Here is a 72,089-nt window from a genome sequence, read left to right on the forward strand (position 1 = left end):
ATGCATTCGTTCCTAAGTCGAGGTAGTAACAGATAAAAGCTGATGTATGAGCAGGTAAGGACAAAGAATAAATATCTCGATCTGACCCCACTCGCTACATCCACTTAGACCTGTTCCAATATCCAGCTTGATTCAATTATTCCAATGATCGTATTCGATCGGTTCTTGATGATATAGAACGTATCAGACACAATAATTGACAGGCTTAAGAAATAATCGAACTCAGAAAGCGAATTAACAAAACTGAAATATATTATAATAAAATATGTAATCATACAGTGCGGGTTCAGAATTTGATTTACAGGTTGATAATAATTTAGCATTAACAAAAGGAGTTAAAAATGTTCTTGTGCTTGCATGATACCATGCGTGATTCGACAGAATTTTACAATTGATAAAATTTAACAGTTTGAAAAAATAGTGAAAAATGAATTATAGAAAATATTTTTAAAATTGCTCGGGGTCGTGGTTCAGGCAGCGGAGGATAGTTAATCAACTACAAATTCTTATAAATTAATATGAATAAATTCTAGACTCTTAAATGCTAAAGCGCTTGTCGGCGTGGCCAATAATTAACGAAGAAAAATTTATGTTTCTGCACTGAAATATTTTCGAAGCGTAGATTGGGGCCCCTTTTAAAACTTATAACTCACGTGAATTTCCTTGGCGGTCGTGGTTTTCTCCTTTAGATCAAAAATCGTTTGATCGGCAGCAATCCAGGCTTCGGTTTCAGCACGTGGGGAATTTAATTTAAATATCTCCTTCACCGAATTAATTAAGGGATAATTTACTTTAAGCTTTTAATTTATCGATTGATGAAAACAGAAATTTACGAATAACAAATAAATTGGCCTAAAATATCGGCTCACAAATAGAACATTTAAAATCGAACAAGAAATTTTCACAAATAGGTCTTGGTAACTATAAAAGGAGATCTGCACGGTGAGGATTTCAAAAGGGAAGTGCTGTCCTTTCTCTAAGCTTCTTGGCTAGACCCTTCTTCTTAGAATCTCGATGTAATAATTTGCATAAAAATTTGCCATTGGTAGAACGCTTGTGACGTAAACATGACGTCAGTGGCAAGCAGTAGAATACAATTCCTTTAATTACAATAATAATTAACTTATGTAATTCTTAAAACTGCTTAATCTTATAGACATAGTTCCTCTCATACAATGTACATGTGCTAGCGTAAATGATAAGGCAGGGTTGGTGTCTGATAATAGATTAACATGTGTTGCTTTCAAACGATCACCTTCTTGGTGCTATTCTATGCACTATGATTGGCTTAGACCTGCCAAGAGATTTATTACCATGTGGTTCAGTTGAATTAAATCATTAATAAATTAATATTCTTATACAATTTTATTAGGTTTGAGATTGTTATAATAATTTCTGCCATTTTATCAATAATATAATTTCATGCTATGACCTATTTAGTTACAATAAGACCTGACATATAATATAATTTCTTAAATAATAAATAATTTCAACAATAACACATACATTTTATTTTTTTATTTGAAATTCTTGATCCTTTATGGATAGTTTTGATTTTTAGAGATGGTATTATATCTTACGTGAAGCCAGCGTGACATTTGACAATACTTTGAATCAGTCAGCTGCGTTCGAACTGTTTTAAAAACATCTGATCGATAGTAAACAAAGTGTAACCTCAAAATCAATGAGCAATTCGTAAATAATTTGTGCTTTATTTGCAAAATAATTATATTTTATTGAATAATTTTTCTAGAAAATATTCAGTACAGAACGGTACTCTTATCTAATATACAGTTATTGATAAGTAAGCTTTATCGCTCGGTCGCTAACTATTCCTTTAGCAAATTCTTTCATTTTAAAAGGTAATCACAATTTTTCTCTCTTTTCATGAGATCTATTTGAAAGATTCATCACAATACCAATTTGGGAAGTTAAAAATTTTCTGGGCCAACTTCACACCAGCCCGGAATAATTCCAGCCAACTTTTCAGAATAGACGTAATAATTTCTTGGATGTTGTTACCTAAGCCATGTCATATAGCCAAAATAGAAGAATCGAAACATTATAAGGTACTGTAGTTCAAAAAAAAAATATTGAAAAGATATGAGTGTGATATTTGGTATAGTAGGCTACCATAATATGAAGAAAAACTATAACTATGAGAAAGAAGAACAGGAAGATGAATCACAAGAAGGAGAAAAAGAAGAAGAAGAGGAGGAAGAGGAAGAAAAAGAAGAAGGAGAAGAAGAAGAAGAAGAAGAAGATGAGAAGCAGAAGAAAAAGTACAAGAAGAAGAAGAAGAAAAGAAGAAGAAGAAGAAGAAGAAGAAGAAGAAGAAGAAGAAGAAGAAGAAGAAGAAGAAGAAGAAGAAGGAGAAGAGGAAGGAGAACAAGAAAAAAGGAAAACACAACAAAACTATAATCATCATCATCACAAAAATCCTCATCATTATCATCTAAATCATCACAACATCTTGTGCCATACCATAGGTTAGAAAGGAAGTAATAGTATAGTGTTTCCCTTGTCTTTTGTAAGTGGCCATACATACCAGAATATTGAAATCGGCCATTGTTTTACTAGCATACTGTTTCAACTGTGTATATGTAAATTTCAGTAGCCTCGCACAATGCACCAGTATACATTGGAGATGAACTATGAATTATGCAGATATTTGTGCCATGTGTACTACGTGGTATGAAATTCACTTCATACTGTCAGCGTTGGTTGAATTGTCAGGCTTTGATGCTGTTTGCAAGAAGTTCAGACAGTTTAAAGTGGACCTCACATATGAGAAAGCTGATTTTCACTGTCAGTATTCGTTAAATATAAGATCCATGCCTTGTGTTCAATCAATTCTGACAGTTTGAAGTTGAACAAGTATGGGAAAGAAAGTGAAGCAGTGCTGTGGTGATTCACTGCCGGTGATAAAACCAGAACAATCTTCGAAGAGAACAAAATGCTGATGAGGATCAGCATAATGCTGACCGTTTCATCAAATTTCAATTTTTCTCCTCTCTTTTATTTTTCCTGCTCTTGTATCCTTCTTCATAAGCTTCCATCCACTTTATACATTACACCTGAACAACTTTTCCAATGTTGATTGATTTTCATACTTATTAAATCAGGATTCCTTTTTTTATTCCTCAGTTTTTACTATCCTTATTCACTGCAACTGTTTCTTTTCTAGGTCTTCTTTGTCCTTCGATTTTCCTGTTTTATCAATATAGTTGTTCTTCTTCATATCTTTTGATGTTTTTTTTTTTTTGTTCTCTTTGCTTCATTTTCATAGAATAGTATATTGTCTCTTATTCACTGGTTGATTTCATTAGCTGTTCCTATTCTTACATCCACTATTTCCTCTATTTTTCATGTGTTTTGCTTCCTTCTACATACTTCATCCTTCACAAGTTCTATCTTTCTTCTTTTCTCTTACATACCATATTTATTCGACATTTCTTTGAGCTTTCTTCACTCTAGTTTCCTATCATCATGATTCACTTCCTTCTATCTCTTCCTTCTATAGTTCTTCTTCTCTACCAATTGTTCTCCCCTTATTCTCATCTCTCTATGCTTTCTTCATCCTTCCTGCGTCTCTGTTCTTTATTTCCTTCATATTCCTATCTGTAGAGAACTTTAGAAGTTTATTAAGAGATAGCCAAACGATTTCTCCATTACTCTTAATATTAACATGATCAGTTCTTGTGGAATATGTTGTACTTTATCTATGTGGTCATTGATTCTAAAATCTTCAAGCCTTCTCATTCAATATAGATGTCCAACAGAGATTAGAATGTCACTCATTTATTTCACTTTCCATGATGAACTGCAAGCTAATAATTCCAATAGGTACTATCATTATTTATATAGAAAACATAATTTCGACAACTATGTGAGCTCACTTACCCAATGTATTTGCACCCCCACTCTAAATTTAATGTATTACTACTACACCTGCACTACAACATGTGTTACCCCATAGTTGAGTAGGTTAATTTCCGATTAAAAATGCAATTTTTTTTTTGTGTAGTTGAGGAGTTGATATTGTGGTAATTATTCATATTGAATGAAAAAGACTAAGAAAATGTCAAAAAACCACTGATTTTTGATAATTAGAAAGACCGGTTTCGGTTATTACACCATTGTCAATCTCTGATAAACTCAAACTAAATGTTATCAATAAATCAGTGGTTTTTTGACAATTTCTTAGTCTTTTTCATTCAATTTATTTATATTTGTAGTAAATCTCATATATTATATTTTTTACTTTCCTTGCCCTATTACCATAGGTAAGGAAAGTATTGCTTCCCGAAAAAAATTAAGGTACCCCAATTTCTAAATTTCTTTACGTTTGAAGGTCCCCTGAGTCCAAAAAACTGGTTTTTGGGTATTGGTCTGTATGTGTGTGGGTGTGTGTGTATGAGTGTATGTGCGTCTGTGTACACGATATCTCATCTCCCAATTAACGGAATGACTTGAAATTTGGAACTTAAGGTCCTTTCACTATAAGGATCCGACACGAACAATTTCGATCAAATGCAATTCAAGATGGCGGCTGAAATGGCGAAAATGTTGTCAAAAACAGGGTTTTTCGTGATTTTCTCGGAAACGGCTCCAACGATTTTGATCAAATTCATACCTAAAATAGTCATCGATAAGCTCTATCAACTGCCACAAGTCCCATATCTGTAAAAATTTCAGGAGGTCCGCCCCATCAATGCAGATAGAATCCCAATTATCAGGCTTCAGATACAATTGAAACAAAAAAATCAAGTGGAGTAGATTGAGCATGAAAATCTCTACAATTAATGTTCAGTAACATTTTCACCTAAAATTGAAAATAAGCTTTAAATTCGAGAAAATGTGATTATTCAATTGCAAATTATTGTTGATTCTATTAAATCATTCACTATGAAGAGATAGCAGACCTCATGTGTGTCTCCAGCGTTATTACCCTGTCACCAGATGGCTCAAATCACTGAATAGTAGACTTGAGATGCGCGGGAACACTAGCGTCAGGTGATCAATTTTCATAACGGCAAGGAAAGTTGTGTGAGTGCGCCACACCAGATTTTTAATATTGTGTACATTTTATTAATTAGATTGCTTATTCGTATATTATTGGAAATATTGATGGAAATTAGACTGTAGTTTCCTCAAGAATAGTTCAAAAAGGAATCTGAATATCCTTCACTAATTCACTACACTACCACACAAGAAGAAGGTAGTGATACAACACTAATAAATGAAGCAACCCAAGCTGATACGTTGCGTAGTTCCAAGTATGCATTAATTCTTAGATGAAGAAAACATCTGAAGTGAGGTACACTGCTTGTAACACTGTCATTATTCCTCATAATATAACAATAATGTATCCCATACAAACAATACTGACAGCCTGATGTCAATCTCACTGTTACACACTCTGCATACTTCAACTTCAAACTGTCAGCATCCTTTATGAATTTCATCAATATAATTTCATTCAACCAATTGTGACAGTCTGACGTGAATCTTCACTCGGCATAGTTTAGAGGCGTGCATCAATAATGTTCGGATCGTGAATTTCGATGATACTATAGTGAGATCCACTTTGAACTGTCAGCATTCCTCATAAATAGCATCAATGCTTCCCATTCAAACAATGCTGACAGATTGAAGTGAATCCAGAGATTGCAGAATCGGTCATCGATGATTGTATAATCGAATATCGATCGATTATTAGCATACTTTGGGCCTTCATCACGATGAGGTAAGCGGTGAAAAATTATAGCATGTGGAAAAATATTCAGGACGTCTCGAGTCGACGCCTGGTCACGATGTCTACGGGGTCTCCGACGCAGGATTATGGGTTTCATCATTAGCTATGGATCCAATCACAAGGGCGTAGTAGAATCTGGTTTTATATTCTCAGCTATTGAACAAAAACCATTCACGTTGACGCAGGTTTATGATTTTCATTATAAGCTGTGGAGTCATTCACGTTGACGCACGTTTATGATTTTCCTCATTAGCTACGAAACCAATCACATAGACGCAGGATTTTGTTCTCCATTCCCAGCTGAAAAACGTTTCAAGTTGACGCAGGTTTATGATTTTCATTGTAAGCTGTGGAATTTTTCACGTTGACGCACGTTCATGATATCCATCATTAGCTATGGAACCACTCACGACGACACGATCATTACGACAGAGTATTTTTTAACATATCCTTCAGTTTGATTCATCCACTTTTTCCGTGCTTTCTTGATGTGTATGCTTTGTAGTGAACAGATAAAACCCAGAAGCTCTGCTATATTGTAGTTGTTAACTGTGATATCTATTAATTGAAGTCACTTCACTGACGTACTGTGCTCTGAAGCAATTTATAGTTTCTTCAATCTATTCTCGTGTGTGAGAACTGCGTTTGGACTAGATATATTTTCATCGATTTTTCAAACGTTTTTTCTGAGGAGAATGATGTCCTCATCAATCTTATGATTAGTGCAAGAGTGATAGCAGTGATATAGTAATAATGAAGAGGAATATATTAACCTAGAGTCTGATGAGGTGGTTTTGAACCATCGGGAAGTGCTTTTGAAGTACGTATTCTACGTAGCCGTATTTGTGAGTTAGTGAAACTTAGGTCGAACGGTTAATTTTCTAATGGCAGTATCGCTAGTACTCTACTCACCTCTCGTTCATTTATTTATCGAAATTTATCGATGGAAGAATTACCAATATAATAATATATTCGACCAATCAACATACATTGTACAAAATATTTCAGAAAAAAATACTCTTAACTGGTGTAGCAAATACCTTCGCATGCACAGTACATTGTATATCAAAGTCTAAATGATACCCCCAAGGTTATCCTGTGTGGGGCCCTTTTTCATACTTTTATTCACAATAGAAAAAAATGAAATGAAAATTTGAAATTTGAGAAAAAATTATATGAGCGATTTGAAATGACGCAGGACTAATCACTTCTACATGGAGTATATAATAATCTCAGAATAAAATTTTGAATATTGTTATTCTTCCGAGAATATTGTGAATCAATACTTTTTTCTCTGTAGCAGTGAAGTAACGCACTCATGCCAAAACATTTTGGGTAATAAATTTGAATTTGAGTAATAGATTACAATAATAATTTTGATATGGTTTGCTGAGTTACAATTTTTTGTACTACTACTTCAAATTATTGCATAACCTGAGACTCAGGTTCATAGCCATAAAGTTCAGTATTCACAGCCATAACTTGAATTCATGTTATAGATTAATATCTCCATTTTCTTAAAAAATCACAATATCAATGACCTGTATCTATTACTGCTTTTCTGGAACTTATTTTCGTTTATATTGGTCTGCTATTCCAACTCCGTTACTATTCAACAGTCTATGACCCTTGGCTAAACTTTCATTTCTAAACAGATTACATAAAATGGAGTCGGACGTTCAATAAAACCCTTGAAATTATTGTAGATCAACGGTTGCTGATAGACCAACTGTTCCTTCTTTTTCACAGTATCTTCATGAAATCTTGAAGCTCCATAGCCAAACTAACGATAGTGAACATTTTACGATACACCGATAGTGAGCTTATTCGATAAAAACAAACTTATTGAACGTCTTGAAGAGAACAGACTCTCAAGAAATGCAAATTCCCAACTTTGGTGCAGTGGATCTGATACTGGAACTCCCAACTACTATGATCCAAGTTATGTAAATAAATTGACCGGTGTGCAGCAAATTCGAACTATTGAATAATTGATTCGATAGATATCGATACATCGATAGTTCTAAAAATCGATACTAAAATAGTAATAGCGCGGAGAAAGGTGGTTTGGTGTTGGTTGCACGAAACGGAAGAAAGGAAGATGGCTGACTTTCGCCGACTGCCGAAGCTCTTTCACTTTTCCGATTTACAAATATTGGCGGCCATTTTGCCTCGGGCGGTCTCGTGCTGAACTTGGGTGTGTACGTGGATGTGAGTGCGTGCGCTCTCGAACTCATCTCACTCTAAGTTCTATCTCAGACTCCCAAAATTTTTATACGTTAAAATAACTGGATGCACGCATTTCACAATGAAATTTTTTTTTGGTGATTTGAGTGTGATATTTTTGTTTTTTATTCTGTTTTCAACCGTCAAAATTTAAAAATCTTTGTTTTCGTTGTTTTTGAGTGAAAATGAACTAAATTTTAGTAAAGTGAAATCATAACCCTATTTTGGACTTTTAAAATGTTATTTAAATTTGGGAGAGAAATAGTACAAGGAGTATCCTTAGTTTTTCTCTCCCAATCTGTGCTTCTTTGTAAAAAATATAAATAAATAAATAATACTCTTCACACTGTACGGTCAGCATGTCTTATATGCTCCACAATCAACCAACAGTGACACTTTAAAGTTAAGCTATCTATTGTGATTTATTAGTCAATGTTCAGAAGTACAAGAAATTGGTTAACAGTCAGATGTTCAAGAATTGAAATTTAGCTACAGAATACGATTTCAATTCATCTCTACAAATATAGTTCTAATACTGCTGATATTAATTCTCAATCTTGCAATATCCTTTAGTACATGAACTTTGGAATGAAGGATCAGAAAGATCTGAAACAATTGAAGAAGTGTGCATCAATCATGTTTTCATGCAATCAAGCATTTTATGTGAATTATATGGTGAGCTTTTGAATAATATCAAAAATTATAATACAGTATTTCCAAATGATTTCAAATGAAATAGTCTTGTAAAATGAAAAAAGAGACATAGTGAAGGTATGTGGGTTGTCCTGGATTGAGATCCGTTTATAATTCCACATTGAAGAATATCTCCTCACCTCAGGCTATATTTCATTTTTCACGTACTTTCCCATTCCGATATAGTTTGGTTCTCTCGTTTTAAGCCACATTTACACCAGAGATGTCAACAAATTTTGGCAATCTGTTACCAATTTTTGAAAAAGCACAGCAACATTCAGCTTGTTTTCTACAGAAAAAATTTACAATTTCTTTGAAGAAGACTATATTAGTTTTTGTGAACAACATTTTAGCATTAATTTTCAAGAATGTTTGTGTTCTCTTCGATTGTGCCCCTAGGTTGTACCTGAATTCTTACAAAATCCATTCATTCATCTCGTAACATGATTGTGTGGGAGCCCGTAGTCAAATATTCTCTAGTTTCGCTAGAACTTCGAAAGTGTGAGCGGCCAACGCCCATGTGAAAAATTGAAGTTTCCGTTGACTTGTAGCGTAGGCAGTTGTACTCTTTTTAGCCTCATGTTTGTGTGCCAGTTGTTTACTATATGCAGTACTCTGCCCACGATCTCGCTATATATACATCACACTACACTACACAGTAATATATTACTGAGAGGAGCCCAATATTCGATAAGCTCAAAAGGTGCAAAGGTGAACAGTGAAAATTGTAGTGAGATTCACTCCAAACTGACAGCATTCCTTACGAATAACGTCATAGCCTTCCATTCCACCAATGCTGGTAGTTTGAAGTGAAATTTACTATAACAGAGATAGTGAGCACATGACATGAATAATATTACTGAATTGAAATCTTGAAATCTGACTTGCCTAGAGTAACAGTCGGTTACTCTCTTTGATCATTCTCCTTGCTTGTTGCTTATCATCTGTGGGAAAGAGAGAAGTTTAAGGACTGATGATAGAAGAAAATGTGGTGCAGAAGAAGAGAGAGTGAAACAGGAATAGAGAGACATAGATGGGAAGAAAAAGGTAGATAGAAAGAGCGAGAAAGGAGAAAGAAAGATCATAATATGAGAGAGATGGTACAATACATTATTCAGGAGTAAGTTGTTTATAATTCATGAATAGAGAAGAGAAGTATGGTCTAATGATTGAAGGAGAGAAATTGTGAAGATGTACCTTACTTGTTTTTGTACACAACACTGGAATCGGTTCTGTACTTTCCAATTTCTTTAACAATTGTTCAACTGTTGGTTGACTAGAGGAAGAATTTTAATTGCTTCGATTGAATGGAAATGATGAATATTTGGATAATGAGAGTGGAACTCAGTAGATTCAGATCTACTGTTATGTTTCCTTCGTTTTATGATCTCATTTGTCTGGAGATTGATCAATATAGATTATTCCTTTTCAAAAAATCATTTGACTGGATATTCATCAGACATATAATGTAGATTTTTCTATTTGGAAAAATTATATCTTGATACTGATACTATAGTAATCTTAGGTTCAAATTCTGTTAAACGCATATATATATGACATCAAGCCATCCCATTACCAATGAAGAGGTGATGTACTCATGATATCGTAATCTCATACTGTCATCTTCCAGAAAAAACATAACGGCATCTACTTCTTTGTAGAGTATGTTGTATGTGAATTGATAATATCATGGAAAAAAGATAGCGTAACAGTATCTGTATAAGTTGTCTCTGATAATATGAAGTTGCATACATATTACATTTTGCATGCATGCGATCTCATTTGAAATCTATAATATCAATTTTATCTAGAATTGATAATATTAAAGTGTATCTGAGATTAAAATACGAAATTGAACCTGAAGCTGTAATAATCTAACTTTTGAAACTTGTTATTAACCTGAATTTTCGATTTCTGTTATAGAACGTCCAACAACTGGATACAGGGAACAACAAGGTAGCCACTCAGCTGAAAAAGAAATGGGGTATGATCAAGGCATCGGCAACGTCTTCCGGGGACCGACGCGGCTCCGACACGGTCACGTCACTGACGTCAACCGGCGGAGGCACGGTCAGGTCACTGGCGAACGCCGGCGGAGGCACGGTGACGTCACGGACCAACAATGGCGGAGGCACAGTCACGTCTCTGCACAACTTCTCCCGCCAGAATTCAAATTTGAGCGGGAAAGGTGGCAAGTACGGAACTATGTCCGGCGGAAGCGCTCTGAGTCGCTCCATGCGCTACGCTGAAACCTGGCTGTACGGCAACGGCGGAGGGTCGGTCTGCGCCCGTCCCGTCCGGGAACGACCGTCCCTGCCCTGGGACGACCGCAAGTCGATCGAAGCCGACCCTTACGACCTTGTCAGGAGGTCGAGGTTGTGGAGACCACCGCCAGAGGGCAGCAGGAGTAGAGCGAAAAGTAGTTCTCCGCCTGCTATGCGGAAGAGTATACTGGAGTGTGATGTGAACCCCTATGACCTTATCACTAGTTCCTACGTCACAGTAGTTGAGGACGATTATGATAACGATGACGAGGAAGGGGAGGAAGAGGATGAGGAGGAGTTGTTCACCACAACAACAATCAACAACACCTCATTGTCTGTTCCGACAAACAAACCCGATACAAACTTGTACGGGAATATCAGGAGTGCATCCTCTGGAAACATCTACAGCAACATCACTGTAGACAAACCCTCCAGGGTTGTGACGGTATCACCGCAGCGACCTCCCAGGAAGGCAAAAGCCACAAATCAAAACAAAAAAACATTACCGGTGAATAGTGATACAAACAAGTCAGGGACAGTGAATAACAAAAGTAGTTTACGAGTGAACTTTGCTCTAGATGTGCCCAACCATACCACGAGGCGTTCGAACTCTCTAACTTCGTCCTCGTCGTTAGAAATCAAGTCAATTCTGAAGAAACCCAACTCGTCGCTGAATTTGTTGGCACTGAAAGATAGTCGGACTGGTGGGGGTGAATCAACTCGTGTAGTGATAGATAATAGTGGATATTATAGTGGGGGAAGTGTGTCAAGCAGGGATTCAAATAACAGTGGTTTGTTAGTGAATTTCAGTGGAACTAAAGAAAGGAGCGTAGATGTGAAATCTTCAGGGGTGAAAATAGTTGAACAAGAACGTTCAAAACCTACCCCCAAACCTAATTCAACAAATAATAACTCTAGAAAAAAGAAACAGGTACAGTTCAAAGTCACCCCACCACCTCCTGATACCAACCCGTCCACAACAGACCCACCTCGAGTTCCTAAGCAGGATGATTCCAATATCCTGGTGTACTTTGGGGATAGTTCTGGGACGAGAGACATCAGTGTGAACCAGCCTAATGGGGGTAGTGTGGGTGTTGTGAATGGGGCTAATACGTCAGTTGATGCTCAAACCCCACATCTACTCAGTGTTCAGAGCTCGCCTCCCAGAACGCAGAGTTCGACGGATATCCATGCGCTGGTCACGCCACAAGCTGTACCAGGTGAGTTTACGTCCAATTTTTCATTTTACTCTAGTGGAGTACTGTATATATAAATATATACTGTAAATATGAATTATTGAGAATCTTGAATGAAAAAGACTAAGAAATTGTCAAAAAACCACTGATTTATTGATAATTAGAAAGACCGGTTTCGGTTATTACATCATTTTCAATCTCTGATAAACTCTTATCAATTCTCCGATAAACTCTTATCAATTCTCTGATAAACTCTTTTTCATTCAATATGAATAACTACCGCAATATCAACTTCTCAACTACACAAAAAGTTATTGGGAATCCATAGAGATATTCAAATTATTACACAGTCTGTGGAATTCTCAAGATTATTAGGGACTCATTAAAATTCAAATCGGGGAATATGAATAAATAAGAAACACACCAATATTCCTGATGATGATGGTAAATTCAGGGTGGAATATAAATAACATTATCATTGTTTATCATTTTTTCTTTATGGAAAATGAATTATTTCAATTTCTTGAGTTCTGCAAATACCTGATGACTCTCTCCGAATTATTTATATTGTCAATGGTGAATAAATGAATATTTATGATGTTATGAATAGAAGAAATATAAGTCATATTCTCAAAGTTTCTCACAGTTTCTCACATTTTCTTTATTCAAAATGTATTTCAAGAATTGATAACTTTCAGTTCTTGTTTTGAAACTGAAGCGAGAAGGCCATGCAATTGAGTGCAATAAGTTAAACAAAACTCATGATGATTTTTCATTAAGGAAAACTGTACTCTAATAAGGCATACACTACAATAATTGGTTATTGCTCTGAAAGCATTAGTGAGTAATGAAGTGTAATTTAGAGTAGAACGTTTGAAATGTTTCAAAGATTCGAAAAAATGTGTTAATTGTTGTGAAGTTTATGAAAATTACTCATAGCTGATCAATGTTGGAACTGAATACAGATGAATTCCAATTAGGAGATAAAAACTACTCAAGCCCGAATTCGTCACTCAATTCTTCAATTACTTGTTTATTGGGATATTAGGAAGCAAGTTAGCTCATAATCTACGAAATCACTTTTATAACTACTATAATTGTGTGGAATGTACCGTATTTACCCCTCAATATCAAAAATATTTTATTGATATTTATTCTTGTTTTATTGTATCTTAGGGATGGTGCTAACATCTCTGCTATTAATAGTGGGACTCACTCCAATGTCTAAATTTATTATATGACAAGCTACGGTGTTATTAATAAAAGATAATAATAGTTTGAAGAAGGAAAACAATTCACACTAATTTGTCGAAAAAATTAACACATCTCATCAAAGCTATCCAATTTTCTCATCTACAGTTTTGTCGACACTTCTATAGTGAGACTCACCTGAATCTGTCAGCATTCCTCATGAATAACATTAATGCTTTTCATTTAACTAATGCTGACAGATTCAAGTAAATCTTCCTCCAATTATTCTTACTTTGAGTTTGTAATATTTTCATAATTGGACCGCGAATTGCGATTACTTATTAGGCGAGCAATTATTATTAATGATAGTGCATGTGCTAATCAAAAGCATGAAATATTTGCTCACTCACTCACTCACCTTGCTTGCATAATACTTGGTAATGTAATGATGTTTAGATTATCAGCAGGTATGACAAACGTTCTCAGCTACTTGATTGGGATAATAGACGCCTATTTTCTGATGGATGAATACTACCTTTTATAGAGATGGTGATTTTCATGAAAAACTTGATGATGATATAATTGTCTACTGTAAAATATATTTTTTTTAACTATAGTTGATATTAAGCTCAATATTTTGCTTGTGGTTGTAGTTAGAAATAATTCACATCATGACGTATTACTAAGTCACAAAAGAAAATATTCAGTCATAGAAAAATAGGAACTGCCAATAAAGGGTATAATATTAGCTCTCGTTCAGTTTAGAACACATTATTCTCTACAATAATGGATTTTGTTGCACAAAACCAAACAATAGAAAACCTCTGAAAATAAAAATGGAATAATGGTCAATATTTTTGGCTTCAAACTATAACTTTTTTTCTATCCTCCTCCTCCTCCACAACCGCCGCCACTACCTCCTTCTCTACCTCATTCTCCTCATTCTCTTCTCCTTCCCTCTCTTCTTCACCTTGTTCTCGACATATTTTCAAAATCATTAGGGGTATAACTTGTTATTATTGGCATTACTCAAGCTGAATTGGTCATTGCTAATATCCTGTTTCTAAGTGATAAAATGAATATTTTTTAACAATCAGACTTGAAAGTAGCATTTGATTGGAATTAAATTTCATTTAATTTTTGACATTCGCTTCTGTTTCTATTCGTAGCTCTTGGCTTGTTATGATTATTGACTCGTCTAAGTATTTCAAATAATTGTCATCAATACTAGGTTATAGTTGACAACTAATATGATTATCAACTACAACTTTAAACTTCAGATCCCATAATTCTTCAATTTTATTTGATCAACTGCAATGATGCATTCATAAAATGTTGTTCAAATTTGATTGATTTTGATTTTTTAATGCCAAGCCAAATTATTTCTAAAAGTTCAGAGAAGTCCTAAAAGTCTGTAAAATCCAACGTAACTGGTTCATTAGGAAGCGTGTGAGTCTATCATCTACAGAAGGATTAATAATAAAAATAAATCACGTTTATAACAAAGATACCTGTAAATACCCGTTACTATCATCAAAATATTCCGTTAATCACAATTTGTCAGCTACAAGTCATTTCCTCAATCAATCAAAGTGATAACTCAAATATGATGACTCATTTCGGCCTTGAGACGTAATTCGATTGACAGCTCATCAAACCAGGTTCTTCCTCCTATATACGGGTATTGATATAAACACAATAATATGGTTCAATAATTCGCTTTTGTTCAATCTCCATCATTCAATATTGCCAAATATTACCTACTTCAATTTATAATTGGCCATTATCATCATCTTCTTCCCCTTCTCATCCTATTCGTATTTTTCTTTACCTCATCCTAATATCTTCCACCTTCTTCTCTGTACTGAACTAATCTTTCCTCTTCTATACCTTAATCTTCTATTCTGCCTGATCTAGTCCTCTTTTTTTCATCTCCTGCTTTACCTTTTCTTCTTCTTCTTCTTTGGTTCTTACACCTGATTTTCTTCTTCCAGTTCTCCTACTTTCAGCTATCCTTTCTCGGCATTCCCACTTTGCCGCTAAAGTACTAGTTTTGCAACTCAAAAAATTCGTCTTCTTCCTCATCTTCTTCTTCTTCTTCTTCTTCATCTTCTCTTTCTTATTTTACTTCTTTGTCTTTTTTCTTTTTCTTCTCCTTCCTCTCATTCTTCTCCTATCTCTTCCTCTTTTTCTTCTTCTTTCTCCTCTTTTCCATCACCTTCTTCTCCTTCTCCTTCCTATTCTTCTTTTTCACTCTTCTTTACTGCCAAGAGAAAGCCACATCAGCGGTTAACACTGATACTACGTCATCTCAAGTCTAGACGGATGTGCTCCTGTCACTCACTCGTATTCTAGAAATAGTGAGATTAACTTAAAACTGTCAGAATTATTAATAACATAAGTGCTTATTCAACCAATGCTCACAGTTCCAAGTGAATTTGACCAGCAAACTCACTGTAGCTCATTACTCTAATAAACAAATTAAAAAAATGAATTGGTCAATGACGAAGTTTTATTTGATAAGCCAGGCATGTTACTCTCAAAATCACAATAACTATTTATTTATATAGACTGGCTGTGAGAAGATCAGAACCTCCATAATCACATTAGAGCTGTGAGAATTGGGAATTCTTTCTAAATTTCTCTATACTTCTTCATTTATTATTCAATGAGCAAGTTCTTATTTTATACTGAAGAATATCATTGGAAAACAAATGGGGATAGTGAATTATTATCACATTTAAAAATCATGATCTCCATGGATTTTATCTCTTTGCAAGTCATTTTAATTCAATTTTTATTCATAGACCTCAAAACAGATCCAATCTCTCAAAGTTCATTCCTTTGAAAGTTCAAAATAAATCTATGGTAATTACAGTAATCTCCGTCAATCTTTGACAAAAGCTGTACAACAATCCTTCAACTTAAAAAATACTGATAACATCCACTAATAATCTGTAAATCTCATCCCTTTCTAATTCAACACAGTGCTACCAAAGCGTATCCACTTTAATACGAACAAAATCCTTTCAATTTCATCCAATAAAGTTCAGCAATATCGCTTATCGGATTGCATCGGGTGTGGCTTGAACTTGAAAGTGAGAGTCTACTGTTATGCTACTAATTTATTATTGGCAAGGTGGGTGGGTGGAGGCTGTTCTAGAATTAGTTACATAGATTATAGAACTATACATATATGTACAATCCACGCTAAAGGTTCTCCATAAATCTATATTCACAAGTAACATATATACAGGCCACACTACATAGCTTGTCCTACAAGCCCAGAGTACTATAATATTATATACATGTACCATCGAACTATACATATATAGAGTTGTATGTACATCGTGAGTAGAGAGTAAAAGTCGACCAGTTTGTGTGTAATAATTCGGCTCAAGTGGTTTGTTTACAAGCTGGGGAAGCCGACTATGCTAATAAGGCAATACCGCGACCTAAAGAAAGTACTTTCTCCCGGGAGCACTGGGTGCTCGGATTTGTGCTGTCTGCTCCGAGGTGTGCTGGCTGCTCGAAGGTGTGCTTTCTCCCATGCAATAGACTACAGAACACTGTAGTTCTAAATAAAAATATTTCATTTTCAGAGTTATTTGACAAGCAACGTGGAAACAAAAATAGATTTTGCTCGAAATATTACATACTAGCAGGTACGAGTTACCTGCTAGACCCGAGCTTTACACCGAGGAAAGTTTTATGTAGTGTAATAATGCAATCTCATTTTGTCCAGGATACACACAAAATTGAATAATCATCCGTTATTTTGTAGAAAATTACGCGGATAATCTTTATGAGAGTTGAACATCTCTAGAAAAAAAATTATAAGTCTCGAACACGCAACCTTTGATTCATTATGAACCGCGATTCTTGATGAACTTTGAGTCTTTGATGAACCGCGCGCGGTATCAACTAAGCTAAGAAGTTACTTGGGGTATGCCCTGTTTGGTTGGGCTTCATAGTTCCGCAAACTTTAAAACACAAATTGGATAAATTTTCTTAAATTATTGAATGAGAATGTATTGATTGATAACGATGAAAAAGGCCTATAACCATCCTTGGTAAATTTAGAATCTCTATGCAAAATTTCAAGCTGATCAGTTCAGTGGTTCAGGCGTTTCCGTACATGCGTAAGACGTTTCTTTCCTCAATAATTATATTCGATATTGGACGATTTTGAAAGACGTTTAAATCCAATAATATTATGGTTATCTCCTTGTAGAAAACCGCGATCAGACCAAGAGTCAAACCCGGTACCTCTCCCTTGCCGGGGAAGTTTTTGCACAGTATCATTCATCAAATTTCCTTCTACTAATTAGTTCTTTGGTCAATATCAGTAGCAGAAGTCTTTAGTCCTATTTATATAGCTTTAATTGGATATTTGAAATAATTATTATACAGTTATACCAATTATGAGTTGAAAAATAGCTTCCCGGTGAATCGGAACCCACTTAAAACGGTAGGTCCACGATATATTCGTGTTTCATCACCCACGCACAAGCGTGAAGCTCATGTTGGCATCATCCTCGTAAAAAATGGCAAATTTACTTGGCTGAAGCCTCTATATCTATAAGAAGGTATCGAATAACGGAGGTAGAAAACACTGGATAAAAGGAAACTTATCTCTCTGAATAATTTGAATAGATGAATAATTTGTCACCATTCCCTTGAGATTGGACTTCTACCACGATTCGACTTCTTATCTTAATAAGATTTGTCTTATCGAGACTGTAATCATAGAGGAAAAATACTACCTAATTCCATATATTGATAATAATATCTACAAAAATAATCTCTGCTGTAATGCACTGGGTACAGGACTGCTGACTCGGATTCGTGCTGCTCGCTTCGAAATGTTTGCTGTCTGCTCCAAGGTGTGCTGGCGGCAGTGGAAAACGGGTTGTGATAAGTGCAGTTGTATTGCACCTGACACAGTATCAGCCTATCACCATTGATTATATAGATATAGTTACTGTATGCTATCAGCGAGCGGTAGGAGAAACGGTAACTAGAAAGTCAAGGTCAAATAGCCGACGGCAGTTTGGCTGACTGGATATTCTGTTAGATTTGATTCCGGACACGAACGTTCGTTTGTATGATGCTGTGATCGGAAGGTGAAAATCATAAGAAGTTTGTGATAGAAAAAGTGTAGAAAATGGGAAATCTATGAAGAGAAGATAAGAAGATGGTGGAGAAGTGGGTGGTGGTTGAGGAGGAGGAGGAGTAAGAGGAGGATATGTGAGGCAGGAAGAGGATGAACGTAAAGACAAGAGAAATAGCTGGAAATGTGAGTGCAGAACATCTGATGATGGATTTGTTTTGTGTTCTGGAACGGGTTGATGAGATTAAATAAATAATTATATTATTATCATAATGATGAATCATATTATGATGTTGAAGAAGAGGAAGTGGGAAAAGTAGGAACAGTCTACGATGAACAGGATAGAAAGAAAAGAAGAGTTTATGAGAGGAGGATGTGTGAATGGGAGAAAGGAAGTGATTAATTGATTGATTGATTGAGTACTTTATTCATGCAGATTACAACAATATATACTGGCTTATATACTTATATACAATAGCTTACAATACAGCAAAATTATAGATTAATTTACATAATATAGACTAAGAAAATTATTATTGAACTGTTTATGATATGAAAAAAGCAATTTGTGATAACTATAGATAATATTGTTATGCATCTACATAAATTGGCGGAGCTTTGGACTTATCAATGTCCATTCTTCGGAAAGAATATTCAAAATATCCTTCCCACTAACTCTCTACCAAGTAATGGGAGTAAAGTAATCACAGAGATGAGAAATAGTAGTAATACCACTCTCTGGAACAATAAATAGGACTTTGAGAAACAGAACCAGGAGAGAGACAAAACTTAAATTCTATAAGGTTATGGCTATTCCAACGCTCTTATATGGCTCTGAATCTTGGATACCTAAGAAGAAAGAATGGAGTAGGTTACAGGCTGCCGAAATGAGGTTTCAAAGAGCAGTGGTGGGGTGCACAAGGGAAGATAGGCTTCATAATGTCCATATAAGAAGCGATCTCAACATAATCTCCATATGGCAGAAGATTGAAGAAAATCGGCAAAACTGGAAAGATCATGTTGAAATGATGGAGATTGACAGGATTCTCAGGGCAGTCATGTTGTATAACCCGGTTGAGAGAAGTGAGGGCAGACCCCGTGAAAGATGGATGTGATGGTGAGTTTGAAGTCGGAACAGGCAAATTGCCCAATCCTTGAAGGAAGACAACGACGACCACCCTCAATACATGATTGTGTTGGAGATAATAGCCTAATACCACAGATTCGAGTACTGGGTTATCTGTGGGTCTATGCATTAAGGTGCCTCATATATCTGAATAAATAAAAATATCCTAGTGAACGAATAAACCAATAATTATTGAAATTATATAATTATCATAGAACAATCAGCATATCAAAATAGGAGATTACCAAGAATAATGAAAAAAATATTGGAAGAGAATATCCTATTATATTAAGCGAGCAATTTCTGTATTTATATATCTGGTTATTTTTATATCTGGCTATTTATGTTTAACGGATCTCGAAAATGGCTCTAACGACTTTCACGAAATTTGGAACATATAAGGTCTATGATATAAAGATTCGATTGCAATAGGTCTCATCCTTGAGAAAACTCGCTGAACGACATTTAAAGGATAATTCATCCTTGGCTGAAACAGCTGTGGACAGTAAAAACGTGAGTATGTGAAAAATCAAAATATCGCATCCCCGAAATTCATAAGATGACGTATAGCCAGCTGTGAAATATATAAACGATCATTTTAGAGAATTTTGTTCTGTTTATCAATAAATAAAAATAACCAGCGAAGCTCGGTGCTCCGATATTTATCAATGAATCAGAAGAAAATTAAGAATCTTATTCACATCAGGTGGAAACGTGAGGATGAGAGATAGCCGACTTCAGTCAGAACCACTTCAATCTGTCAGCAAAGGGTAAATGGGAAGCTCTGATACTATTCATAAGGCTTGCTGACAATTATTCAAAGTGAGTCTCACTCTAGTCTGGTCGGGGACTTACTTCCTTGTGATAAGAACTGAAATTCAATGGAAGTGGAAGTAAAAGCATGAGAGTGCTTATCGGATCGTTTACTACACAATAGAATCTTTGATATGATCTGATTCTCAACAAAATTCTATTCTCAGAATGATGTAAGCCAGCTGAAAGTGTCTGTGGGAACTTATTTGATCTGAAATTAGAAAGGATTGCTATCCGTTGTTTGAAGTTTGGAAAAACAAATTTGACTTGAACAAGATTGATGTATTTTTTTACAACTATTAAAGAGTTTGCACAGTTAATCCTCTGAAGCTAAATCTAGTCTGAAACAACGTAGTAGAATATTGTACTCATAATTAGTTGTACTCAGATGGCAGTGGAGTTGTAATCAGTTGTATCATTCAAATAATGTATCTTTTGCATCAATTCGACAAAATTGAATGTGAAATTGATATTTTTTCTGTTATAGGACAAGACACGACGAAACGCGTCTCATACTCAGAAGTATTGAGTTTTTCTATTTTTTGGAATTGCTCTTTTCAATACCGGTAACACATTATTTCCAGTAAGCTTGTAATTTCATTCACATCAATATCATCATAAAAACATCTTGATATGGCAGAAGTATTCTTCTTATAATAAGAATCTTCAGAATCTCATTGAATATCTTGAAATAAGGATGACAAGAGCTCTGACAATAATATGTTGAGAAACTTGCAGCCCATGTAAATATTGAATCATGTCACCAGTAATTTCTTGAATTAATGATATTCTAAAAAATCTTGAAAAACGAAAACTATGTTATGTATCATGGTAAAGATATTTGAATTCGGTATAGGACTACAGTACTATAAGAAATTTGGAGAAAGTAGCCTATGTGTATGTCAGAGGCCTTGTTTCTATGACAAAAAACCTTGAAATAATTCGTATATCCATAGATTATTGAACATCAAGAAATAATTCAAGCTGATTGATCTTTTGTATCATGAGTTGTATAATTCAAATCTTGTATCTTTTGTATCAATCCGACAAAATTGAATGTAAATTTGGTCTTTTTTTCTGTTATAGGACAAGATACTACGAAACGCGTCTCGCCCGTCCGTCTACACCGTAGTCACAGCGACCGACAAAACGTCGACAGTGTGCGTGACGTCATCACCAACTATCACATCACCAGCCGACGTCGTCAGCCGCCGACATCAGTTCAACGACACAATGCGACTGACCGTACGACACAGTCGGCCCGACTCGCGCAATGTCCAGTTCGTCGAAAACGGCGGACTGCTACTAACGCCATCTGTCGACTACAAAAAACAACACCGAGCCAGCTTCGATAACAGCGAATTCGGCTACAACTACCTACCGGTCAACGGAAACGCGAGAAATTTGAGCAAACGAAAAGTCAGTCCCGGCCGGCCGAGGCCTAAGGAGCCTCCTCCTCCACCTCCGCCTCCACCTCCTCCACCACCTCCGCCTCCGAGACAAATATTCCCCTTCACGAAAGAGGAGATAGAACACATCAACCATCGACTGGTTGGCAACAATAAGACTGAGATTAAAGAGAGGTTCGTGGAGGGTGGAGATGTTGGTAAGACTGAAATCCCGGAAGAAGGCGGAAGTAGAGGGGTTGATAGAGATGGGAAGTACCTGAGAAGCAAAGAATCTGATATAATTTCAACACAAAGTAAAAAAGAATCATCAAATCAAGATGACACCCACAAAATATCATCCTCGCGTTCCCCAGTACCTTCCCTGAAATTCAGATCTGAAGCATTGGTAAGACTGACTGTATCTTCTGCTGATTCTGATTCAACAGTTGGCAGCACTATGAGAGATACTGATGATGATATCTATTACAGCAACATAGACATATCAAAACAAATAAGGAGGGATAGTGTTGAGAATGACGTTGATGATCATGACGCTCAGGAGTGTACCATTGTGACTGTATCTCCTAGTGCGTCTCATACGGGTAAAAGTGATGGGGTTTCAATGTATGATTCGAATTCAATGAGTAAAAGTAATGGACTATCAACGTCTAGTCCAATGAGTAGGGATGATTCAGTGTCATCGAACCATTCAAATTCATTGATCAGAAATGATTTAGCTCATTCTAATTCAATGAATAGGCACGATTCGACTCATTCAAACTCATCATCAAATTCAATGGTAAGGACTGCTTCAACATCATCTTCTCATTCAAATTCAATGATGAGAAATGATTCCATGTCATCAAATCATTCAAACTCAATGAGAAACGATTCAACGTCATCAAATCATTTAAATTCAAGAACTGACCCTACAACACCACCCAGAAAAACATCAATTATGATAACAGGCAGTGATCAGTTGAAATCACCTGCAACTAGCAATCGAACCTCGGTTATGATTGGAGAATGTAGTAATTACTCAACCCCCTATCCTGTTTATCAAACCTTGGCCGAAATTCATGCCAAATCCAATTCATCCCCGGTGTTATCAACTAACAACAAAGTGACTATTAGTGTTGGTGGTAGTGGAAATACTAGTAATCATACTAGTAACAATTCTAGTAACAATACTAGCAAATTAAATAACAGTAGTAGTGCCGAGCATAGGAGTACTGTGTTTGTGTTAGATACTTCGAGTTTGTCTGAGAAAAATGTTACCAATCCAAATGCAAGAACGGAGGGGAGGGGCGACAGTTCACCATCCAATAGAAGGACGTCTACCATCGACATAGTGGCTGAGGAGGAGATGAATGAGCTTATTAGGTTGAAGGTAAGCTGCTTATTCCCATTAAATTTAATTAGTGATTCAGAATTCAGGAGAATACACTCCATGCAGAAAATTCAACTTTATGCATTCATTCATACCATAAGTCAATGAGAAACAATGAGTAGGTACATCATCAAAATGATAAGGAGAAAAAATAAGGTAACTTTATGCTATTCCTCTCCCAAATTTAGATATGGTTACACATAGTCCGAATAGGTGAGTCTTGTAGTTCTTCACTTCAAAAATGTTTCAGTTCTTAAAGATGTTCACAAAATAGATTTTCAAATTTTGATGCTTTAAAACCAAGAATAGAACAGATATTCCACATTATTATCACGTAAATAGAAAAAATAACATATTCAATTAAATCATGTGGGAGAAATTTTATACAATTATTCCTTGGAAGTAATATCTGTTATTCTATTTACGAGTGAAGTATACAAATCCTTGAATAAATATGTAGAAAATTCAACTGAATCATGTAGAAGGAATTTTATCCAATTTGTTTTAGAAGTAATATCAATAATGATTAAAGTATGTAAATCATTGAGCAAATAGGCTATAGTTATAGAGTGGTGATTGGGAATCACTGAACTGAGAATTAACCTGAATAAAGATGAATTAATTTACAATAAAGAGGAAAAAATTTTTAAATCTTAAAGATATACAGTATATTCCAATAAATTTCAGAGAGTGACTAGAATGTCAAATAAATATTGTATTACTATGGCATGAATTAAGATCATTCACTTGAATACTAAATGTATTTGATGTTTACTATTTATTGTAATTTTTGAGAGAAACAATTATAGATCAAACTTCTTGTTTTACTCTCAATCATTGAGTAGCTTATATATGAACAACGGAATATGATGAATGAATTTAGATGTAGTTTGATTTCTAAATGAATTCTTGTGAGATAGATTCGATTTGCATCGACTCTATTCAATGACAAACTCTTATCATTCTTCATATTTTCACAAGAAATAAGTTTAAATTCCATTCAAAATTTTCTTTATCATTCTACAGGTTGACCCAGTAGAAGCGGTCAGGAAAAACCTGGTACCACACGTATGCGGCCTGTCAAAACTACACAGTTCCTTCCCGCCCAACCAACCAGACCATTTCCACAAGAAGGACAGTTCACAGGCGTACAGAGGCGCTTCCTCCAACGAGGGAGTCGACAGCCGGCGGTCGGCGGGTGACGGAAGTGGCAGCGATGTGAACCGGTCTTCCTGTCCCGACAGCCCGTGTCACAGTGATGCTCCCTGCGTCGATGATGACAGTGTGTTCATTGACCAGGATAGTGCGAAACAGCCCATCTATGCCAGTGAACAGGATAAACAGGATGATGAGGTGATTATAATTATTGATTCAATCGACAATCATCAAGTAGTGGTATTAATAAACGTATAGTAAGTCCTAGTAAGCATTGATAACAGTAATAATCAACAATCAAGCAGTCTATCATGCATTCATTAATAATTATTTTATTCTCTTGTCTTTAAATTTGTCAGCAATGTATTATCTTATCTGCGCATCATTTCCTTCTTCTATTCAATAATTGATATTTTATTCATTTATTTATCAATTCTTGATCTTATATTATATGAAATAATATTGAAGCCATTTGAAATGTCACAATTGGTCTTGCATTTCATAGTTGTTATTCATTAAGTAATTAACAGTGATATCTGGAATAATATTTTTCTTTGTATCATTTCTCAATGAAACTTATTCTCCCATAAATGGATTGAATGTTTCTATTTCTATTTAATAATAACTGATTTATATCAGAATGTCAATTATTGATTTCTATTGAAGCAAAATTTCTATACATAACTACAGCGTCTTGCTATTTTTAGGCTATATCACTCTCACAATAACAACTTAAATGAAAAATTTCCATTCACAAACAGAAAATTCAGCAATGCATCAATAAACGTAGATGTTCATCGTTGTGTGACGAGTAAAAAGTTGAGATTACAGTAGCGCAAGGGTGAATATAGCCAAAATGCACGATGTTTCTCTCGTAATCTGGTTTGCACTAGCCGGCAGGGCAGACGTCCTCTAAAGTGTGCGAGGAAGACTGGTTATTGGAGATGGACTATCACTTTCTTGACTATTTCAATGTTTCTTTCTTATTATCAATCATAATAAACATAATAATAATCCTTATTATATGCAGTCAATCACCTCAAAGTAAAACTTCTGCTATTTCAAATAGGTGAACAGCCTATGCAACTATTACAACTGGGTGAACAGCTACAAGGAAATTCGGTAAGAGTTCGTTGAAAATAATTTAATATTCATTGACATTTGAACAATACAATTTCTCATCCATTTCCATCTGTATAATAATCCTTATTTTTGTTGCAGGTGGAAGTGCAAACCCTGTTCGACGACAGCCACCACTACGAGTCCCTGACCCGCAGCGACCCCATCTACGAGGAGATCCCCATCTCGGACACCCCTCCACCGCTTCCACTGTCACCTCCTCCGCCCCTGCGATCCATCTTCGAGGGTGCCACCAAGTACGACATCCTCAGCTACCTGGTCGGCGCCAAGGAGAGGGTGAAAGGCGGAGGAGAGGGCACTGAGGAGGAAGAGGACGAGGAAGAGGAGGAGGAGGTCGAGGCTGATGATGAAGCTGAAGGTAACAATGAAATATTGAAGATTTGGTTGGTGTAAGCTTATTATATCGATTGATCATTGATTTATTCCGGATTATTCTTGGAGTGTAAAAACCTTAGACATGAAATAACCTGAAAATTTGGACTTATCAAAAATTGGATAAGGGATAGGAAGGACTACGCCTGTTTTTAATTCCACTACGTATGTTTACCATAAAATGAAACTATATAAATAAATTATCTTCTTGAAATGTATGAATTCAGTGCTACTTATTTTGATTTAGAATCATAGTATCTTTTTTGAAATTAATAAAATATTAGATTGAAAATACAAATTATAACTATCTTGATCATTTGTTTTTGAGAACCTTTGTAACATATTAAATGCATTGTTCCTAGATCTAAAATTTACATTGAAATTTGATTTCGGAAATGTTTTTCTGATAGTATTGTTCATTTTTGCACTGTAAGATATGCAAATAAATTATCTTCCATTTATTTTTAATCTATTATTTTATTATTTCAAAAAAGGATACTTCAATCCTATTTTATAAATCAAGAAATTATTATAGAAATAAAAAGTTTTACTTTCAAACCCTTCTCAAACGGTTTTTTTTTTTTACATAGAAACAACTTCAAGTAGCACTATTAAAAACACTTTATTTGAAAATATGTATTCTATATAATGCAATAATCAACATGTTGGGTAGGGTAGGGACAGAACTTTGGGTGTGGTGAAGGTGATGTAGCAAAATATCCATATTATTGATTAAAAAATACTTGAGGAGAAGGCTGATGATGTAGTTGAAGTAGAAAATTAGTTCAGAATTATATCATTGGGATATAAAAGCTCAGATATTGTCGTGCAATGTTGAATTCAATTGAAAATGGAATTACATTTCCAAATGGAATTGGAACATTTGCATTTGCTGTTCCTGCCTTAGAAATTAGTTCTAGCCTTTATAATACTATAGATCTATTTCATTCTTGTTACCTGTGGCATAGAATTTAAATTTTATTTTTTCATATATATATTTCGATAATTTGATTTTATGGGAGGATAGTTGGTATTTTTCCGTGATTGAAACAATAAGAATCAGTTCAGCTGAAGATGTGGCAGGTGTTGCCATGAAACCTGGTTCTGTAATTTAAATTGACTTTGAACAAATATAGTGGTATTGACAATTTCATATTTTCCATTTTTATTTTTTGTATATATTGTCTATTTGAAAAATATATAAATAATATTGATATTCATTTATAAATAGCTTGCCAACACCTCCTGACGGCACTCAGCCAAGGAGAAAATGCTCACAATAAAAATGTATTAACATTTACTTGATTATGTTCTAAAATGTAATGAATTTCGTTCAATAAAAGCCTTTATTTATTTATTATTATTTATTAGTGGTATTGACAACATCAACATCTTATTCTTTCAATCATGTATATTTGTTTCATTGTGTTCAATTTTTTTCAAATAATTTTCATTTTGATTTGCAGTAGAGAGAGAAGTAGTGTCACCCTCTCCTTCACCAGTAGGCTCGCTTCACTCGCGCGTCAACTCGCTGGACCTGAGCAGTGGCATCAGTCAGCTGAGTAACGCTAGTGACTCCAGTGAGGACTCCTGCATAGGGGTGGGGGGACCCCCTGACACCGCTTCCATCTCCTCCGACCTGGTAAGCTATCAAAAAGACTCTTATGCAAGGCGAAGCTGTGCAAACGGCTTTGGACATTTGGCATTTGGATTATAGTATAGAATCAATCATTATTCATAATGAGATTTTCAAAAATATATCAAAAACTTCCATTAACTAATTTGTAACAAACATGAATTTGAATTCAGATTTGAATAATTCACAGGTGCTTGTTTGTGCTTGCATAATTAATGTTTGTATCAAATTGTATGAAACTGAGAAATACACAGAATTCATCCCATCATTATTCATGTATGAATTTCTTCAGGATAAACTTGAGAATAACATCTGGCCCTTTTTCATCAAATCATAATATTTTTGTATTTGTATGCACTTATTTGTGTAGTTCATCAGTTCAAAAATGCTGCGAAAATGACTTTGTTTGGACTAATGATCAAGGATTGCTCCCTCACACACTCACAATAACTTTTGTAACATATAATATAAAATATGTTGCAAGAATAACAGAGAATCGCATGACCTGCTGTTGGTGGGGAGTCCATTCATGTCTCTCTATTAACGGATAAATTAATTGGATGAATAAATAATTTGAAATTATATACCATAATATTATACAATAAAATCATGTTCCAAAGCGATTGTAGTGAATATTAAATGCTAATTATATTATTTTGACCCTGTGATCAATTTAATTAATTAACACTCATTCACTGGTCAAATGTAGCCTCAAAAAATTTTCAATTTGGACTTAATTCCGTCTCAGCGCACCATTATCTTCTTAAAAAATTCAAATTCAAATTTATTTATTCCACACTCATGAATACATATACATATAGATCAAACAAAGCTCAACATGACAATACAATCCAACCAAAGTGAAATAATAATAATAAACGGTAAGTGAAAAAACCACTGGCATAAGATGACTCTTGTTCGCCTGTGGGAGTAGGAGATGAAATTATGATACGCTTTACCTGAATTATGAATACCTAATACCTTAACCTAAAATGAATTATTTGTTGTTTTTTGTAACAACAGGAAAAACCAGTTTTATTGATTTACTGTGGCAATATCCTACCAGAGACTCTTGAAAGAGTATGTGAATTTTCAAGAACATATAAAAAAATTGTACCGTAGGACAAAATAAAATCAACAAGGATCCCTCCCTTAACATAATCTCTTTGTGGTATGAAAAATCTATCTGTCAGCAAACCTTTCTAGTCCTCAAATAATAGTGTATCCCACCTGAGTAAATGGGAGCTTTCTGGAAAGATGAGGGCCCATATTTGTTGGTTCCGTTATAGAGCTCTTAATGGGAAGCATATAGTTTCCTCTGAACTGATGGAGACCATGACTCTTCTGAAGTTAGATAGGCGTACTAATGCTTTGGATTTATCACTTGTGTCGGATATGGGCTTTCAGTCGTACAGCCTTTGTTCTTATGACCTACATGTATAATGCATTATTTATATAATCATCCTCATCCTTTTTACAAATTAGTTCATGAATTTGTGATGTTGAAGGTGCGCAAAAGCAGCGCGGAGATCGAGCGCAATGACTCAGGCGTTGGTTCGGAGACAAGCAAGTGCAGCCGCACCAGGTGGCAGCACCTGCCTGTCAGCTGCATCCGTGAGGACCAGCAGCACAGCTGCGAGGACTGCCAGCAGCCGGTCGAGACCCAGGTCACTGACAGGTCAGCAATACAGGATAAATCAATTCATTCATAGCATTTTATTGCCAGGAAACATGAATATTCGTAAGCAAAGTTATAGTACAACTAGACCTACACAGTCTCCAGTGAATGAGATTTTCATGTTATTTATTAATCCACATACAATTCAGCTAAACAACAGCTGAAACCCCAAACATGCTCCCTCAACATAACAGTAAGACTCAAATAGGTACAATAATTCATATTAAAAAAAATATTAGTAAACTAACGTTAGAAAAAATGTACTTGAAACCATTTGGAAAAAGAAGGTGAGAATTGACATGAAATGTTGATGGAGAGATGATAGAGAAGATGAGGATGATGATGATTATGATAAATGCCAATGAAGAACTATAACAATAGGGGGGAAATTTGGGGGCTATTCAATTCAATTCAATTCGTTTATTTCCACTTGGCATGCAATACATGTACATATTTATATTCGATATTCAACAAAATAAGAATCACATTTTTACAAAAACAGTAGAAAGAACATATTGATTGAGTGGAATTCCCCCAGTAAGACTATGCGTCTGAGATTGGGGGACAGTTCCTGCAAGCAGTATTATTCAATAAGTAGTTATATGGTATTATATTTACCATGAATTACAATATGTGTGATTAAAATTACACAACTAAGATTCAGATAACAGTAGGTGGATTATAAGTGATAACATCATATAGTGTTGGGTGTAGCTTAATATCTAGAGTGGGAGAGCAAGAGGACCCAAAAACCGGAGGTAATTTATTGTTTTATAAGCCTCTATTATGTTTTGGAACACAGAGTTATGACACAGAGTATTTCCGGCTCGAAATCGGTTTTTAAGTCCGAGGCCGTGGCCGAGGACTAGAAAAAATTGAGAGCCGGAAATACATTTTGCCCATGGTGCAAACGCTATTTTTTCGCCACACCCAACAAAAAAATCCCCTCCCAACCCAGGTAGCACACCTACGTGTTTCCAACGTTGAAATTTGGTTGTTGAGGTCGAATAACCGTTAGCGGTTGAATTTTTCAACGTTTTAAATACAACATTGTTTTCAACGGTTGATCTCTCGTTAAAAACACGTTGAAAACGAGCTTCCAATTCCACCACTCACAGCGCTACAGTATGTAGTCCTTACAAAAACGGATCTAGCAACTTTCGTCAACGACCGATCGACGCCATTTCATGTTAGAAATTATTTTCATCACGTTGATGAAAGCTGTGAACTCTTTTAGAAGTGTCTACCCATTCCACTTTGACTTGGTAAGTTTCTTTAATTTATTATTTTTATTTAAAAAATGAGATTGTTTGGTGATTTATTGTCTAAACTTGAAAACAAATATTGTGTGTTATTTAGCCTACACTTGTTTACATTCGAGGTTAGGGTTAGGTATATTTGTTAACTGGGCTCTAATTTAATATATTAAAAATTAATATAATACAATAAGCTTGGTTTTAAGTATTGTACATGTAGCCTACTACTTAACTTCCAAATAAATTACAATTACTTTGATTTCTACACAAATATTTTCATTATGCTATCTATGTATTGTTTTTGTCACAGGACTGCTTGTGTTGAGAAATTGAATGAAACTTAATAATATAATGAAAAATATAAATTTTTAAAACATAACCCAATTTAACCTGCAAACAATGGAAGTCTGTTGCTATGGCACTAATAAATTGTCTATGTAGGCTAACATCAAAGTGATTGCTTTTAACAAGTTCAGTACCAATAATTAACTCGGTGATCCAAAAAATTAAAAACGGGTGCCCGGAGTTCACCTCATAAATATTAACATTTTCCAAATATCGTCATTCCATGGTGACGAAATTTAGCTTAAACTTGTTCATTTTAAAATTTAATTTCCAATTAATTTATGAATGTCTACAACTCATATGTCAAGGATATTTTTGATTAATTTCATTGTGATTTTAACTTTTGGTCTAGGTTTACAAAATTTAGTAGGCCAATAAAAAATGGTTAAAATATCGGCATACAACTGTTTTTTTTTCATAAAACTAAGTATGTACCTACAGTAACTATTACATTTTACTCATAAATCTAAAAAGTAACTTTTTTACCGTTTTTATATAGAGCCTTATTTAGTTCTATAGGCCTAATGAAAGAGGAGTATTTCAAGTTAAAATTCGTCTATGCTACAAAATTTGGAAACCCAATATTCTTACTTTATTCTTAGTCAATTTGAATGTTTGAACGAATATCTAAAAAACAGTCATCACCTCGCCTTGTGATTCAAAATATCAATGTGTATAACAAAATATTAGATGTGCACTTGAAAAAAATTTTTGTACTTGTCCCTTTATCCCTTTTGTCTCTTTTAACCATGCAACACCTGTATCAAATAATAACTCCTATGTGGTGGCAAAATTTCATCTGCCTTCATATTTATAGAATTTCTCATTAAAATTTATATTACCTTATGTTTCAGATTCTATCAAACAATCTTGTGGGTCGACTGTGGGCATTAAGACCCAAATTGAAGACGCTATTAAGGATTGGCTAAAATATGGGACAGTATATGAGTATTTTCAGTGGAGAAAAAAAACAATCTAATTTTGTCGGTAATTAAAAATATCAAGGTATAAAATAAAATATTTAAACACATTAATATTTATGTTTATATTTATATTTATTTTACACAAATATTTAATAAAATATTAAAGTATTATGAAATGAAAGTGGAAAGTTATTTTGAAAGTTCCTTTCTATTGAAACACTGTAATAAAATATTTGTTTGGCTATTACATAAATCACAAACAATCATCATACCTGAAAACTAAAATGTAGGGGGGTTTATACGATGCCAATTGACAAGACAATAATATTGTCTTCTGAAATGTACAGCTGGTGTAAATTATCAATTGAATCTTTTAATTCTAAAACCATCATCTAGGCATGGCTAAATAAAAACTAATTGACAACATCAGCTGACGGTTTAAGAAGACAATTATTATTGTTTTGCCAATTGGCATAGTTTAAACCTGGCATAAATGTCAAGTAAAAATTTAGATGATCTATATTATTTGCTAGAAAGAATTGAGCTATTTTTACTCACCACAGATGAAATTATCATACTAAAAATTCAAGATTTTTAAACAACTGCTGAATTCTTGAAATAATAGTTTTAAGTTAGGTATGTTTCTTACAGACATAAAATGTTTTTGAGCTTGGCAGAGTATATTAAACAATCTTGTGGGTCGACTGTGGGCATTAAGACCCAAATTGAAGACGCTATTAAGGATTGGCTAAAATATGGGACAGTATATGAGTATTTTCAGTGGAGAAAAAAAACAATCTAATTTTGTCGGTAATTAAAAATATCAAGGTATAAAATAAAATATTTAAACACATTAATATTTATGTTTATATTTATATTTATTTTACACAAATATTTAATAAAATATTAAAGTATTATGAAATGGAAGTGGAAAGTTATTTTGAAAGTTCCTTTCTATTGAAACACTGTAATAAAATATTTGTTTGGCTATTACATAAATCACAAACAATCATCATACCTGAAAACTAAAATGTAGGGGGGTTTATACGATGCCAATTGACAAGACAATAATATTGTCTTCTGAAATGTACAGCTGGTGTAAATTATCAATTGAATCTTTTAATTCTAAAACCATCATCTAGGCATGGCTAAATAAAAACTAATTGACAACATCAGCTGACGGTTTAAGAAGACAATTATTATTGTTTTGCCAATTGGCATAGTTTAAACCTGGCATAAATGTCAAGTAAAAATTTAGATGATCTATATTATTTGCTAGAAAGAATTGAGCTATTTTTACTCACCACAGATGAAATTATCATACTAAAAATTCAAGATTTTTAAACAACTGCTGAATTCTTGAAATAATAGTTTTAAGTTAGGTATGTTTCTTACAGACATAAAATGTTTTTGAGCTTGGCAGAGTATATTAAATTACCATGGTAATTTGGTTGTAACCATCTCAGTTTTTTAAACAAACTGTTATCATACTAATTTTTGTGGATCAAAATTGAAGTAATATGGAAATAGAAAGAAAAATAAAAATCTCAGTACCCTTTTTGAATCATTTAAATAGTGATTAAATAATTCAAAAAGGGTACTGAGATTTTTATTTTTCTTTCTAGTTCTATAAAAAGTAGCCCTATACAGAAAAGAGATGAAGTAATATGGTTTTTATTGTGTGTTTTTAATGTCACCTTACCAATGTACCGCATTGCACGGTAATATTTCTGTTACATGAAATCATATGTAAATAAATGGAAATATGATTTCGTATTTTCATCTCTTTTCAAATGATTTTAGAAATATTACCATGTAATTGATAAGGTACCGGTTCAAAAGTATGGCTAATTCAACGTCTATTTATAGTTGAAAATAATGGTTGCCACGACGTGCTTTCAACGTCTATTTATAGTTGAAAATAATGGTTGTCACGACGTGCTTTCAACGTCTATTTATAGTTGAAAATAATGGTTGTTACAATGTTTTTTCAACTATTATTCAACGTTGAAAATAACGTGGAAACGGCGGACATTTTTTCGTGTTTTCAACGTTGAATTTAAACGTCTTTTCAACGTTAAGGTATTACGTGTTTCTAACGTTATTTCAACGTTTCTGTGCTACCTGGGATATGATTGTGAGTTGATATAAATAAATTAAATTACCAAAATACAATATAATATAATAATATTAAATCATCAATACAACACACATTGTAGGTATCCATATAAGCTCTGATCTAAGACCTGATTTGAATTGAGGAAAGCCATCAGCCAGGATTAAGTGAGTGCATGACTGATATTCATCAAGCAGACTAGCGAAACCTGTGCGGAGCATAGAGGAAGGTAACGGTCTACAGGCCAACTGTGAAAGATATCTTTCACCTGAGGAGCATTCATTGTATCACACAGCATAGGCCTCCAAATAATAATGAAAATGAGTGCCTCTATAGTGTGATTCATCTCAAACTGTCAGTATTGGTTGAATAGGGAAGCATTAAAAGTTGTTTATGACTAATGCTGACAGATTGAGAAGTAAATCTTGCTACAAGAAATCAACTTTGAACTGTCAGCATTGTTTAAATGGGAAGCATTTAGTGCTGTTTATGAGGAATGCTGACAGTTTGGAGTGAATCAAATGTTTTGGTTTCGCAACAGCTTATTATCACATTATGCTCAGTAGCCTTGCAATGGACTCACTACTACTACTGTAAACACCTCCGAGATTTGAATGTGGATAAGTTTAATCTAGATTGTTACATGGACACAATCTTTGGGCTACAATGACGATGAAAACGTAATGTGTAACAAAATTATTAATATGTTGGCTTTCTTTCTAGAAAAAAATTTAGTTTTCATCTTTTGAAAAATAATTTGTAGTCTTTAAATTATAGTTGAGAAAAGATGCTATGAAAATACATTTGAAAATCCTTTCCATCTTGAACCTTTTCCTGAGAGTCATGATTTTTTCCATAGATACTATGGTTTTAAAGCATAATCGTATTATACTTTATTGTATAAATAAGTATATTACATATAGTAATAGAATTGAATCGACTATTCATTTATTCCACACAAGCCAAAATTTCTATGAAGCTGAATTAACGTCAGAGTTTATCACAGTCAAACATCCTTGAGTCTATAGCCTACATGTATTCTGTTAATATTAATAAAACTGTAATCTGTCAAACCAAATCAAAACTCAAAATTCAAACCTTACTATTGATGTGTAATGAACAGTAGTTGTCATTTCAAATTCTACAAACCTCTTCTCGCAGCTTGATAGGAACCTGTAGAAATCTCTTCTCAAAGTAGCAGTCCTAATTATATAGTTTAATATTTCTGAATATAAAGAAAATAGAAATCTCAGTACCCTTTTTTTAAATATTTTATCACAACATAAAGTAGTATTTATTTACATTTGAGTAGTATTTATTTATTTAATTCATATCACTTGAAAATGGCATAGATGACCGAAACATGTTGTGATAAAATTTTTAAAAAAAGGGTACTGAGATTTTTATTTTCTTTATATTCATATTACAAGTAGCCCTATACAGGAAAGAGATTTATTATTTCTATTTATATTGTTCAAATTATTAGGTAGCCTATTCAACAATTCCACACCTATCAATCTAGGGTTTTCCCTCATAGAGTGAGCCTATGAGACTGAACGATCAGGTTAGGTACTTCTCGTCTATTATTATATCCATGCTCAGCATTAAAACGATTCTCATAAACAAATATGATATCAGGGTCAATAATAATTCACCAACTAAAATTCAATCGGTCACCATTTCACCAATCAAATGTAATATTTGATATGCTGTGCCTTTCCTCAAGTTAATAATTTGTAAACAATTTAATTAATTGATCAACGAAATTGTTTTTTTTTATTGTAGTCTATTATTTCATTGTATTTTTAAAGGATTACAAATAATTATGTTTGAATTTTGTTGCAGTGGCCTGATGTTCGCCCCGCTTGTGTGTCGCAAGTGTGCCAAACGGCGCACGGAGCGACGGGAAATCATCACTGAAATTGTCGAAACGGAGGAAAAGTATGGCCGCGACCTGCGAATCACTCTTGACGAATTCTACAAACCAATGCTGGTCGCCGGGCTGCTAACACAGGTAGGGGTGACGCTAATATCTACACAAATGAATACTTGAATACATAAATATTTACATCTTTCAACTGTTATCATTAATTGTATGGGAAGCATTGATCAAATTAGAAATAGAAATAGATATAATTATCAGCCGATAAATACTTAAAATAGTATCTACAGTGGGCCATATACAGTGGCCATAGTACAGTGGGCAATTAATAAGTACATTGTGATAGTTGTAATCTTCCAATAGATATTGGAATTTATATATCCACATAGATATGTCCACATTCTAATAAAAAATTCAAAATTAATCAAATATTATTCATTGTCATGGACCTGTATCATTCAAATCAATTATTTATTTTCTATTGCCATCTAAAAGTAGGTCTACACATGTATTGACAAATTAATGGAGAAAAAGAGAAACTAGTCTAAAATATTACTCATATTATATAGGATGAATCTACATAGATCATACTTATTCACAAAGTGAATAAGTATTACAGGTTCAAATGAATGTTTCAAGTTCAAAAAATTTCTCAATATTTTCATTATGAGAGGATGTTCAACAAGCCACATATCCAATTTTCCAAGAGCCCACAGTGGTCTTATTGCAAATATATTATGGTGGATCTGGGCCTCCATATTACACAATCATATAAAGAATGGACAACATCAATAGCACATTTTAATAAAATGTTATAAAAATTTACTGTTCTTTTTTCAACTGGATTTTTTTTGACATTGTCTATGTTGTAACGGTTCTGTGACATACCTATCAATTATTCATTGATATGCAGTAGACTAGACTCTATTTTTCAATATTTATATAACTTGCAATATCAATATTCAACTATAACATCTATGATCAATCAACATATTAACTTTTTGTGTAGTTGAGAAGTTGATGTTGTGTTTTGAGAAGTTTTTTGACAATTTCTTAGTCTTTTTCATTCAACATATTAACTATAATAAATCTCACAACATAATATTATTAATAAATAAATAAAGTAGTATAATAATAATTAAATATTTATTATAAATTAATTAAAAAAATTAATTATATTATAATTTAATATTCTTTGGCCATTTTTACAAGAATTTTAGGTAATTTCGGTGTATTTTTTGGAAATTTTATGAGCATCGATTTCGGTATTGAACCATTCAAACTCTTATAATATAAACATATAACCGTTATTTAACGTTATATGTTTGCTGTATTTTATTTTATTTGCACTTAAAAAAGTGCTTTAATTAGTTGAAACATGTTGTGAATTAATATAACATAAAAACGGGTACTTGAGGGTTTTATTTCACTTCAATATTTGTTGTAGTAGAAGTGGCCCTGTGAGGAAAAGTGAAGCATATCAACTATATAGCATGATGTATCTATCAACTTCTCTTTTTTTCTCTTTCCAAAGGAGCAATTGTCGGCCATCTTTCTGAACACGGCGGAGCTGCTAGAGCATAATGCTGTGCTGGCAGAAAAACTGAGGGACGCGTTGGAGATCGCTCTGGACCAGGGTGACGAGGATTTGCTGACTGTCAATATTGGCCGCCTGTTCCTTGATGCTACACCAATGCTGCATGCATTTGAGTCCTACTGTACTAGACAGGTGGGTATTATTCAATTCACCTGCTTATTTCTTATTTTTCACCTGGATTTTCTATCTAGCCTACTTTCATATTCCCTCTTTTCTTCAGGTCTAATCTATTACATTACTTATATTTTACTTGACTTATTACCTTATGATAGCTGCATTGTATAGTGTTATTCATCATTTTTTGTGTTGGTAGGACAATAATTATGGAACTCTATCCTTTCGCCATCAAAAATGAAATTCAAATATATAAATGAATAAAAACCATTCTGATATTCAATGGTTCAATGTAGAGCCAAGGAATAAGAAAAATTAATTTGTAACATGAGGCTCTATTCCACAAGAAAATATTCATTTGATATTTGGCTTGATCTTTTTTAATGTATTTTTTGAGACTCATCTATTTCTATCCATTAACTTGAGAACTCCATTTTTTTAATTATTATTGAATGGAATTGATAATTCATACGATTTATAAAATTGATTTCGTGTGATTTCCAATTAAGTAGCCTACATGAATTGAGTATGCTATGAGGAGATACAGAAAAGGTTGAGATTTAGCCTATCTTTTTCTGTGTCTTTTTAAATAGGCTACCTGAAAAATGCATTTTTAATGTTTGTTTGGTTTTAAATCTAGATTTGTATTTCAAGTGTGAATGTTTATTGTTTTATTACAGGAGGAAGATTTTTCCATTTATTTATTGCTTCATCTTATTGAAAAAATGAAAATGTTTTATTGGCAGAAATATAAAATTACAACATCTTAGAAATACATAATAAAAGCAATACAAATTTTACAACATGAAAAAAAACTATTACAAAATAGAATGCAATGCCAAGTGAGTATTTGCATCTCGAGGTACTAAACCTGTTTGAGATGGTGATATGAAATTGATTACAAAACTAGCGCTAAAAAGTAGTTACAGAGACCGACAGTCGCATATGAAGTGACATATTTTACATAACAGTATCGATGATTTATCAATTATTTTGTTAAAGTGACTATTCAAGTAACAATTTTTCTTATTCATCTTTGCAAACTGCAAAGATATGAGGAAACTCTAGGTACTGTTATACTTATTTCACTTCTATCAAATAGTCAAATAACGTTTACTTATTTCTATTTTTCTATATTATTGCATTATAGGGTTTTGATGCAAACTCTGTGAGTGATTTTTATTCATTCTCGCAAAATTTTATTCTTCTATATTCTGCTATAATATACATTAGTTTGCATATTGCATTATCTTATATACATCATGGTATGATAATTACTTATTCAACAAATTTAATTTATACAATATCGAGTTGGGTTAAGACTGTAGTCTTCTTCTCTGAATCTTATATGAATGTCTTATGTGTAGTAGTAGTGTTATGTGTAGGTACTCTAAATAATTATCATATTTTTGAAAATGATAGGTGAATTTTATAAATTCGTCATCACATCCCTGATGATTTGTTATAAACAAATTGTTAATTGTGACAATTTGCTATATTCCAGGGAGCTGCTTCGATGCTGTTAACAAATCTTGAGAAAGAGAAGGAGCTGCTCCGAATATTTTTGAGAGTGTCGCAAATGGAAAACACTGTGCTCAGGCGCATGAACCTCAACTCTTTCCTGATGGTAACAAATATTTAATTACTAGTTACTACTAGACGGGTAATCATAATCAAGTAGCCTACTAGCTTTGATCACTAGTTAAATACTTTTGAAAAACACTCAAAGCCACGATATAATACTGTAGAACTCCAATTATCCGAATTAATGGGGACCAGGACCCATTCGGATAATCAAATATTTTGATAATTTGATAATCGGAGTTCTTTTTTTTTAAATTGCCTTTGGAGAGAAAAAAGCTACGTTTTGATATTGCACTATTTTTTTATTGAACTAAATGAAAGAAACATTATATTTTCACATGTTCTACTACACCGACTTCTCGGAGGGAAGGACAATAGTGAGCGAACGCGCAAACACTGGCTTCGCGGGGGGAAGAATAATAGCGCACTTGGACTTTTTTTAGACAAATTTTTTTCTGAAAGTGATTCGGCGGTTCAGATAGTCGGAGTTCGGATAATTGGAGTTCTACTGTATTTCCATTAATGCCTATAGTATTTTGAAAGTTGCTGTGGTATATCAATACTTTCAACGTGAAATTTTCATTTTCTATACAGGGTTGCCATCAGGAGAGGGTTTTGACGCAGACTCTATGTGTGATTTTTACTTCATTCTTGCGAAATTCTATTCTTCTATATAATGTTATTTGTATAATATACATTAACTTATTTTGTATATTGTAAAACATCAAAGTATTAATTCAATTTATTTGAGTTTAATTAGAAAGATGCAAGCAATCATAATGTGAGATAAATATATGGTAGTAGTTCCAGATAAAATTATAACGGTTTTCCCAATACTACTTCAACTGTGAATAATTTCGAGTGTGTATTATTAATAATTCAGTTTGTAAATTGTAATTTTATTGATAATTGATGCGAGATACATGGCAGCAGTTCTAGATAAATTATAATGTTTTTTCTTCTAATAATATTCAAACCATGCATAATTTTGAGTGTTTATAAGGAAGTTACCGAAGATCTAGGGATCCAGAGCTACAAAATTTTCATTGATATGCAGTAGACTAGACTCTATTTTTCAATATTTATATAACTTGCAATATCAATATTCAACTATAACATCTATGATCAATCAACATATTAACTTTTTGTGTAGTTGAGAAGTTGATGTTGTGTTTTGAGAAGTTTTTTGACAATTTCTTAGTCTTTTTCATTCAACATATTAACTATAAATCTCACAACATAATATTATTGTTAAATAAATAAAGTACTTTATACTACGTAGTATAATAATAATTAAATATTCATTAATTATATTATAATGTAATATTCTTTGGCCTTTTTTCACAAAAATTTTAGGTAATTTTTGTGTATTTTTTGGAAATTTTATGAGATACATCCAACTGAAAAATACAGCTCTGGACAGGAAACGATGGAAAGCTGCCTACCAATCAAATGATTGAAGCTGAAAAAGAATAATTGATAATTCTGATTGTATATAATTTAATTGATAACTTAGATTGTTTATTTGCTTGGTACAGGTTCCAGTACAGCGCGTGACCAAGTACCCGCTTCTGCTGGCGCGTCTGTACAAGGTGACTCCCTCGCACCACGTGGGTCGTGAAATGCTCAAAGACGCCCAACAGAACATCGAACTGCACCTCGAGCATATGAACTCAGTGAGCTTTCAGTTTGATTTCCAATTTTTACAATTTCCACATGGGATGATAAAATTCTAGTGACGATGTATGAGAGCTAGAGCTGTGAAAAAGCTCTCTAAAATGGTCTGCAAGAATACATAAATAGGACACTGATTGACATGGGCTACTTTTAAACTGATAAAACAAAATAGAATCTTATAGCACCCTTTATTTTTTAAAGTTTTTTTTTTTAAAAAGGGTGCTATAAGATTTTATTTAAAGTTTTTTTAAAAAATAAAGGGTGCTATAAGATTTTATTTTGTTTTATTACATAAATAGGCTATATCAGATATCAGAAAGACAAAGTCTCTGCTATGTACTCTTTGTATTATTCGCGTAATCATTCATGTACTCAATTAAGTCCAATCCATGAACTTTTTATAATCTACACTTTATGTATATTTTTATACGAATGAAGTGTAACTTTATAAGAAAACCACTCAATATGTATGAAACCCTTACATTTTGGCTTCTCAATACAAGTGACAAATCGCAATTATATATTTTATGAGAATTAAACACGTATGAATGTTGAATAAATTCAAATAAGCATTTTAATAAATCTATATAAATGAAAAAAACATACTAAACTCACAAAATTTGAATGAAACTTTGTTAAAAACGTATAATATAGAAATGCAATCTGAGAAATTGAATATGAATACTGTCTTATTGATGTAGGATGGTGTAACAAAGCAATAATGATTTGGCAAGAGTTTCTTATTATTTAAAAACTAACAAGTGGAAGATTAGTAACACTTTCCAGTCGTTGTACATAGCCTAGTAGCCAAATTATTGGTATTTGAATTTATGCATAAAACTGGAAAAAATAATAAACTATTGTAGAATGATGTACATGTGATTGAAAAAATATATTTATCCAATGATCAAATATTCTCCAATGATCGCAGAATAAAATAGAATTATTGAATAACCAGCCGTCAGGCTCGCTTCGCTCGCCATATCCGTCTAGCCAGGGGGCCCGCCCCCTGGACCCCCGACTGGATCGTCCAAGAATGAGATCAGCAGGCTCGCTTCGCTCGCCTGCATTTTCCATTTGAGCATTTTTATCATATGTTAGGACAATCCAGTCGGGGATCCAGACTAAACGTCTGGCTAAACGGATATGGCGAGCGAAGCGAGCCTTACGGATAGAAATATAATATTCCCAGGATTGAAGTAGCAGTGCCCAATCAATTTTTCCGCGATAAATGCATTTAAATCTCCAACTTGGTGCCAACCTAACAAAGTCAACTCAACTTAATGCCAACCTGACAAAATTATTTATTTAGTTGCCAGTTAACAACTGTTTCGAAGAGGTACTCTATCTAGATTATAGTTCTATAGTAACATATGATATGGAAATTTCAATTATAATTAAGAGATTGAGAGAAGAAGAATATACATGCTAAAAGACGAACTTTAAACCCTTAAAAACAACCCTTAGAGTCAAAATATTGCCAAAAGATTTCTTAGTGCGCCTCTAAAGGGCCAACTGAACATACCTACCAAATTTGAACGTTTTTGGTCCGGTAGATTTTTAGTTATGCGAGTGAGTGAGTGAGTGAGTGAGTGAGTGAGTGAGTCAGTCAATCAGTCAGTGAGTGAGTGCCATTCCGCTTTTATATATATAGATAGTCATAATTATCTATCATATCAGAATTATTCAGTGGCACTCTATAAGCTATTACTGAAATTAGGTTACCTGCTCAAAAATCTGAACTATTCAGCCTGATGACCTCTGCAACAATCCAGGCCTATAAAAATTATTTTACAGTCTTCACGTGAAATATCTATCAATATACAAAATCTTATGTAAAATATTATATGAAAAGTATTATTCGATTTTTATAACACTAAATGTGAAAAGACGTAGAAGATTACCGTATACATAGTTCTTCATAATAAAATGTAAACAGCTTTATCAAAGAATTCGAGACACGAAAGGCTAAATAAAAAATAGCCCATCTTGTTGAATCTCTTGAATAATTTGCAAAATCTTGATGATTTTCTCTAACTATGCATCAGAGTTTGAAATGAAGAAGTTTATTGAATAAACCAAATGAACTTCATTCCAGTTCCTTATTGAAAATTATCATAATTATTGAAATGATAATAATAAAAATGAATAATTATCACTTACTTTAAATTTACATAATTATTTCAGTAATAGGATCAGTGGATTTCTTCGAAAATATCAACACAAAGAATTGCTGAGATTCGAAAAGTTAATTTTTATTATAGATTTAGCTGATTTAAATAACTGTTTAACTATTCATATGTTTCTCCTTTTTCCAGTTGGCAAAGGACATCAGTACAACAAAACTGTGGCGCAGGATATCAATAATGAATGGCCGAAGGTCGAGCAGTGAGAATGATATGATCAACATCAAATTAAGAAAAGTAAGAGATTCATTTCACAATTTCTGTAGGAAATCTACTCTTGTTACCTAGGATCTACATTATAAGTAATCATTAATTTTTTGGCTATGGTGATGAGTTTTGTTGAATTAAAATGTTTTGTGACGTTTTCAGTGGTTTTGCGTTCACTTGTTTTGCATTGAATTGATAAATTTGAGTTCACTTTGTATTCTGACTTTTGAATTAATTTATATTGGTTTGTTGTGGACTATAGAAGTTTCTTGGTGGGATTGGAAATTCAATTTATATTTATTATTATGTAAGAATGAATTGGTATAACAATGACCAAATAAATTTGTTCGACAGTAATTTATTATAGAGATCATTATAGAGAGACTCATTGTAAAATGAGAAATAAATTTAAAAATCTTAAGAATTTATGTTTGCATCCATTCAAGATGTCAAAATGTTTTCCGATTATTTATACAGATCTTATCGGTCAGTCAAAATAAAATTCTACTCTATCTGAGAACCTACCAGTAGGTGATCACATTCAATCGAGTGAAATAACTTTTTATCATGATTTTTCAACACTTGTACTGTTTCATAACAGTAAACTATATTAAACACTGAACACAAAATTTGTGTAGGCTATTATTTGATAATAACTCACACATTTGAATGAAATTCATATATATTTTTAAGAATGTTCACCATTGACTGTACTGTTATTGTAATACTCTTCCAAATTGACAAATGTATGTTATTTTTTGTGTAGTGATGAAAATGGAAAAATATTCTATTATACTCTGAAGACTTCTACACCCTCTAATTCTATTTCATTTATTTTGATCCAGGGGTTCCAGAATACTAGACAACCTCTTCCATTAATAATATACTAGATCAAATTTATCTAAAATCAAATTTATGATTGGAAGAAATCATCAGAATTAACGAAAATCAGGATTATTTGATTTGATCTGTAAGATTCCAAACAGCAAATTAAGTTATGACTACATCTCAAGACTTCTCCAAGAAAATTCTGGACAACCTCTTCCATTAATAATATACAAGAGCAAAATTTATCTAAAATAAAATTTATGATTGGAAGAAATCATCAGAATTAACGGAAATCAGGATTATTTGATCTGAAAGATTCCAAACAGCAAACATGACTACATCTCAAGACTTCTCCAGGAAATTCTAAATCACTAGTTCTCAAGACTCCTTTCATCAAATACTATCTGATCAGAAGACCTCTCCCAACAAATCATTCGAATAAAAATATTGCTTATTGCACTTTTTGATGATTTTATCTTCTATCTTTGATCTGATCACAAGACTCTACTATTCCAATGGAAACTCTAAATGTGAATATTTATTGTTGTTAAATTGTAGATCGCAGTTGACGTCCTGGAGTGGAACCACGACGAGGTTCGCTTCACAGTGGAAAGCAGACTGCTGTTCACGCAGCCCACTGACAGCAACTGGCGCAGAGGCAGGACCATCAAACTCACTCCTGTCAATGCCATCCTTGTCACTCTTGGAAAGGTAAGCAACGCATTCCAATAATTCGGCAACTGGTATTCCTATTAATAATATTACTATTATTATCGCAATTAGAATATAATATGATAGGTAATGATATAATACTATAATACTCATTTATACCTTGGATGATTATCATGGAGGAAGCATAAGCTTTTTCTGATTAAGTAATGTAAATAAGTTTTTGATATTTTTGTTGCAGACACTTTATTTGTTCTCGACATGAATGTTTTCATCTTCTTCTTACAGCTCAATCATTTGATTGGTTGGCAGCCTTCCATCTAAATCTGTCCATTGCTACTCTCTTCCATTGTATATAGTTTATAGAACCCAGATTCTTCGTCATTTTTCTTAAATACTGTAGCCGGGGTCTGCCACGACCCCTTTGTCCATCAACTGAACCTTCTAGAATACTTGACGTGAATGCGTCGTGTCTTATTATGTGTCCAATCCAAGAATGTCGTCTGAACCTGAGAAAATTCAGAAGAGATCTCTTTTCCACCGCCCTCTGGAATACCTCTTCATTCGTAACTCTGTCAGTCCATTTTATTTTGAGCATTCGCCTCCAACACCACACTTCAAAAGCATTTAGAGTCTTTTCCTCAGCCTTACCAATAGTCCACGTTTCAGACCCATAGAGAGCTATACTCCAAATGCTCTATACCTATACTCTTTATTAGTCTCTTTCTTATTTCCAACGATAGACTATTCGAGGAAAGAAGCTGCCTGTAACTGATGAACATACCCTTAGCTTCTCTGTTTTGGCGCTTTATATCCAGTCTATCTTTTCCATCTTCTGATATAATGCTTCCAAGATATTTGAACATTTTAACTTGCTTCAGGGCGTGATTATCTAATTTAATGGACACAATTTCTGGGACTTTTGAGCAGACCATTACTTCTGTCTTTATCCTATTTTATCTCCATATCATATTTATTTCATGCCATAATGTTTTCATACCACGCTGATTATATGAACCTCAGTATTTTGAACGAAAAAACATACACTGATAATTTGTTATTAAATCCACAATGAATTAGAATTTTCTGGAAGATAATTCCAAAATTAGCTAAGTAGCAGAATTTAGGTCAAGTTACCTGAGATGTGGAAGCTTTTTAAATTATATTGGAGGTTATTATTTTGAAGAACTACAAGATTCAACCTATTTCGGACCAGGTGTTACGTTATTCAAATTTGGGAGAGGAATAGCACGAGGTTACCTTATTTCTCCTCTCCTTATTTTTCCCAATCATTCTAATAATGTACTTATTGTATAAATGAATTCTAATAATGTACTTATTGTATAAATGAATTCTTATAATGTACTTATTGTATAAATGAATAAAGAATAGAGAGAGGAAGAATATCTCTAAAAACAGTAGATTCTTCAACTATACAGTGTTTAAAATACCTGGAAGTATCATTTCTCATGCTCAAAAATGTTCAATTGATTTATTAACATTCAATATTTGATGTGAGGTGTTAAGCCGCAAATCTAAAAAAAATATCTATTGTGGGGGGGCAGGAGAACTCACTGGCAAACTAATTCTGAGCCTTTAATTCATCAATAAAATTTGAAAAACTTTTTGTAGACAAATAAATACAAGTACCTAATATCATCTACAAATTTGTAGATAATAGACAAATTGAAGAGAATGCATTCTTTCCATGAGAAATAGGTACTGATTATTGATTTACACTACCATAAATATAAAATTTCAGTTTCTTTTATATATCAAAATTGAAATGAACTTGCAATGATTCGCAGCCGAATGAGGACTACCAACCGGACTGTGAAGAACTGCTGGCTTTTCCAAGAAAGAACGGGATCAAAGAGGCGTCTCTGATTCTACTGAAAGAGAAGAGTGGACGTTATGCTCTCCTCAGAGTAAGTATTTTATTTTATTTTATTTTCCGATTAACTTCTCGTTATTCTTTGCCACATTGATTGGATAACGAATAGCATGAAACTCTGATATTACGACTGTGGTAATTGAGTATACATTAAGTAATAAAATTAATTTCAAGTAGTTTATAGCTTCAAATTTAAAATGAATTAAAATTGTCTAGTAAACAAGAAGTTCCAAGTAGTTTATAGCTTTAAATTTGAAATGAATCAAAATTGTCTAGGAAACAAGAAGTTCAACTATCACAGAATCCTTGGCTACCTATCTTTGACAATGGTTTAAGCTGTAGCCCAATGAAAACATTCTAGAAGGTTGTGCACAGTGATTATGATTGTTTATTATCTACTGTGTCATTTCCACTAAACCACATTTTAAATTCTCTTCACATAAGTTATTAATTTGCAATTTATTTCAGTTCTGTTGCAGTCGAATAATAATATTTTTATTAGCATATATTTTATTTAATTCAGAGTATTTGCAGAGTATATTCTCATTTGTCATCTATTTCACTCTCCATGACGAACTGCTGGTTGAGTAACCTTTTTTTACTATTTTTGACAACTATAGCACTTAGTCGTGCTTCCGCTATAGTCTGTAGTTTTGTCGAAAAAAGTTCTAAAAGTTTTTTCAGCATAAAAATACCGTTGAATACGTGTATATGTTAAATACAATAATTGAAATACTTGCATTTTTCTATGGTTTAAGTAAAATATCTTTTTAGTTAATTTCTTATAACTTATGATTATTTAGTATAAATGGTGACAGTACTTAACTTCCTGACATCCTGGTGATCATTTCTCTGTACTATTATACTTTACTGGTGAACTTTATCATGTTATCGCTGTCACAAGACTAATGGTCAATTTTTTCAACATTTTTCTTCATTTGTTTTCAGGATCCATTATTTTTGGACCGGTGTATCGTTTGTATGGACGCCGACTGGGAAGACTGTTTTGAAGTGCAAGAACTCGCTACCAAAGACACTTTTATTTTCAAGGTAAATCTATGTTTTAATTTCAAAAAAAAAAAATTAATTTCATTAGTAATACAAAAAAATGATAAACTTTTGATTTTATAAAAAAATAAAATACTCAATGGAAAACAAATGGAAGCTGTTTATTTTGCTCTAGTTTAATTGATTATGGGATCACAGTATATGGGGAGGGCCATAAATTATTCTCACTTGAATGGGTTATTCATTACACAAAAAGCTGTAATCAAAACCAAGGTATCAGGAATATCAAAAGGTACATTTATCAATACTATACTTCGGAAACCCAGAGACTATCCTACTCAGCAAGTATTTAACGATTTTGGTGTTATGACTCTGAGGCAATTGTATATAAAGATATTGATAAAATACATCCATAACTACAGACAGTACTTTGAGGAAGTGTGAGACCATCTTATGCATTTAGACCCAGCATTATAAGAAAATACAAAGTGTCTAACAGCAATATTGAGTGTGATCCGGAGACAGCTTGTTTGTGTTAGCTCTAGATTATTAATTAATAAGGTACCGTACCTATCACGTTAATTATTAACATGATAGGTACCTTATGACCGTCTAGCAAATTATCAGGGAGGTGAAACTCTGAATGGATGGATTTTAGCTCATTTTTTCAAATACGGTAATTGAGTTTTCTGTAATTTGTGTGAGAAAATAATTTTTCATCTTAAAATTTTACATTTATCCTGCACAATATTGATATTGCAAAGTGACACACATGACTATGATGATAGATATAATATGTTTATTTTATTTTTGTTTTATTTATTTGTATAATTTTCGGTGAGATAGTGAATATTTTCAAAATTGTCCTCATCCTTACTATTTTTAAGCATCTGCCATATGAATTTAATCTGCCAAGTCAAACTTATTCTTAGGTATTTTTGAACTTAGGGTTTATTCTCTCTTCTTTTTGCTAAATATTTTATTAAATATAGTATTAGATTAGGATAGACTCCCACCAGCAAGCTACTTTTGCTGGTGGTGATTTTCATTTCCATTATAGTAAATATCAATGTCTTTTGTTAAATATCATGTTGTATTTTTCATGGAAATGGAACAATAAATTTGATTTGATTTTAAAATAATAGTGGAACAGCCAAACAAAAATATATCCAGGGTAAACACATGAAATAACAAGTTGGCCTACTCACTTACCAAAATATATTGAGCATAACGTTCATAGGAAAAATGAAATTTATTTTCTAGTATTTTAGTATAAGCCTAATGGAAAAATGCATGAGTTTGAATGGAACAATTGCAGTAAGTTCAACTTGTAATGACTGCTAATAATATCATGAAATGCTAGAGTATATAAGCAGGACATGGTAAATTGGTATTAATATCTATCAATATCATCAATCAATGCCCAAATAAAAACTAATAGCCTATCTATTTAAAATATTTGATTATGTTAAGAAAATAATCTGCACAGCTCCATCATAACTCTTGTAGATGATTCATTTTCATGTATTTTACTCATTTGACTAAATTTCTCATAGTTTATTCGTCATAATAAAGTAATTTGTAGCTTCTCGAACTATTAACTCATATTTATCTCTTTTCTGTATAGGGCTACTTGTAATATAAATATAAAGGAAAATTAAAATCTCAGTACCCTTTTTGAATTAGTACAGTATTTTATCACAACATATTTCAACATTGATGCCATTTACAAGTGCTTTTAAATATTTGTATTAAAAATTTATATGTATATATGAATTAACTTGATGCACTTTAAAATGGCATCAATGTTGAAACATGTTGTGATTGAATAATCCAAAAAGGGTACTGAGATTTTCATTTTTCTTTATATTATATTAACTAATATACTTTTGAATTGATTACCATCAATTAGACTATCTTAACTGTTTAACAAGTAATATAAGCCTACTACTAGTTCATCAGACGTTCATACCATGCTTTTAACGTTTTTATAAAGTATTTTGATCTTCTTATCAACTATTCATGCATTTGCAGGCTGAAGACGTCGAAACGACAAGGCGATGGTACCGATCCCTGCAGTACCACGCACAGGGTCTGGGGGCGTGGAGGAGGCGAAGACCCGCCCTTGCTAATATCATGATCAATGGCATGCAAGTCAGGCCCTGAAATCACCAATTACCATTTATTTATTTAATAATCAATCTATACTTCATGTGGCTTTAAAATGTTTTAAATTTGAAACTTGACTTGTACTTCAAAACGTTATGTGACTTTGAAAAATTGTTGTGCACATCTGATCTGTTGACTATTGTTTTCACCCGATAAACTTCGATTCAATTATCAAAATAATTTATCTACTACTTACTATTCATGTTTCTAGAGGTTTTAAAAGGTATAACTGTCAAACGTTGTCACTTCACTTAGGAAACAATAATGTACAAGAAATTTCATTCAAATCAACATTTCTCTAACTGAACAGCAAACTTATTTTTTATTTGTCTTATCTAAAATCTCAATTTTTTAAAAATATAAGGTACGATACTGGCTTTGTATTTTGATCAAAAAATTAAAATTCTTAGTATATATTATTAGTTGTTTTCAAAGATTAACATTGCTTTCTTCTCTTCTCGATTTGTCTAGAATAATAATTATATAGCAATAATATTGATAGGTATTGCTTATTAGCCACAGTTGACTCTAGAAACAATAATGAAATAAATAAATTCATTGATATTGGTACCGATATGATTTTTCTATTCCAGACAAATTGAGGAGAAAACACAGCAAATCAAAATATCACAGTATGAAATAGACCAATTTAGTAATTAGAATACTGTATCACTTTGAAATGAATAGGGAATTCCATTGAAATAAAAATCGTAATTTATATATCTATAGATAAACATCATCAACTAATTTACATTCAAATTACTCACTCAAATTTACTTTGAAAATTATTAAACAAATTGAACATTATTAGCAAGAATGTTTCGAATTGTTCAATATTCTTCCCTTTGAAATTTGAAACAAAGTATTTAGTGAGTATTCAATACATTGCTCTGTCAAGATGATGAAAATAACTTCGAATCTGAAGAACAGTTCAAAATTCAACATGAGGAATTGGATATTCTTTCATATTTCTGGTATTACCTGGATATGTTTCAAAACAAAACCCTACTTCTTTTCAAAGGGAACACTTTCAATGTTTTAAGGACATGGCCATGATATCTGGAGATTGAAATTCCGTTAATTGAACAGAATTTAGGAATCAATTATTTCAGTTCATAATGACGAATAGAAGAAATTATTCCAATTGGAATTTTCAAAAAATATTGTATTAGCTTGATATGATCTTTCTATTGAATTATGAGTGTGTAATTCATTCGGAACCTAATGTCCCGCATTGCAATATTAGTGGTTCCCTTTCAATTTGTTATTTTTTTTTTTTAAATAACTCAATATTTTTTCACAAGTCATTATATATGTCAATATGAAATCTTCGACTGTTAATGAGCAAGTAGATCTTTCTGTGAATAACTTGTGACCATCTAGTAGATCCTATGAATCGATTAGCATTTATTAATTTAAAATTAATTGAGTAGCTTAGAACTTGAAAGTTATACACCAAGTGCAATAATTACCTGCAATACATTATTATACTCAACTGAGAAATTTTATTCTCTATTTTTTATAATGTTTATGATGAAATTATCATTTATCATAGTATGCTTTATTAAGAGAAATTTAGGGAGATTTTTGTATGGGATTTGAAAATTTTCCAAATAATTTTTTTGCTTTAAGTTGAATGTACTTCCAAAGTGCATTCAACCGTGAACTTATCAATCTTACAAAATAAAACAATTGAAAATCCAAGTCCTATTCGAAAGATTGTCTGAGCTGTTCATTATGAGTTTTCTAATTATATATCACTTGACAATGATAACATAATATAATGAATAATATGGATTGCATAATATAGCCTTTTCTAAAAGAGTTCTAGTTCACTAGAATAGGATGATAATACTGCATGAAAATAATTTTAATAAAATGATCCGTCCACCATTTTTTTTCAAAAGTTTAAATTAATCACAGTATTCTGTATCCGTCCATGATTGATAAGTTGAAACTTTACTTGATAAACATAAACTATAAGAAATGTATATAATCATGTTAATACAAAATATTTTAACACAGTGTTATCCCTTATTCTATGGTTGTATATTTATGAATATATAGGGCTCACAATTCGCAATAATATCATACTCTATCTTTTAGTTTGTTCATAAAACAGAATTCAAATGTATCTAAATAGATTATTTGTATTTTAATCGATATTTTTGATATAGTATAACTGTACCAAACCATAATTTAGTTGAGTGTTTTTAAGGTAATTATGTAACTATGTAATTTTAATAAATATTATCAACATAAGACGTGTGTTAATTCCAACATTCCAAATGTGCTCATTCCAATATTCTATAATAGCTTTGAGAAGAAAACACGATATGCTAGAAGGCTTCACCATGTTATCTTCTCGATATTTGAAGAACTTTTATTCACAAAGATATAGAAAATCAAGTCTTGGAATCATCATCAGTTATAGGTTGAGTTGAAATGCAATGAAACATAAAGATAGGAGCTCATAAGCTGATACTTGCTACTGGTATATTGAAATACAACTAAACAAATAATGATAAAAGCTTATAAGCTGATACTTGCTAATGGTAGTTGCACAATACTACCATTGTTGTATAAATTAGAATTGGAACCGTTTTGGGCTTATAAGCCTGTGGTACTTTTCTGTAAGTTGGGCAATTCTGAATGATTAAATAAATAAATAAATACAGTTGAAATACATTGTACCGTAAATTGTGTTATGTACCTGATGTAATGAATGAATACCATTGAAAAATTTTAAAGTATCCAAAACACAATATAAATATTATAAATAAAAATTCGAAATTTTTAAGTAACTTTTAAAATTGTTCAATCACGACATGTTTCGGCTATATAATGTCATTATCAAGTAAATGGCATTACTATTATTATTATTATTACTTGATAATGGCATTATAATTATAGCTGAAACATATCGTGATTGAACAATTTTAAAAGAGTACTTGGATTTCTAATTTTTATTTATATTTAAGAGTAAGTAGCCCTAAAGAAAAAAAGGCAATAGAAATATTGTTTTTTCCATTATTATATTTTTTTAAATTATGACATTATTGTCGTATCCTACAACATACGGTTTGTTATCAACTTTTCAATAATATTTGTATATTCTCCTCGCGAATCCTTATTTCTGGAAGTGCATAATGTGCTCTCACAGAATATCTCTTACTTTGGATTGAATTTGCCATTAAAATCGTGATATTGCTACTGTTAGATTCATTTCAAATTGTCAGCATTTCCTATGAATGACATCACTGCTCCTCATTGAACTAATGCTGACAGTTTGGAATGAATCTTACTTCATGCAAGCCTGAAGCACTATTGAGTATTGCTCCATCATGTTATTTGATAGAACGTCTGAGTGCTCATTTAAGGATAGCTGTCTGCTTATTATCAGTTTCATGCTTCTGGGGATTCATATATCATGCTTCTGGAAACTGATGTTTTCATGAAAGTGTAGGATTATGTTGCATAATAGGTCATTAGAAGCTGGAATACGGTTAGTTCATGGTTATTATCAAGGAATGGATCAATTTATTCTCCAGATATGGATAAAGCAAGAGAGAAATTTGAGACTTGGGTCCACATCTCCACAAATTAGATGATTAGTCTTTATAAATTATTTTATCTGTTTGTATTGTGAAATTGTTTACAGATATATTTTTTGAATTTCTAGTCAGCCTGATTCAATATTTTTTCGAGTTCTTAAACTTCTAAAGAGTGTGATATTCCATACTTTTACTTCTTATCAAGCTACATTTTCGTAGATTATAAATTTAATTTCCACTTTGACTATTTATTCGTGAATTGAGAATAATTTAATCATGGTAGCTTTAGATCCTAGCGTGTATTTTTTACTTTGTTATCTACCTAGAACTCGAAGGGTAAAAGTTGGGGCTCCTCTGTCTTTCTCCCAATTTTTTACTTACTACTAATAGATGTTTAAAAAATCATTGAAGCTCCACTTGGCTCTAATAGCCCTAACTGTCCACTTGGACAGTTAGTATTCCGAGCTATATTTTACTTTCCTTGCCCTATTACCATAGGTAAGGAAAGTATTGCTTTCCGAAAAAAATTAAGGTACCCCAATTTCTAAATTTCTATATGTTTCAAGGTCCCCTGAGTCCAAAAAAGTGGGTTTTGGGTATTGGTCTGTATGTGGGTGTGTGGGTGTGTGTGTATGAGTGTATGTGCGTCTGTGTACACGATATCTCATCTCCCAATAATTAACGGAATGACTTTAAATTTGGAACTTAAGGTCCTTACACTATAATGATCCGACACGAACAATTTCGATCAAATGTGATTCAAGATGGCCGCTAAAATGGCGAAAATGTTGTCAAAAACAGGGTTTTTCGCGATTTTCTCAAAAACGTCTCCAACGATTTTGATCAAAGTTATACCTAGAATAGTCATCGATAAGCTCTATCAACTGCCACAAGTCCCATATCTGTAAAAATTTCAGGAGCTCCGCCCCATCTATGCAAAGTTTGATTTTAAATTCTCAATTATCATGCTTCAGATACAATTTAAACGAAAAAATTCGAGTGGAAAAGATTAAGCATGATACTCTCTACAATTAATGTTCAGTAACATTTTCACCTAAAATTAAAAATAAGCTCGAAATTCGAGAAAATGTGATTATCCAATTATTGCAAACTGTTGGCAACTGTTGATTCTATTAAATGATTCACTATGAAGAGATAGTAGACCTCATGTGTCTCCAGCGTTATTGCCCTGTCACCAGTGCTGGCTCAAATCTTTGAATAGTAGACTTGAGATGCGCGTGAACACTAGCGTCAGGTGAGATCAATTTTCATAACGGCAAGGGAAGTTGTGTGAGTGCGCCACACCAGATTTTTAATTTATGCTTTTTCTTTCTCTTTTGCTTAGTATTTATGAAACTAAGTATCAGGATAGTCTCCCACTACGAGCAAATTGTAGTGTTGCTGATGATGATTCCAATTCCCATTATCGTGAATATTAATTTTCATATTCAGGTCTCTACTGCAGAACATCTGCTAAACCATCCATATAAGTCATAAGCGCAGAATGTTAGCATCCATGATTTTAGCCTGGAGATAGGTAGCATTCATTCTGAGGAAATATTCAAATGTATTCCCAGCAAGGTGGAAAAGGTCCACTACAGTTTCTGGATGCGATATTAAATATAAAACCGTCTACAACAATTTGATTCGACATTTACTATGGCTGTATTTTACTATGTATTTTGCTAGACATTCACTATGGCTGTATTTTCAACCAGTATCATCTTCTACATAAACAGTTGCTAACTAAATATGATCGATATATTCCATTTTATTTATTTTAACATAGAATAAAACAGTTTTATTGATGTGCATATACTGTATATCACAGCCATATAGTCGGCTGTAGACACTCCTGTGTGAATACGTGAAGGCTTCGATAGTCTATCCATAATATGAATAGATAATAGAGTTGTTCACATGGAGATGACTTTTTAAGAATACATTTCTTTCACCATTTCAGCCATCAAACAACCTACAGTACTTGTATTTTTTGTTTTCCTTTCTGTTCTTTACCCCCTGAATTTCTTGCTGTCCTACTTGCTCTTTTTGTGTTGTTCTTATTCCTGCTTGTCTACCACATCTTTTTCCACTCTATATCATGATCTACTCTTTTTCCCTTTTTATCATCCTCACTGTTTCAAATAAACATCCTCACTCTTCCATGGTTATAACACCCCATCATTATATAGGCCGGCATTCTTCATATCCTTATTGAAGCTCTTATTATAATCTCCCATATAGCCCATATCAAGGTAGTTAGTAACTAACTGTCTTCACTCTACTTCCATCCCATATGTTCCTGCTTATTTCCTACTTCATCCTCATTCTTCTTGTTCTTTTTTTTTCTTCTTCGTTTTTTTCTTCTCCTTCTTCGTTTTTTTTCTTCTCCTTCTTCTTCGTTTTTCTTCTTCTTCGTTTTTCTTCTCCTTCTTCGTTTTTCTTCTTCTTCTTCTACTTCTTTTTCATTTTCTTCGCCTTCTTCTATTTTTTCTTCTCCTCCTCCTTCTCCTCCTTCTCCTCCTTCTCCTCCTCCTCACTCTCCTCCTTTGTATCCAGCGCTTCTCCCACTAAATTCCTTCTCAACTCAACACTTCTTGAATCTTCATCACTTTCTCACTCATTCTCTCCCTCTCTCACACTAGAGAAAAGAATGAGAGGCCTCTCCTAACTGCCTGGCAGGTCCCACTCAATATTTTAGAAGTTAATAACATTGTTTATAGTTTGCTGGACTAGGTATCCCGCTGACTGAATAATAATAATCTATTCGGCCTATCGCTTTTTCCAATCTCGGTCTCATAAATATTGAGGTAAGCTGTTGAAACGTTTATTAATAGTCCAGGTACAATACTGGAATAACTACTCCTTCTACTCAATGGTACTCTTATAATGCTCATGATATTATTGTAACCCATTATCAGAGACGAATAAATGCAGTTGTATTTACAATATGGAATAATTAACTGTCTTTTCTGTATACTTCAAGCTCTATTATTGGACCCCCATCTTTCTAATCAGTAAGTATTCTTGCTGCTACTATCATAGAGAAACAATAGCGTGAGTAGATATCCCATGGTATAGGGAATTTATGTCGCAACTTTTACTGTTATCTCAAGCCGATTACTGTCGATTATTGTCAATTTTTAGTGTTTTGTTGGGGTGAGAGTGTAGGAACGGCACAATTTGAGAGACTACCAGCGTCATGGAACTACGTGAACTATCGGCTTGGGATAACAGTAAAAGTTGCGACATAAACGCCCTATACCATTGGCTATCGTTTCTCTATGCTACTATCTTATAATTAGTGCTCCGCAAGGGTCTGTTTAAAAATTTGACTAACTGAAAACTTGTTCTACTGAAATCTTGAAGAATTCAAAATAGGCCTATAACCATACTCAGTAAATTAAGAATCCATATGCAAAATTTCAAGTGAATCAGTCCAGTAGTCCAGACGTGATGATGCGTCGTCATTCGTGAATTTCTTACCCCATACGTGTATAAGCGAACTATTTCCTTTATTATATTATACGGTATGTTCTTAAGGTTTAAAGTTCACATTACTATATTCAAGGTACTCAAAATTAGACAAAAATTCTGAAGTGTAAACAATTTCAATTTCAATTCAAAAGGTATTTATTTCATAGATTACACAATTTTTACACAAAATCTACTACATTTATATAAATATATATAAATTTTTTGAATTGGCCTACAGTTGCCGCCTATTAACTGCCGTTTTACTATTGGTGCATGCAAATTTTATTAGGTATTCATGCGCCTGGTAACTCTTATTTCCTGAATACATTAAATTATTTTTATTTGGTTTTTTATTTATGCTCTTTGCATGCTAGTTAATATTCTATATATTAATATTAATTCCATGCTACCTAATAATTAGCCACGTGGACGGGTGTTTTTTCACATTGCACACCATCCGAATGCAATAAAGCTCTGCCAAGGGGTTTTGGTCAGATTCTACGTTCTTCGGTTTGATCGATCTCTAGGTCACCGATCTGTGAATACTTCTACATAACCTCAATCTTCAAATATTTTATAAATAATCTATTTATGAGTAGTAAACTTCCTTCAAATCTCTTTTAGGTTCTTGTACCATTTAGCCAGAACAAGCTGATGCTATCTAATCATGTTTATTATCCGCTTGGCGATATTAGCCAATTACTTTATTTTTAGACCTATTACTATTTCTGTTAGGGGTTTTTCATCTACCCAGATTTAAATATGTTACATATCATAGAGAAACAATAGCGTGAGTAGATATCCCATGGTATAGGGAATTTATGTCGCAACTTTTACTGTTATCTCAAGCCGATTACTGTCGATTATTGTCAATTTTTAGTGTTTTGTTGGGGTGAGAGTGTAGGAACGGCACAATTTGAGAGACTACCAGCGTCATGGAACTACGTGAACTATCGGCTTGGGATAACAGTAAAAGTTGCGACATAAACGCCCTATACCATGGGCTATCGTTTCTCTATGCTACTATCTTATAATTAGTGCTCCGCAAGGGTCTGTTTAAAAATTTGACAAACTGAAAACTTGTTCTACTGAAATCTTGAAGAATTCAAAATAGGCCTATAACCATACTCAGTAAATTAAGAATCCATATGCAAAATTTCAAGTGAATCAGTCCAGTAGTCCAGACGTGATGATGCGTCGTCATTCGTGAATTTGTTACCCCATACGTGTATAAGCGAACTATTTCCTTTATTATATTATACGGTATGTTCTTAAGGTTTAAAGTTCACATTACTATATTCAAGGTACTCAAAATTAGACAAAAATTCTGAAGTGTAAACAATTTCAATTTCAATTCAAAAAGGTATTTATTTCATAAGTCGTACAATCAATCACAGTGGTAGCCTACATCATAAAATAAGAATAAACTTTACAATAAAAATAAGACAATGTCAGCACCACAGAAATGACAGCGATATACAAATATATATTAAGAAATATTGAAAAATATAAGAAACATAACCTATTTTTGAGCAATTTCTATCTAAATTTGGGAAAGGAAGTTTTGAGCTTTAAGGCTGTTGTTCCTTTCCCAATCATTCATAATTGAGAATGATATTATATGTAGAATGTATAAATAAATAAATGTACATCACATATAGGTACTTCACCTTTCTCACAGTTTCTGACAATAATTGTTTTTAAATTCCAGGTATTGATCCTATTTTTCCAACTTCAACAAACCGTTTTCGCCAGATTATTTACTTGTTCAACCAATGTTGGGAAAATGCATATATAATTATTTGGAAACGTTGAGTTAAGTTTCTGCAGATATGAATTGAATCGAGTTGAGTTGAGAGTTACCGGTATTGATTCTATTTTGCCTTATGAAAAGAGTTTTATAATAGGTGTTATAATCGATGTTATTATCAATGTTATAATCGGTGTTATAATAGATTATAACGAACCGATTATTTGTTTAACCAATATTGGAAGAATGCATTGATTTGAGTTTTTGCAGATATGAATTGCATCGAGTTGAGTTGAGTGTTATTCTTTACATTTTGCCTTCTTTACATGGAGAGGGTGTGGTCATAGGCTATTCGTGAGTGAGGCACGTAAGTTATGTTGAAAGGTAATAAGCTGTTATAGTGAGATCAGTTACAGTTCACTCTGAACTGTCAGTGTCCCTCATAAGTAACACTAATGCTTCCCATTTGAACAATGCTGACAGTTTAAATCGGTATCTCAGTATAGAGGAATATTGTCTAAGGTGTAGGATGAGAATGAAAGATGAAGCAAGCGATAGGCCTCCTTGGGAGGAGTCTCAGACTACACTAAATGTATACTAGTGAATAAAAGGTTCAAAAACAAACATACTATACTATTTACATACATACCTACTATTTATATCGATATAGACATCTTCCTCAGAGTATAGTATGATAGGCCAACAATCATAAACATGTGTTCAAGCCATCTAGCTTAGTATGTATAGTGAGATTCATGTTTTGAAGTCAGCACTCTCAGTACCTGATTAACATTGGTTGAATGGTTTGCCATCCTTGTATGTTATTGGACAGAGCAGATATAGCTCTATCCATTTCCAACAACGCGCCGTTTCCGAATCGTTTGTAGGCTATAAATGAATTACTTCACCATATTTTATCTCAATATTATGATATTTATTTTTCATATCATTTTTACAAAATTATGTATTTTTTTCTACAACTGCGCGTGAAAATAGAATTTACATACACAATTCTCCTCGTAAAACAGCTTATTTCTGAGGAGAATCTACTTTTTCGCTCGCTAACCATCCGCGCATGCGCAGTAAATTTTCTTTACGCTCGCAAATCATTCGCGCATGCGCAGAAGAGTTTCTTTACGCTCGCCAACCAGCTGATGGTAAGCAGCTCGCCAAAAGGTCAGATCTTAACCTAAAAAGTCGGTAATTGTAACTCCGCCGATATAAGTAATAGAATTAACAGGTAGAAAAAATGTTGTATGTAATTCGTGCGTAATGCGCAACTTTATCGCTCTGCAAAATTATCACTCAAATTATCACTCGTTTTTATCAAATTATTATTTGATAAAAAAAGCACCTAGGCTTTTAAGGAAAAACAGGAATATACTCCGCTTCGCGTCGCGTGATAACTGTTTTGCGCCAGCGATAAAGTTGCGCATTACGCTCTTAATACATGAATAGCTATTTGAGGAATATAATATTCTTGAAATATAATTGACTATTAGGCTATTAACGAGAATCAACAATATCAATATCATATAATTTTCACTTTTTATTCATTTCTACTGGGCTACCTACTTGGAAGCTTTTTATATGTAGAATCGCCAGCAATCTCTTATTTTCTCTGATGAAATCATACAAAATAAAACTGTTTGCATTAGAAAAACTTGAATGGAACTCAATCAATATTCTGCGATGAAATAAATAATAATAATAATATCGAGTGACCTGGCTGGCTCAGGTCTGGTGTCAGAGTTTTCAGGTCGCAGCTGATCAATTTCAGGGCCTCTGACATGACCTAACGATGAAATAAATGACAACTACCTAAGGCAGTGGAATCGTTGCAACTATGCTGTCCTATCATTTTCAATGATCTCATTCCACTAGTATTCAGGTATTCAGGCGGGTAAAATTCATACATTCCCAGTCCCAGTAGTGAATTTGAGAGCTGATATGCAAGGGTCTTTCTTAAAATTTGACGTAATGAAATCTAATAGGCCTATTTGACGTAATTCAAAATAGGCCTATGAGAATCCTCGGTTGAATAAGAATTTATATGCTGGATTTCGAGTAAATCAGTATGACCACCTTTAAATTAAAAAAAAGAAGTTGGATTCAAAATGGCGGAAAAAAATTGGGTGTGACGGAAAACCTGTTTTTATCATTCGATAAGGATCCCCAATCATACATATCTTCCAATTTCCCTTTTATGAGAAATCTTCTGCTGCTTCCATACAAACTGGAAGCATGACAAATAATTGAAACCTTGACAAACTGAAAACTTGATGTAATCAAATCTTGAAGAATTTAAAATTGGTCTATAACCACCCTCGGTTAAGCAAGAATCTATATGCAAAATTTCAAGTTGATCAGTCCAGTAGTTATGAGTTGATAATTCGTCAAACATAATTTCCCTATACTTTACACCTGTATAGGCTACGTTTATAATCCAGTTCTTTCCTTTATTATGGTATAGAAGATGATACATGGATGGATGATCATTGTTATTTTACTAAAAGATAGAATAAGTTGAATAGTTTCTCTTTCAGAATAATTTTGAAATTTTAATTAAATAAAAATGGAAGATTATAATTTCTTCATGTATATAACAACACCTTCATACAAAGACATATTAACTGCATGCGTTTTCATATTGCCGATACAGCATTGATGAAACTGTAGACGTTTATTTAGCACTTTGTCTCAAAAATTGTTCTAGCTGAAAAATTAATAATCCATGCCACGTGTAGGCCTAAACATTGCATCAGGAAAACGAAGTTTCAAAACTATGTTTTTCAGGTAGAAAGCAATATAGAAACAGATGTTCCGTTTTTAATTTCGACCATAATATGATTTGGTGATTTTTTAATGAAATCGAATGTACCATTAATGAAATTTAAACATTAATTCTGAAAAATCTAGAAGGAATATTAAAATTTGGGCTTCCAGGTGCACGAGATTGATATTTCTAGAATCTATGTGCAAAATTTGGAGATCTAAATCATTCCCGTTTTACCGGTATGCAATCCACAAGTTGACATGTTTTGATGCGAACAAACGAACACACGAACAAACACAACCCCACTCTCTCTTATTATATAGATGGTTTATTTGTTCACATAATTATGTGTTAGCATAAACTAGACGTGTATGTTAGTGTTACTTGACGGTTGACGGTTGACGGATGAAGTCTGATTTTACTCTGCTGTCACTAACGGTAGATTCCATTGGATATTTTCGACTGACAGACGAACAGTCTTCTGTAAGAACTTACCTGCAACAGCACTCAAAATACTGCTCACTTGCTTCGAAAGCGACTGGTTGACAGTACAGTTTTCTTCGACTGTGAAGTTGAGAATGTCCGGCGAAACATAATGTTAATACTGTGTCTGACTATAGAATGCCGTTATTATTACATGTTATTTCATTCCAAACTTTCTAGCAGTGATCCTATAGTGTAGAGAGCAGTGGTACCCAGCTGTTGGCTCACAAACAGATCTCTAGTATTTTGAGATATATAGGAGAATCAGATCAGTAGTGGACAACAAGAAAGTGATTATATTGTATGTGAAAAACCTTTGTAGAGGATGTAGTAGGGTAAAAATACCTTGAAGATGCATAGACTCACATGCAGCGCTAGTGTCGTACTTGGAATTGAAATCGGCCATTGAGGGGGCAACCTATAAGATTATTACATACCAATGCCTTTGTAATCTATAGTATTAAAAATCTGGTGTGGTACACTCACACAACTTTCCTTGCTCATTGAACTATAAGCCTCATTATCAAACGAGAATAATTTAGGGGAATAACATAATGACGATTGATGGCAACATATTTGCAACTACGATCAGACTACTGTATATGTGTATATACAATTGTTTTCAGAGTACTTTTTCCTTTATGTAAATTGTGAAATTCGATGATTTTTTTGAAATTCGTCAAAACAGCTGTTCTACAGAAGAAATATCTCGACTATAACTGTGTTCTTTTTATAACTGCTCTACCTACCCACGGTATATGGAAAAAGAAAAAGTAAAAATCTGGTGTGGTACACTCACACAACTTTCCTTGCTCATTGAACTATAAGCCTCATTATCAAACGAGAATAATTTAGGGGAATAACATAATGACGATTGACGGCAACATATTTGCAACTACGATCAGACTACTGTATAGCCTATGTGTATACAATTGTTTTCAGAGTACTTTTTCCTTATGTAAATTGTGAAATTCGATGATATTTTTTGAAATTCGTCAAAACAGCTGTTCAACAGAAGAAATATCTCGACTATAACTGTGTTCTTTTTATAACTGCTCTACCTACCCACGGTATATGGAAAAAGAAAAAGTAAAAATCTGGTGTGGTACACTCACACAACTTTCCTTGCTCATTGAACTATAAGCCTCATTATCAAACGAGAATAATTTAGGGGAATAACATAATGACGATTGACGGCAACATATTTGCAACTACGATCAGACTACTGTATAGCCTATGTGTATATACAATTGTTTTCAGAGTACTTTTTCCTTTATGTAAATTGTGAAATTCGATGATATTTTTTGAAATTCGTCAAAACAGCTGTTCTACAGATGAAATATCTTGACTATGACTGTGTTCTTTTTATAAACTGCTCTACCTACCCACGGTATATGGAAAAAGAAAAAGTAAAAATCTGGTGTGGTACACTCACACAACTTTCCTTGCTCATTGAACTATAAGCCTCATTATCAAACGAGAATAATTTAGGGGAATAACATAATGACGATTGACGGCAACATATTTGCAACTACGATCAGACTACTGTATAGCCTATGTGTATACAATTGTTTTCAGAGTACTTTTTCCTTTATGTAAATTGTGAAATTCGATGATATTTTTTGAAATTCGTCAAAACAGCTGTTCTACAGATGAAATATCTTGACTATGACTGTGTTCTTTTTATAAACTGCTCTACCTACCGTACCACGGTATATGGAAGAAGAAAAAGTAAAAACCGTGTACCTACCTATCTCATGCACGAGAAGGAGGTTACAAAGTCCATTTCTCAAGGATTGGGTGGACCCCCCATTAGTACCCCAGGAAAAAGACTCATGTCAGTTGATAGAGCTAATAAATAGCTATCCATGGTATAAATTTGAAGAAAATCGTTAGAGCCGTTTTCGAGAAAACCGTGAAAAACATGGCTTTTTAGTCATTATCCGCCATTTTTCTCAAGAATATTACGGAGCTCCTGGAATTTTCCCAGAAATGAGACTCATGCCAGTTAATAGGGCTTATGAATAGCTATCCATGGTATAAATTTGAAGAAAATCGTTAGAGCCATTTTCGAGAAAAACGTGAAAAACATGGTTTTTTAGTCATTATCCGCCATTTTTCTCAAGAATATTACGGAGCTCCTGAAATTTTCCCTGAAATGAGACTTATGCCAGTTGATAGGGCTTATGAATAGCTATCCATGGTATAAATTTGAAGAAAATCGTTAGAGCCATTTTCGAGAAAAACGTGAAAAACATGGTTTTTTAGTAATTATCCGCTATTTTTTCCGCCATCTTAAATTGAATTTTATTGAATTTCTTATTGTCGGGTCCTCATGGTATAAGGACCATAAGTTTAAAATTTCAAGTCAATCGGTTAATTAGGAATGGAGTTATCGTGTTCACAGACATACACACATACACACACACACACATACACACACACACACACACACATACACACACACACACACACATACACACACACAGGCCAATACCCAAAAATCATATTTTTGGACTCAGGGGACCTTGAAACGTATAGAAAACTTGAAATTGGGGTACCTTAATTTTTTTTGGAAAGCAATACTTTCCTTACCTATGGTAGTAGGGCAAGGAAAGTAAAAACCGTGTACCTACTGTACCTACCTCATGCACGAGAAGGAGGATACAAAGTCCATTTCTCAAGGATTGGGTGAACCCCCATTAGTACCCCAGGAAAAAGACTCATGTCAGTTGATAGAGCTAATAAATAACTATACAGGGTATGGATTTGAAAAAATCGTTAGAGCCGTTTTTGAGAAAATCGTGAAAAACATGTTTTTTTAGTAACTGTAATTTTTCTCAAGAAATTACGGAGCTTCTGCAATTTTCTCAGAAATGAGACTCATGTCAGTTGATAGGGCTTATAAATAGCTATCCATGGATAAATTTGAAGAAAATCGTTGAAGCCGTTTTCGAGAAAACCGTGAAAAACATGGTTTTTCAGTTATCATCCGCCATTTTTCTCAAGAATATTACGGAGTTCCTGGAATTTTCCCAGAAATGAGTCTCATGTGAGTTGATAGGGCTTATGAATAGCTATCCATGGTATAAATTTGAACAAAATCGTTGTAGCCGTTTTTGAGAAAACCGTGAAAAACATGGTTTTTTAGTCATTATCCGCCATTTTTCTCAAGAATATTACGGAGCTCCTGGAATTTTCACAGAAATGAGACTCATGTCAGTTGATAGGGCTTATAAATAGCTATCTATGGTATAAATTTGAAGGAAATCGTTGAAGCCGTTTTCGAGAAAACCGTGAAAAACATGGTTTTTTAGTCATTATCCGCCATTTTTCTCAAGAATATTACGGAGCTCCTGGAATTTTGACAGAAATGAGACTCATGTCAGTTTATAGGGCTTATAAATAGCTATCCATGATATAAATTTGAAGAGAATCGTTAGAGCCGTTTCTGAGAAAAACGTGAAAAACATGTTTTTTTAGTAATTATTCGCCATTTTTTCCGCCATCTTGAATTGAATTTTATTGAATCTCTTATTGTCGGATCCTTATGGTATAAGGACCTTAAGTTCAGAATTTCAAGTCAATCGGTTAATTAGGAATGGAGTTCCTAGACATACACAGACATACACACATACGTACACACACACACATACACATACGTCCGTGTTCACAGACATACACACATACACACACACACATACACACACATAGACCAACACCCAAAAATCATGTTTTTGGACTCAGAGGACCTTGAAACGTATATAAAACTTGAAATTAGGGTACCTTAATTTTTTTGGAAAGCAATACTTTCCTTACCTATGGTAATAGGGCAAGGAAAGTAAAAAAAATATATAGATTTAATATCTCATGCTAAAATACCCCAATGGCGGCCTTCAATTTCAAGTAAGAGCTATCATTGGGAAGGCATAGGCATTGTGGGTCTATATATCTTTAAGGTACTTTGTTAAGGTCCACTTCAAACAGTGAGCATTCCTTACTAAATTAATGCATTCTATCCAACCAATGCTCACAGTCTTAATTGTATTGCACTATAGAGATTGACATCCTCATTGCTGCATTTCCACTAGAAGAGTAAATCTATACTTCTAAATGTTCATACTTTTGAGTCACAAGCAAGGATTGTATCTTGTTGCCAAGACAGACTTGTGTATTATTAAGTTTGTAGCGTGAATATTGATGTTGTAGAACTTTTACATAATTGAAGAGACTTGAAATGTTGTCAAAAATCAACTTTATTTGAAAAAAATCAAAATTTTACAGGAGCATGCTTTCGTGTGTGCTGATGATGTGTGAGCACACACGGAAGCATGCTCCTGTAAAATGTTAATTTTTATTTGAATAAAGTGGATTTTTGACAACATTTCAAGTTTCTTCAATTGTGTATTATTGCTTTATATTGCGTATTATTGTATAATTTGCTTTTTGTCGACCGTACTATAATATACTTCTGAAATGTCCATACTTTTGAGTCACAAGCAAGGATTGTAGCTTGTTGCCAAAACAAACTTGTGTATTATTGCTGCACATTGTGTATTATTGTATATTACTTTTTGCCAACCGTACTATAGAGGGATTCATCTCATACTGTCAGCATTGGTGGAATGGGAAGCATTGTTGTTATTCAAAAGGAATGCTGACAGTTTGAAATGAATCGTACTATAGCTGCAGTCTCCAGTCTCCGTTCTTTTTGGCGTCAAGTTGTCTGCCAGACTCTGCAGACTGTCTGGGTGGTTGGAGCTCTCTCTCACTCCCTCTCTCTTCTCACTCATTCTCTCTCTCATGTTCACTCTCTTTGCTCTCACTTACTCTCTCTCTCTTTCTTTCATATCTTTCTTATATCTCACGTTCACTCTCTTTACTCTCAGTCACATTTTTTTTAACTTACACAAGCTTTCCGTCTCACTGTTTCTTCTCACATTCTGTGTCTTTTCTCTGCCTCCTACATCCTCCCCCAACAGTACCTTCCCTCTCTCATTCATGTATTTTCTCTCTTTCCCACTCCCACTTTCTTCTCTCTCCCATCCACTCTTCCATCTCTCCTACTATCTTGACAATTTCTATCTTTACTATCAATAATCTTTTCTATAAATATTGTTTTTTTCTCACTGTACATCTTTCCTTTATTTTCCCCTCTTCTCAAACTCAGTCTTTCCTCAATTCCACATTCTCCTCTTCCACTACAGCTCTATATTCTCTTTTCTCTGTAACCGGTGATACAATTTCACACTATTACATCTCTCCTATTTCTTTCTCTTCTCCCACATTTCCACTCTCTTTGTCCCCTCAATCACGCTTTCCTTATTCAATGAATTCCTCTCTTTTTTCTCTATTCCACTAGCCTTTTAGCCAGCATGAGAATTTTTATTTGTAATAAATAAATGTAATCTAATCGACTCATTCTCTTTCTGATCCTTTTAAAAATGTAATCTAATCTGCTCTCATACACAATCTCTACCTCTCTCATTCATCTCTTACTCTGAATCTCTCCTCCATCATTCTAATTCATATGAATAAATAAATATAATCAAATCTACTTACTCTTTTTCTAATCCCTCTAAAAAATCGAACCCAATCTCCTCTCATACACAATCTCTACCTCTCTCATTCATCTCTTACTCTGAATCTTTCCTCCTTTATTTTAATTTATATGAATAAATAAATCTAATTCAATCTACTTACTCTTTTTCCAATCCCTCTAAAAAGTCGAACCCCATCTCCTCTCATACACTATCTCCACCTTTCTCAATCATCTCTTTCTCTGTATCACTCCTCTATTACACACCTCCACCTTCTCACACAATACTTATTTCCTCTCTCAAACTTAATCCCTTTCTTCACACACCTACACCTTTCCTATCTCACTCCCCTCTTTCAACGGTCACCTCTCAACCTCTCTCACTTACTCTCTTTCAATGTTCACCTCTGAACCTTTCTCACTCACTCTCCTATAGGATACAACTCTCAACTCCCTCACTTCACCCTAACCCACTCACTCTCTTAAAACTCTCAACTCCCCTCTCACTTCTTTCTGTCTCACTCACTCTCTTACAACTCTCAACCCTGAACCTCTCTCTCTCAATTATCTCTATCTCAATTACTCTCTTACAACTCTCAACCCTGAACCTCTCTCTCTCTCAATTATCTCTATCTCACTCACTCTCTTACAGGATACAACTCTCAACTCTGACCCTCTCACTTACTCTACTACAAACTGCACATCTCAACTCTGACCCATTCCCTCTCACTCTGCCGGCCGGCCCTCTTGGTTGCCCTCGCGCGTGCGTTGACGCAGAGTGCGTGTTGGTGTGAGTGAGCCAGCCAGAGTCTGAGACTGAGAGACTCCGAGCTCAGAGCAGAGTGAGTCTTGTCGGCGAGAGCATCTCTAGTGTCAGTGCGCTGTCTAAACAGCTGACCACGTGTTAATTGAGCCGGTTGTGCCATGCGGTCTAGTGCATCTTCTGTTGCTGAAGCGTGACCTAACTATGGGGTGAGTTGATAATTACGTGGTTTTTGGGGTATAAGGTTCAGTAGAGTTAAGTAGTGTCATAGAGAAACGATAGCACAAGTAGATATCCCATGGTATAGGGCGTTTATGTCGCAACTTTTATTGTTATCCCAAGCCGATAGCTCACGTAGTTCTTTCCTATGCAGCTGTGTGACGCTGGTAGTCTCTCAAATTGTGCCGTTCATACTCTCTCACCCCAACAAAACAGTAAAAATTAACAATAATCGACAGTAATCGGCTTGAGATAACAGTAAAAGTTGCGACATAAGTTCCGTATACCATGGGATATCTACTAACGCTATTGTTTCTCCATGGTAGTGTTTTGATTCATGATATTATGATGTTGTGTTATTACTATTTAATTTGGCGTTTAGGTTATTATCCATAATATAATAAGCTGATTATTGTGTGGCTTTTAAGATAAAAATATGAATATTATTACTATTTATGTTCTTTTCGAGAACATAATATCCAAGCACTAAAATCTAAAAATTATACACAAAAGTCGGCATTTGCTGAACACTTGATAGATTCAGGCCATAATTTTACAGATATAAATTCCAATATGAAATACTTAATTATGGTAATAAAAGTCAAAAACTGAATGTCAAAGAAGAATTTCATATTTATAAAGCAGCAAAATTAAACAGAGATAAAATAATAAACTTAATCCATGTGATGATAAAACAGCTGTAATATTTATACCGAGAAAACGACTTTAGTCCGTAATTCTTACCAAAAGAAGATTCAATGCAGATTTTGTGGCTATAATAATCATACTGATAATAGCCAATGCCCAGCAAAAGGACAACCATGCCTAACTTGTAATCGAATAGGCCATTTTTCAAAAGTATGCAGAGCACGAAACGATAAAAAAAACCAAATGGTACCTGCCACAGTAATTTCAGCAGCAAATACCAGCACTGACCTCTCAAAATGTCTTGTTCCTATACGTGTTAATGGAATAGATACATTGGCACTATTAGACACTGGGAGCACAGCAAGTTTTATAGATAAGAAACTAGTAGTACAATCGAAGATGAAAACTATGCCATATTCCAATTTGATTACATTTGCTTCAAGTGCCTGCAACACTAAAACAACTGAGTGCGCTTTGAGTGAAATATATTTCCAGAACGAAGAATATAATGATTTTCCTTTGATCGTATTGAACAAATGTTGCGCTAGTGTAATTTTGGGACACGATTTTCTAAAGAACTTTTCATCCATCACTTTTGATTTCGGTGGATCTAAAGCAGCACTACAACTGAATGAAGACAATGACGCAAGAAGGCCTACTTATGAAATTAAAAAGTGTGCCCTAGCCCAAGCTACAGTAGAACCTGTCTCATTGTTTCGTGATCTTCAACCGGACTGTCGGCCTATAATAACTAAATCGAGACGACATTCAGAAGAGGATTACTTGTTTATGATGAATGAAGTCAAACGGCTTAAAGATGCTGATATTATAGAAAATAGTCATTCTTCTTGGAGAGCTCAAGCATTTGTTACTTCAAGAGAGAACCAAAAGAAACGTATGGTGATTGACTATTCACAGACCATCAACAAATTCACGAATTTGGATGCCTATCCACTACCACTAATGGAAGAATTAGTCAATAAGGTAGCGCAATATAAAATATTCTCATCTATTGACCTGAAATCTGCCTATCACCAGATACCAATCTTGCCTGAGGAAAGGCATTTCACCGCATTTGAAGTTGGACACAAACTGTATCAATTCAAAAGAATTCCGTTCGGAGTCACGAATGGAGTAGCTGCTTTCCAGAAAGAGATTGATCAAATCATAGAACAAGAAAATTTGACATCATGTTATGCCTATTTAGATGATATTATTATGCGGAAGGACCCAAGAAGAACATGATGAAAATTTAGAAAATTTCTGGAGAGCAACAGAAAAATATGGCCTCACGATTAATGAAGAAAAGTGTAAAATATCTATGGAGAATAAATTTAACCTTTCTGGGATTCGAAATTGGTCAGGGTATGATTAAGCCCGATCCAGATCGATTGAAACTACTCCTTGACTTACCAGCTCCAAAAAATCAGAAAGAATTGAAGCGTGTCCTTGGAATGCTTGCACACTACTCCAAATGGATAAAAGAATTTTCAAAAAAGATCCATCCACTTGTGCATAATACTCACTTCCCGTTGAATGAAGAATGCAGAAATATATTTGAATCATTAAAGAAAGAAATAGGATCTGCAGTTCTAGTGCACATTGATGAAAAAGTCCCGTTCACTTTGGAAACTGATGCCTCAGATTACGCTATTGGAGCAGTATTAACACAGAATGAGAGACCAGTGGCGTTTTTCTCAAGAACTCTTTCCACACCTGAAACTAGGCACTCTGCAGTGGAAAAAGAAGCTTATGCCATTGTGGAATCAATCAGGAAATGGCGACATTACTTACTTGGACGAGAATTTACACTTATCACAGACCAGAAATCAGTTTCATTCATGTTTAGTAATAAACAAACCAGCAAGATTAAGAATGACAAAATCCAACGATGGCGCCTTGAATTGTCAGAATATAAGTTCAATATAATTTATAGAGTTGGAAAAGAGAATATACCAGCAGATACACTATCAAGAGTCTGTGCCACTGTTGGATGCCATACAGATATAAAGAAACTGATAAAATTTATGAGGACCTGTGTCATCCAGGAGTTACTCGACTCCATCATTGGACCAAAACAAAGAACTTACCATATTCAATAGATGATGTAAAAGAAGTATGTTCCAAATGTATTACATGTTCTGAAATGAAACCACGCTATGCCAAAGGAACTGGCCGCCTTATCAAAGCAACTCGACCATTTGAACGTCTTAATATGGATTTCAAAGGCCCACTACAATCAAGTTCAAGGAACAAGTATATTTTAGTTCTTATAGACGAATATTCCAGATTCCCATTTGCCTTCCCCTGTCCTGACATGACTACTAATACAGTAATAAAACACCTTACATCACTATTCTCTCTTTTTGGTGTACCGTCTTACATACATTCCGATAGAGGAACATCGTTTATGTCATCAGCTTTGAAAAATTTCCTACTATCAAAAGGAATTGCCAGCAGCAGAACATCGCCCTATAATCCAGCCGGTAATGGGCAAGTCGAACGGTACAATGGAGTTATATGGAAAAGTGTGATGCTAGCCCTAAAATCGAGAGGTTTGAACAACAGTCACTGGGAACAAGTTCTCCCCGATGCCCTTATTCGTTCCCTATTATGCACAAGCACCAACTGCACACCACATGAGCGGATGTTTTTACATGCAAGAAACTCAAGTAATGGAAAACCATTACCAACCTGGCTATTGACACCTGGACCAGTATGGTTGAAGAAGATGACGAAAAACTCAAAACAAGAATCGCAAGTTGAAAAAGTTGAATTAATCGAGAGTAACCCTGAATATGCGTTTGTTCGCCACAACGACGGCAGAGAATCGACAGTCTCACTTCGCCAGCTCGCCCCATACCCCACGAGTGCCGATTGATATTAAGGGGGGAAGATTGTGATGATAAAACAGCTGTAATATTTATAATCTGTTATCTCTGTTACTAAGACACATATTTAATGTCGAATAAAGCTCGTGTTGAGTCCAATTCTATTACAATCCAATTAGACACCAATAACCCCATTTTTGATAGAATCATGCAAATTTAAACCCAAAATTTACAGTTTTAGTTCATAAAAACATATGAATACACTAACATATGAACAAAATAAGAATCTCCCATTAGTATTTATTTATTTAATTCATATCACTTGATAATGGCATAAATGACCCTCTCACTTACTCTACTACAAACTGCACATCTCAACTCTGACCCACTCCCTCTCACTCTGCCGGCCGGCCCTCTTGGTTGCCCTCGCGCGTGCGTTGACGCAGAGTGCGTGT

At 33.7% G+C, this 72,089-nt stretch overlaps 1 protein-coding gene and 1 long non-coding RNA gene across 2 annotated transcripts; both read left to right on the forward strand.

Moving 5' to 3' along the window:
• The first annotated feature begins 11,576 nt into the window (after nucleotides 1–11,576).
• LOC111057873 (rac guanine nucleotide exchange factor JJ) lies at nucleotides 11,577–51,856 on the forward strand. Its single transcript, XM_039428927.1, has 15 exons — nucleotides 11,577–12,161; nucleotides 21,467–23,158; nucleotides 24,185–24,511; nucleotides 25,535–25,811; nucleotides 27,292–27,467; nucleotides 28,970–29,139; nucleotides 35,625–35,793; nucleotides 37,196–37,390; nucleotides 38,877–38,999; nucleotides 40,495–40,632; nucleotides 42,952–43,056; nucleotides 44,413–44,565; nucleotides 46,332–46,451; nucleotides 47,366–47,467; nucleotides 49,460–51,856. The coding sequence occupies exons 1-15, from the start codon at nucleotides 12,042–12,044 to the stop codon at nucleotides 49,589–49,591; spliced, it is 3,999 nt and encodes a 1,332-aa protein (XP_039284861.1). The 5' UTR covers nucleotides 11,577–12,041; the 3' UTR covers nucleotides 49,592–51,856.
• Nucleotides 30,098–31,703, forward strand: LOC120351459. The gene is made up of 2 exons (XR_005571411.1): nucleotides 30,098–30,404; nucleotides 31,595–31,703. It is a non-coding gene; the product is annotated as an uncharacterized LOC120351459 (long non-coding RNA).
• Nucleotides 51,857–72,089: the final 20,233 nt, after the last annotated feature.

This window comes from Nilaparvata lugens, chromosome 5, assembly GCF_014356525.2.
Source record: "Nilaparvata lugens isolate BPH chromosome 5, ASM1435652v1, whole genome shotgun sequence".
Classification (NCBI taxonomy): Eukaryota; Metazoa; Arthropoda; class Insecta; order Hemiptera; family Delphacidae; genus Nilaparvata; species Nilaparvata lugens.

Bases quoted from the DNA above. Each gene is read 5' to 3' on its own strand.
- LOC111057873 (XM_039428927.1), top strand. From the start codon at position 12,042: ATGGGGCTAATACGTCAGTTGATGCTCAAACCCCACATCTACTCAGTG. The intron at 23,159-24,184 runs GTAAGCTGCTTA...ATCATTCTACAG, and splicing joins ATGAGCTTATTAGGTTGAAG to GTTGACCCAGTAGAAGCGGT. The intron at 43,057-44,412 runs GTAAGAGATTCA...GTTAAATTGTAG, and splicing joins TCAACATCAAATTAAGAAAA to ATCGCAGTTGACGTCCTGGA.